We start from the raw sequence: 70226 nt of genomic DNA, 5'->3' as shown, positions 1-70226 counted from the left end.
GGCTCTAGAGCGCAGGCTCAGTAGTTGTGGTGCACGGGCTTCGTTGCTCTGCGACATGTGGGATCTTCCCCAACCAGGGCTCGAACCTGTGTGCCCTACATTGGCAGGCGAATTCTTAACCACTGTGCCACCAGGGAAGCCCCAGAAATTTCTTATAAAATTAAATATACAGTGACTTCCCTGGTGGTGCAGTGGATAGGACTCCATGCTCCCAATGCAGGGGGCCTGGGTTCAATCCCTGGTCAGGGAAATAGGTCCCACGTGCATGCAGCAACTAAGAATTTCGCATGCCACAACTAGGGGCCCGCCTGCCGCAGCTAAGACATGGCGCAACCAAATAAATAAATATATTTTTTAAAAAGGCACTTCCATACTGTTCTCTATAGTGGCTATTACCATTAAAAATAAATGAATAAATAAATATACATTTACCACATGTCCCAACAATTTCATGCCTATGGTTTTACCTAAGAGAAATAAAAATCTATGCCCACACAAATAGTAGCTTTATTCATAATAGCCAAAACTACAAACAAATCAAATATCCATTAACTGGTGAATAGGTAAACAAATTGTGATGGATTCATGCAATAATATTGTATTTGGCAATAAAAAGGAATAAACTACTGATACACACAACAGCATGGTGAATCTCAAAAGCATTATGCTAACTGAAAGAAGCCGGCCACAAAAGCTTACGTCATGAATACTTCCTTTTATATGAAATTCTAGAAAAATCAAAAGTATAGTGGCAAAGCAAAACCAGTGGTTCTTAGGGGATGGGACTGGGGGAAGGGACTGATATTAAAAGAACTCAAGGAACTTTAGAGGGGAGATTAAAATATTCCATATCATGATGTTGGTGATGGTTAGGTGACTGTATACCTTGGTCAAAACTCAATGAGCTGTACATTTAAAATGGGTAAATTTTATTGTATGCAAACTCTACCTCAGTGTGGCTCACTGTAAAAGTTTTGATGCCATGACAGACCTATTAGAATGACTAAAATGAAAAAGACCAAATTATACCAAGTGTTAAAGTAGATGTGGAGCAACACGTGCTCTTGAACACTGTTGGTGAGAGTGTGAAACAGTACAAACTCTTTAGAAAACAGTTGGGCAGTTTTTTGTGAAGTTAAACATCCATTTGTCATACAACCCAGCAATTCCACTTCCAGGTATTTACCCAAGAGGAATGCAAATTTATGTCCACAAAAGGACTTATAACTGAATGTTCATAGCAGATTAATATAAGTCACTCCAAACTGAAAATAAGCCAAATGTTCAACTGATAAACAGAGGAACGGCCTGGGGTATATTCATACAATGAAATAGCACTCAGCTATAAAAAGGGATGACTTCCCAATATAGAAAACTCATGAATAAACTTTAAAAACATTAGGCTGAACAAAAGAAACCATACACAAAAATATATATACTCTATAATTCCACTTATATGAAATTATAGAACAGGCACAACTAATCTGTACTTGAATGCAAAACTTTTTAAAAGGAATGGCAAAATAGGTCCATCAAAGATGTTCAAGTAGGAGAATTACATATACAAGGCTATGTTTGAGGAGATGACTTAACCCCTGTTTGATGTGATTAGAACAATGGGAAGACAATTTGGTTTTCTTTCTTATGTAATTTGCTGATTTTTCACATTTTAAAAACTAAAAATAAAGGTGGTGTGATGAATTGGGTGATTGGGATTGACATGTATACACTGATGTGTATAAAATTGAACCTGCTGTATAAAAAAATAAATAAAATAAAATTCAAAAATTAAAAAAAGCTAAAAAAAGAAAAAAGAGTTGCTGTATTACTCAGCCATAAAAAAACAATGAAATAATGCCATTATTCAGCAACATGGATGGACCTAGAGATTATCATACTAAGTGAACACAGAGAAAGACAAATACCATATGATATCACTTATATGCGGAATCTAAAATATGACGCAAATGAACTTATCTACGAAACAGAAACAGACCCTCAGACATAGAGAACAGACTTGTGGTTGCCAAGGGGGAGGTGGGAGCGAGAGGGATGGACTGGGAGTTTGGGGTTAACAGATGCAAACTATTATATATAGAATGGATAAACAACAAGGTCCTGGGACTTCTTTGGTGGCGCAGTGGTTAGGAATCTGCCTGCCAATGCAAGGCACAAGGGTTGGAGCCCTGGTCCGAGAAGATCCCACATGCCGCGGGGCAACTAAGCCCGTGCGTCACAACTACTGAGCCTGCGCTCCAGAGCCCGCGAGCCACAACTACTGAGCCCGCGTGCCACGACTACTGAAGCCCGCACGCCTAGAGCCCGTGCTCTGCAACAAGAGAAGCCACCACAATGAGAAGCCCACGTACCGCAAGGAAGAGTAGCCCCCCTCTACAAGGAAGAGTAGGTCCCGCTCGCTGCAACTAGAGAAAGCCCGCGAGTAGCAACGAAGACCCAACGCAGCCATAAATAAATAAATAAATAAATAAATAAATAAACTTATGGGGAAAAAAGAGGTCTTACTGTATAGCACAGGGAACTATATTCAATATCCTGTGATAAACCGTAAAGGAAAAGAATATGAAAAAGAATGTATACATACATATAGGTATTTATGTATAACTGAATCACTTTGCTGTACAGCAGAAATTAACACAATGTTTTACATCAACTATACTTCAATAAAATAAATATACAAAAGTAAAAAATAAAAAAAAAGTTGCTGCCAGTTATGTGGTCATCCCTCCTCTGAGCCCCAATGTTCTGGGAACACCACTTTTTGCCTTTTGTCCTCCTAATTGAGAGGTTGTAACTTCTTTCTACAGTTTTTAGTCTCTGGGTAACCTCAGCATCTTTCTTTTTTCACCTTTATTCTCTTTTAGGATATAACTATGTATCTAATTCCCTGTACTAAATCTTATTTTATTTTATTTATTTATTTACCTATTTATTTATTTGGCTGTGCTGGGTGTCAGTTGCGGCATGTGGGATCTTTAGTTGTGGCATGCAGGATCATTTAGTTGCGGCATGTGGGATCTAGTTCCCCGATCAGGGATAGAACCTGGACCCCCTGCATTGGGAGCACGGAGTCTTAGCCACTGGACCACCAGGGAAGTCCCTTAAATCTTTTTTTTCCCTCTAACTGTGTGGCCTCTCCCGTTGCGTAGCACAGGCTCCGGACGCGCAGGCCCAGCAGCCATGGCTCATGGGCCCAGCCACTCCGCGGCATGTGGAATCTTCCCAGACAGGGGCACGAACCCATGTCCCCTGCAATGGCAGGTGGACTCTCAACCACTGCGCCACCAGGGAAGCCCATTATTTTTTTAAAAAAGGAGTTGCTGTAATTTAGCCCAATAAAATGGGCCAGTTATTGTTTCATCATTAACTGTCTTAAATTTAGAGCAGACACTTCTCCTGATGATTTACTCTTTCTTTGATATAATGATTTTCTTCTTATTCAACAAGAAGAGACCCTGAAACAAAACTTTATCATTTCCCTCATTTCTTCCTTTTTAAAAAAATAAATTTATTTATTTATTTTTATTTTTGGCTGTGTTGGGTTTTTGTTGCTCCACGTGGGCTTTCTCTAGTTGCAGTGAGTGGGGGCTACTCTTCGCTGTAGTGTGCGGGCTTCTCGTTGCGGTGGCTTCTTTTTTCTGCAGAGCACGAGCTCCAGGCATGCGAGCTTCAGTAGTTGTGGCACCCGGGCTCAGTAGTTGTGGCTCATGGGCTTAGTTGCTCTGCGACACGTGGATCTTCCCAGACCACGGCTCAAAGCCGTGTCCCCTGAATTGGCAGGCAGATTCTTACCACTGCACAACCAGGGAAGTCCAATTCTTTTTTTAAAAATGTCTTTTCTTTAAAAATACTTAAACTAAATTTAAAATATTGCCTTACATGTAAGCCATCATCTCTCAAGAAGCAATCAAATTATCCACGTACCTCTTGTAACTTTGTAGGTATAGTTTTTTTGTTTTTTTGTTTTTGTTTTTTGTTTTGCTGTACGCGGGCCTCTCCCATTGTGGCCTCTCCCGTTGCGGAGCACAGGCTCCGGACGCGCAGGCTCAGCGGCCATGGTTCATGGGCCCAGCCGCTCCGCGGCATGTGGGATCTTCCCGGACCGGGGCACGAACCCGTGTACCCTGCATCGGCAGGCGGACTCTCAACAACTGCGTCACCAGGGAAGCCCTATTACTAATTCTTTTCTCCAGTTAGTTATTGTCAAATTATCTAATGACTACTATATTCATTAGCAAATGCCTAGAATGAAATATTGTCCTAAGCCTAGTGAAGTAATACATTTTGTTGCATTTATGTTTTTGTTCTAATTTTTGAATGCAAAACTTCGTGATTTACTAATAAAGAAATGAGTGATTAAGAACAACAACGACAAACTAACCTGTAGTGACAGAAAGCAGAGAGTAGGTGTCTGGGCGACACAAGATAGGGGATTGGGGGACTCACTGCAAAGCACCACGAGGGAATTTGATTTGGGTGGCAGTTACGTAGGTGTATACTTTTGTCAGAACTCATGGAACTGTGTGCATTTAGAAAGTATGCATTTTATTGCATGCAACTTATACTTTAATGAGTTTTATTTGAAAGGAAAAATAGAACAGGGTAAAGAAATGCACATTAGAGGAGAATACCAACCTCGAAGGGAAGAAAGTAAAACCCAGAGAGCCTGGAGGGTCCTGCTTTTGTTGGTCTATGACTTTGGCTCTGAGCTTTGTTTCCCCCAAATCTTCCCCAAATCTTACCTATCTTTAAGACCTAGCTGAAATGCTGCCACTTCTAGGAAAGTTCCCTGGCTTCCCCAGCCCACAGTGATTTATCTTTGAAGTCAATATTGATTCTGCATATTAAAACAAAAATCCTCCGTAAACGAGTACAGTGCTTTCAGTTTAAATGCTTTCAGCCCACTATTTCAGCTGATTCTCACCTTAACCACCAGTCAGGGCAAGGATTATTCTACCCATTTTAGAGTTGGGAAGACTAAGGCTTAGGAAGGGAAGTAACTCACCTAAATATTACAGCCTCCAATTCCTAGGCCTCCAATGCTCCTTCCCCATTGGAGGGGTGGGTAGAAAGAGCACGGGTCGAAGAGTCTAGAACTCCTGCTAATTTGCTTGGCAGATTCCTGGGCAATATTAATATTGCTAGACCTCAGCTTCCATGGCTGTAAAATGGGTGAAATCCCTGCCTGCCTATGTCCCAGGGTTGTGGTTAGGATTGCCAAAAACAGTCCCTGGTTGGTGAATAAGTGATCAATAAGTATTTAATGCAACCAACACACATAAATTGAGCACTTAACTCTAACACGATGGCAGACAGTGGGGGTACAACAGCAACAAGGAGACAGGCAAGAAGCAATAAAGATTATGAAAGGTGCTGAAGAGAAAAGGGGTGGAATTAGGTTGAGAAACAGGGATCAGGTCAGAACTCTGACGAGATGTTATGGAGGGTGAGGACTGAAGGTTTAGAAAGAGCTAGCCCCCACACAGGCCTGGGAGAGGAGCAGTCTAGGTAGTGGGAATTCTATATTATCTTGCATTTCACAACTCCCATTTCACATATGAGGAAATTGAGGCTATTCATCTGAAATAATAACATTGACCCAATCCCTGTCTTCCGTTGAAGGGCGGAAGTAAATTAACTAAACAGGTACTCTATGAACATTTTCTCATTTGATCTTGACACTAATAATTTTTGATGGTAATGTTCCCATTTTATAGATGAAGAAATTAAAGAAAGTTATCAAAGGTCATATAGGTACTTGGTTCTGTTTACTTACGCTCTGCCTCATTCCAGATGGACTTGCACTCAGATTTGAGCCTTGTCTGACTCGTTCCAAAGTCCAAGTTCTCTCCCCGACACCAGATTGACGCTAAGAGTCTGAGAGCTGGCTACGGAACAGACAACTAGCCAGAGCAGAGGCTGAGTCCAAAACACAGGGAGGCTGTTATTTCTGTAGCACCGTTGCCCATATCCAGCACTAGACCAGGCCTCCTGGTGGATACGAACATATATTTCACACCTATTTTATTTATTCAGCCCCTACCACATGCCAGGTCCTGCTCTGGGCTCTGGAGATAAAGCAGTGAACATGCTAGACAAAAATCCTCTGCTTTCTTGGGGCTTGCAGTCGAGTGGGGAGATGAGTGAGCCCCACAATGGTTATAATATTAGACATAAAAAACGCCTTCCTAAAACAGAGGCGCTAGGTAAGCTTAGGTCAAAGGAGGAAGATGTATACTCAGGGTGGAGTTGGGGAACCAGAGAAACATTTTTGGTTGAGGGGATTTTTTTCTTTTTTAATAAATTTCTTTCTTTCTTTCTTTTTGGCTGCATTGGGTCTTCATTGCTGCGTGCAGGCTTTCTCTAGTTGCGGAGAGTGGGAGCCACTCCCTGCCGTGGTGTGAGGGCCTCGCACCACGGTGGCCTCTCAGTGTGGGGTGGGGGCCTCAGCAGTTGTGGCACGCGGGCTCAGTAGTTATGGCTCACGGGCTCAGTAGTTGTGGCTCGCGGGCTCTAGAGCGCAGGCTCAGTAGCCATGGCACACAGGCCCAGCCACCCCATGGCACGTGGGATCCTCCCTGACGAGGGCTCCAACTGTGTTGCCTGCATTGGCAGGCGGATTCCCAACCACTACACCACCAGGGAAGTCCGGTTGAGGGGATTTTTAGTCTCCATTCCATCATGTCCATCTGTAAAAGGGAGACAATACTAGGCTCTATAAGGCTGTTGTGAAGATGAAATGATGTCATGCTTGTGAATTACTTAGTGGAGGACCTGGCATGTAGGCAGTTCTAAATTAGTCTTACTACTTTCTTCACTCCTTCTTCTAATAAACGCTATCTATTGCCTTAGTTTGGGCCACTATAACAAAAATATCTTAGACTGAGTGGCATAAACAACATTTATTTCTCACAGTTCTGGAGGCTGGGAAGTCCAAGATCAAGGTACCAGCCAGTTGGGTACCTGATGAGAGCCCTCATCCTCGTTGTGTCCTCACATAGTGGAGTGAAAGTGAGAGAGAAAACAAGCTCTCTCCTGTCTCTTCTTAAAAGGGCACTAATCCCATCATGAGGGGTACACACTCATTACCTAATTACCTCCCAAAGGCCCCATCTTCAAATAACATCACACTGAGGATTAGGATTTCAACATATGAATTTGAGAAGGACATGAACATTCAGTCCACAACATCTGTTTTGTAATAAATAAAATCTCCTTTGAAGACTTCCCATTGCTAATAGGATAAAGTCCAGAATTCTTAATATGCCAGATCTGCCCTAGGCTTTCTTCTTACCTCACCCTTCCTCATATTCTCTCTGCTCCCTCTGCCCTGCCAGGCTGCCTTCCTGCTTCGAATTTTCTCCCATGCTGTTTCCTCTGCCAGAAATCTTTTTTGCTCTGCACGCCTTTCTCCCCTCCCATCCTTGCCCGGTCCTCTCTCATCCTTCATGTCCGAGGTATTTCTCTGGGAACGGTTCCTCTGCCGCACGCTCTCATGGCTTCCTGTGCTGTTTTCTCCCCTGTCCAGGACTCATCACAAGTATTTGTATGATGTTTGTCTTTAACACTGGATTTTAAAGTCCATGAGGGCCAGGACTGTATCTGTCTTATTCATTGCTGAACTGCCGGCATCCGGCAGTGTCTGTGACAAAGTAAACACTTGATAATTTTGGCATTAGCCAAGAAAAGGGGTTCCTCCCTGGAATGTGAGTTTATAAACTCGGAATTGGGGCAGAAGCTCAAGGCTTCCCTGAAGAGGAACCAACATTGAGGTCAGAGGTGATTCAGACAGGAGGGGAAAGAAATTCTGCTATAACCAGCTGAGACATGGTTTTTCTCAGAACCATGACACGGGCTGACTTAAGAGAAGGTAAAGCATTCAGGCAGTGAGTGTACTTAACCTTCTCCCCAGAGATGGCAAGTGACTTGCCCAAGGTCTCCAGCCATGGGAGTGGCGATGGGAGTGAGGACCTTTTCTGGCCTTTTCAGCATTGCAGCTGTCGCCTCCAACCTCAGGAAGAGAAAGTTGTGACCGGAAGTTGTAGGCCTCTGACACAGGGTGGTGACAAACTATGATGAGGATCTGAAGGTTCAGGCTTGTGAGACCACAACAAGAAATTTCTCCTCTCGGGTCTTTATTTTCACCTAAGACATAAGAGTGTCTTAGGATCCTTGGTGAGCAGACTCAGATGGAAATTTGCATATGGGAGGTTTAGTGGGGATCAGTATCATAGGACAGTGAGAAGCAGGACTGGGCAGAAGTTGGGCTGCAATGCAGCTGCAACATTGGCCTCAGCTGATCATGAAGGGAGCAGTACAGCTGGGACAATCCTTGAGTTGTTTTGAATGGAAGCAAAGGGGTCAGGTCTTTGCATACTCTTCTCCCATCAACGAGTCACTGGAGGCGGACCAGAGTGCCTGGAGGGGCATAACCGTGAGCTTGGCTGCTCCCTTCAACTGGGCAGTTCCCAGAGAGCCACTCAGCTGAGATCCTTCAGCAACCAACACTCCCAGTGGAGTGGGGGTGTGGGAAGGAATGCGTGCTACAGTCTGGGTTGCACACGACAGAATCTGTTACAGAGGAATGTAGATTAGCAGTTTTCTAACTGTTCCATGGAGGCTTCAGGTTCCAAGAAGGTGCTTCAGTGGGTGGGAAACTGCTCTTCTTCGATGTGTTTTAGTTTCTGCAGAAGCCCAACGTATTTCTTTGGAAGAAAAGCCTCTGATGATGCTACATTGTAAATACTCTGACAGCACCTCACGTCTCTCCTTTGAGGTGCTGATCACAATTATAATTGCAATAATTAGTTGTATAATGATCTAATGTCTGACTCCTTTACTAGATAATAAATCCCAAGAAGGCAGGAGCCATGCCTGTCATGTTCACTGTTCTGTATTCAGGGCATTTACATATTAGGAGCACAACATCTGGTGTTAAATGGAAGAATGACCTTGGCATCAGAACAGCAGGGAAGCTGTTGAAGTTGCACATTTCTGAGCTCTACTCCTAAACACGGGTCCTCTAGGAGATTCTAAAGCACAAAAAATTTGTGAGCAACTTCTCCGTTCCACTTGTCCTAGGGCTCTGGTGAATGTTCGAAACCTGATGGAGGAGACTCACTCACCCAGCTCCTGTTTCTACCCACTCTCAGCAGCCCTCAATCCAAGCATGGCTTCAAATGTCAAACCAACCAAGAATCAAGTCACCAGAAACTTCTACTAACTCCAACCTGGGTAGACATGCCCAGGTCCTGGATTGCAGGTTGCAGAAGTCTAAAACAGATTCACTGGATCCAAACTGGAGCCAAGAGTTTTCAATTCCACATGCAAATCAGCTTGAACATGATTTTTAGAAATACAGACTGAGGGCATAGGGAGTTTGGGGACAAGAGTAATGCTCTGGATGGGACTTCCCTGGCAGTCCAGCAGTTAAGACTCTGTGCTTCCACTGCAGGGGGCATGGGTTCAATCCCTGGTTGGAGAACTAAGATCCCGCATCCTGTGCGGCATGTCCAAAAAAAAAAAAAAAAAAAGAGTAATGCTCTGGAGTCAGACTAACAAGGATTCAAATTCTATCTCACTTTCATGATGTTGGGCAGATGTCTGAATACCGAATGGCTCACTAGTTCAAGGTACCTGAACTGTGCGAGGTGCTTTTCATGCATTATTTAATCCACACAACTCTCCCGTGACCCTAAGTATTAATTCTGTTGCATAGATAAGGAAATTGAGGAAGGAGAATTGAAGTAACTTGCTTACGGTCAAACATTAAATGTCAAAGTTGGAATTTGAACCTGGGTCTGTCTGTTATGTTAGTGTTCCCTAGACTCTCACTTGAGGTTCCTTTTCCACATCTGTAAAATGGGACCAACACGCTTTTCTCACAGGGTTGCTGTGAAGATGGAGAGATTACTTTTGAAAACATCTGGCAACAGTCACTCAATGATGCTACCTGGAAAAGAAAATGTTTTGCCCTCGTTTTTATTTTTGGCAAACTTGAGACACAGTGAAATTAATCAACCCTCCCCCTCCCAGGGATAATAAATGACTAAGTCAGGACCAGAATCTAAGGGGAAGGGTACAGGAGAGTCAATCAGGGGAGGCTTCCTGGAGGAGACCCAGTTTTCATTTTATGATGGCAGTACTTAGAGGAAGTGGGAAGCCAGCAGGAGAGGTCTTAGCTCTTAGTCATGATGTGGTTTTTCTGATAAGCTTGCTAGAGTTCCTAGTGCCCAGAGAAGCTAAGAAGCTTGACCAAGGTCACACAGGTACTAAATGGTACTGGCACCAACTTGGAGTCACATCTAACTCCTTATGCCTGGATCTGTCTCCTTGGTGCTGGGGAGGGAAGGATGAGAAGCAAGTAAGAGTAATGTGATGAGGCAGGAGAAACAAATGGTCCCCCAGAAATTCTCAAACATCCTCCCTCTGCCACAGGCCAAGGCCTCAGGATCAAGTTGACCCCAGTTGTAATCCTGGTTCCACCATGGACCACTGATGTGGCCTCAGCAATGTCACTTGGCCTCTGAGTCTCAATTCCCTTACAGGATTTTGCTGCGGATTCAGAGAAATGACTCCAAGTACCCAGCCCGGGGCCAGGCATAATGAGAAAAATAAGATGGCCATTATTATTCCACAATGCCAGGCCAGCCACAGATGAGTGGCAGGGCTGGACACCCAAGGGACAAAAGTAGACCTTTAGTGCCAACCACTCCCAACCCTACGGTCGTGGGCACAAGTGCTTAGCAGGGTAAGGGCTGGCAGGTCAGGTCCATGATGCAATCACAGCTCCCTGCTTATGCCAAGAGGTGAACTATGACCCTTAGGAAATGGGAAAAACAGCCCATTAACAAGAAGTACAAAACAAAACCTCAGTGAACTTTTATTTCTCATCATACAGAACTGGTAGCAAAGGCAAAGATTTCTGCACTTGAACACTGAATACTCCTCCCCACCCACCCGGGGACACGTACAGTCATCTTGTCCCCTCTGGAATCCAAACCCCAATGCTGGGGCCTCTTCTCTCCTGCCCAGCTTCATTGCAGGGAGGGCTTTGAGGCCTGAAGGGGGTGCCAGCTGCTTGCCCATGCCTGCACGGGTATGAAATGTGGCACAATGACCAGGCTCCTCTCCTGCCCCACCCCAGAGGGGAGGGTCAGAAGCAGCAGCAGCTTGGCCCTTGCCTTTCTTCAGTCACCTCCCAACTGGTCAGAGGGGAGGCACATACTGCCGGAAGAAGGGCAAGGGAAGTCATAATTCACAGCTCGTTTGCTACAGAAAGTGCCTGGGATCAGTCCTCGGCTGCTTCTGCCTTCAAGCAATCCACCTAAAACCGAGGAGAAGGGACAGAAATTGGGATGGGGGTGGGGAGGTCCTTGGTAGGTAGCCCGGAGAGACTGACTACAAGAGGGGGGTGCTCCCCAGAAGCCCTCAAGATCCTGCAAGGATTGCAGTTGGCTGCTGGCCTCAGAATCTGAGTGAAGGCTCAAATATCTCAGAAACTACCCCTCAGTCTGCAACTGTGGAAATGGAGGGCACCTGGCCAGTGCCAGGGGCCACACAAGAACCCTGGGGTCTCCTGCCTCTCCCCCTGAGCCATGTACCACCTAAACCACCTAGAAAGGCTTGCTTTTTTGGCAATGTTTGTGGCAGAGCCATGGGAGATAGCAAAGTGGGATGCCAGCTTCTGCAGGGCAGGTGCAGCTCTGGGGAGGACAGATTTTTCCCTGTCCTTCTCTCAGACACTGACTATGGCTCTAGGGTTGAGGCCCTGAAGAACCTCACCCATAAAAAACCGAAATACAGAGAATGTACAATATAATACTCCCTCTTCTAAAGGCAAAGTGACCAACAGAGAGTCCAGACTCTCTAGAGATAATCTGCTTGTTTGATGTGCTTGGTCTCTCTCCTGGGGCCTCATACCACCAGGTGTGGGAGAAAAGGGTAAAAGGGCAAACAAAGGAGGTCAAAGGAACTGAACTAGGACTGGGGCAACCAGGGGACGAGAGGCCTGCAGGCTGCCTAACACAACAGGCTTTTGGGGAGCCAGACGCACAAACCAGCTGTGACCCTGACTTTCACATTGATGGATGAATGGCAGGTGGGAGGTAATGAAGTCTGAGAATGAGGAAGCAGGAGGAAAGGCAAAGCCGCTTGGAGTGTCAGTCCCTGGAGGTGTTTGCCCCTCTCCCTTGGGGGCCAGCCAGGGACTTCCCAGGCCAGGAAGGCCAAAGTACTTGTGCTGCCCGGGCCCCTGCCTGCTGGCACACAAGTCTGAGCTCAGCCCATTTTCCTTCCTGTGCCCTTGGCCTCTGGGGGTAGGGGCAGGAAGAAGGGCCTTGGCGCCTGGAGATTTGCTAGTCCTCTTCCAGCTCCCAGGGGCAGAGCTGAGATCCCAGAGTCAGTGCAATGATCCTGTCCATTCCAGTGAGGAGGGTGTGGCTCAGGGGCTGCACATCACACACAGGCCCACCACCAGAATAGGGTGGGTGGGCGTGGGACAGGCAGGCTTAGGGTCTGTCTCCAGACAGAGAAGTCCTTGCAGGGAGAAGGATGCCTCCAGGGTCAGCTGCTCCAGGCCCAGGTCCTGCACACGAGTCAGGTCATGTAGCGGGTGATGGCACGGAGGGCATAGAGCAGGGCGGCTTGCATGCGGGCCTCCAGAAGCAGCAAGTTCACGTGGACCTGGGGCGCAGAACACGGGCTTGTTGGCAACTGATGTCACTCCTCGCCAGCCCCTTCCCTCCCAGACTGCCACTATCCCTGACCACTCATCCTTCCCCATTCTTTTTTTTTTTTTTTTTTTTTGGCCATGCTGTGTGGCATGCAGGATCTTAGTTCCCTGACCAGGGATTGAACCTGTGCCCCCTGCCTTGGGAGCACAGAGTCTTAACCAACTGACTGTCACGGAAGTCCCTCATCCTCCTCTTTCCTACAGAGATGCCTTGACCTTTCCTAAGGCTCTAAGCAACTTGGTGCAAGGACTGTGTTAGAATTTCAAGCACATTTATCCCTATCACGGCTAATCTCTTCATCCCCCCGAAACTAAAAACAACATCTATTTGGGATCAGAGGTTTACATTCATTTTCTTATTTCATCCTCCCAGCAACCTTGAAAGGCAGGCAGTTTTTATTCCTATTGTAAAGAAAACAAGCTCAGAGAGGCAAAATGACCTGCCCAAGGTCACATGACTACCAGGTAACAGGGTTATGATTTGAACCCAGGTCCTTCTGGCTGCCACTGAGGACCCTGGGAAGCACACTCCTACTTTACAGGTGAGTAAATGGAGTCTGAAACCACACAGTGGAGTAGGACATGAACCCAGGACAATACACCCAGGTGCCCCATCTGGCAGAACAGACTTAGTCTGGGGCACCTCACTGGGTCCCGACCCCTTGCCTCCTCCATGGGCCAGGCTGTCTGCTTCCGTCCTGCTCCTACCCTGAGAGCCTCACCTTCTCTGAGTGGCGGAAGTGCCTCCAGAAGTGGTTGTACATTCTTCGGGTGGTCTTCTCTGGATAGCAGGCCACTGTCTTGATATAGACCTTGAGGTTCCGCTCCAGGAGCTGGTTCACCTCTCCGTAGTCATAGTCATCATATCTGGATGGAAAGGCCCCAGTAGCATCACTTACCCTCTGCTCCCACAAGTATCTCCTCTCCCCAGTCCCACCCTGCAGAAGGAGGAACAGAGAGTGGCGAGAAAAGGCAGAAGGTAGGAAGCAACTAGAAACTTCATTCCTCTTAGAAAAACAGCTGATGTCATATTATCACAGCCCACTGGACTCGTAGGGGAATGCACAGAGGGTGAGCATGCCGTACTGACCATGTGAACATGTATTCATGGCATCCTCAAAACTACTGTACACTACTGTATACAAAACTATTGTATACAATTTATTGTATTTCATCAGCCTCAATTTTACAGATGAAACTGAGGTTCAGAGAAGTGAAGTCACCTAGGTCACACATCTGGGAATGGGATTCAAACTCAGCTCTGCCTGACTCCAAGGTCATAGTCACTACTTTACAGCTGAGGCCATGCATGGAAGATGGGGCAGGAGATCAATGCAAATATTTACCCTGGAGAAGGAAGAGGGAAAGAGAAAAAGGAGCCGGTAGTCATTTTACAGATGGGCAAACTAAGGCCTGGGGAAGGCAATTAGCTTGTTCAAAGTCAAAGAGCAAGTTGGTGACAAGTCTAGAAGCCACTTTGTCACTCCCTAGTCCAGTGAGCCAGTGAGTCATCACAGATCAATGTGGATGAGGAAGACTGGTTTAATTTTTCTTTACTTTTTTTTAAATTAAAAAAAAAATTTTTTTTTTTTGGCCACGCCACGCGGCACGTGGGCCCTTAGTTCCCCGACCAGGGATCGAACCCGTGCCCCCTGCGGTAGAAGCACCGTTTTAACTACTGGACCGCCAGGGAAGTCCCAGAAGACCAGTTTTAGACTAGAGGACAGATTTGGTAGACAAAGGTTTAGGAGTGAGGGCCATGTTGGAGAGTGGAGGAGCCTCGACCTGGCAGCTGGGCAGGAACTAGACTGTGCCGCACACACCCTAAGATGCCCGTCCATCCTTGGCCTTCGCTGACTTAGAAACCTGCCAAGGAGGTTGGCCAGAAGGAGGCTGGCCAATTAAGCACAGCTCAACCCACTCAGTGAAATATGATTTACAGCTAGTAATGCACAGAAATGCACATTTTTCTACAAGGAACATGTACCTTTTTAAAACTTTGGGGATTTTTTTTTTCATGCTTGGAATAATAGCTAAACTAGAAAAGCAAGAAAAAAAATCACGTGTTCTCTAAAATATGCTCTCATTTGATTAAACTGAGTAAAATAAATACAGTAGACAAGAAAGTCTTATTTTTGTAAAATTATATGTGTTTTGGTCATTTGTGCATGGAAAAAAGACAGGAAAGAAATATTTGACAATAATAAGAGCAGGTGGGATTATGGGTGATTTTTAGTTTCTTCTTTTTGTTATCTGTTTCCTAAATTTACTAAAAATCTGGCTCTTTACAAACATCAAGCATATCTTTTAAAAAACGAAATAACAATTATAATTTCAACTATACAAAAGCAACTACATAAGAAAGAAAAAAAGCAATGGAGGAAAACATCTCAGAATGTGGATGTGGTTGTGGAGTAGTAGAATTTTGGGAAATGGTTTCTTTCTTTAATTCTTTAAATTTGCCACAACATTATCAGAGTGAGGTTTGTAAAAATAAAAAAATTGTTCTGTGTATATTTTTGACAAGTAATTTCACATCTAGGGTTTACCTACAAGGACTTAGGTATAGGGCTTCCCTGGTGGCACAGTGGTTAAGAATCCGCCTGCCAATGCAGGGGACATGGGTTCGAGCCCTGGTCTGGGAAGATCCCACATGCCGCGGAGCAACTAAGCCCGTGCGTCACAACTACTGAGCCTGAGTTCTAGAGCCCGCGAGCCCCAACTACTTAGCCCACATGCTGCAATTACTGAGCCCGTGTTCCGCAACAAGAGAAGCCACCACAGTGAGAAGCCAGCACATCGCAACAAAGAATAGCTCCCACTCGCTGCAACTAGAGAAAGCCGACGTGCAGCAACGAAGACCCAACGCAGCCAAAATAAATAAATTAATTAATTTTTTTTTAAAAAAGGACTTAGGTATAAAACTAGTCATTGCACATGGTATTTGTAATAGTGAAAAACTGCAAACCACCTAAATATCCAACAATAGGGAAATGGTTGGATAGTTACACTTCATCCACAACAACACTATACAGTGGCTAAAAAGCATGCAAGATCTATTCACACCAACAAGGAAGGTGGTTCACAATAGATTATTAGGTAAAAAATGCAAGTTGCAGAATATATCAAGTATGATTCCATCAATTAAAAAAAAAACTTACTCAAAAAAGATCAGAAAATACTTAGGTAACAGAATGAAAATGTAGTCCATCATATACTATACAGAGACAGCCATTATCAAATAACATTTTACGGTACAGCCTTCCACACATTTTCCATGCATGTACACACTTTTAGTTTAAAGAAAAAAAAAAGGAACAAAAAGAAGATTCTGGTTGGTAGCCAGCTTTCTTTTCTTTCAATATATTTTGACCATTTTCCCATGGCAATATAAATAAGCCACTATTATAATTTTTAATAGCTGCATAATATTTCACTGAATGGATATGTCATTATTTAAAATCCCCTACTGTTGGCATTTCTATTGTTTTATTTATTATGAGAAGAAATGCTACTTGGAATGAAAATACAAATATAACTCTCTCTCTCTCTCTCTCTCTCTATATATATATATATACACACACACATACACATACACATACATACACACACACATATATATAAAATCTCCCTAGTTATCTCTGGGGGTCGGATTAAAGAGTTTCAAAAGGTGAGCATGGCTATTATCTTTTATAATCAGCAAAGAAATACATTTGCTTTGAAAAACAATATAGGCAGGAAGAAAGGGAAAGAAAAACAAACAGAAAAAGGAAACAATTGTGAGCTCAGATTGAGGGCTTACAATACACTCATGCCCCGGTCTTGCACTCACCTGATGCCAAAGACGCAGTGGATGTAATTCCAGATGGCCCTGCGGAGCATGGAGGTATCTACTCCGCTGTGCATGGCAATGGTGTTGTAGGTGAGGCTATAGGCTGCCTGGAACTTCTCATCCAGCAGCTGCCCACCCTCGGGGTAGAGCCGCTGGATCAGTGAATAGCCATGGTCCTCCCAGGTATAATCCTGAGGAACGTGGGAAGGGGTCAGTGAGGAGAATGTTTGGGGCCCAAGGCTAGCCGGAGAGACGCCATCCTCTGGAGCACACCTTGGCTCTCCATAATGTGTCTCTCCACCCCACAGATCTAACCCGCTGCTTGGTCTGGACCTGAGAAGCTGAGGAGGATGCAGCTTGGTGGTGACTTCCTCCTTGTGATCAGGACCCCCTGAGCTTAGGGCACAGGTGGGTCCCTTCACATCCAGGGTCTCCCACTTCCCTCGTGGAATCCTGAGGGAGAGAAGGTACCCAAATCTCTAACTACACAAACCACCCACCCCTGCTTGTTTGCAAAGCAATAGTAAGACCAGTGGGGAGAGCCTACCTGGGCGCGGAAGGTGGGGGGCGCCTGAGTCCCCCGCCGGGTGAAGTCCTCGTATCCGAAAGTGGGGTCTTCCACAAAGCACAGCATGTCTGAGTTTGGAGAGGGCTCCAGGATGTCCGCTGAGGACGTCAGAAAGAGGTCATGGTGAGGCCAAGGCATGGAGCACAGTGGCCTCCACTCCTGGTTAATCACCATTAGGGGGCTGGGAAATGCAGAGTAGGGGGCCAGAGAAAGCCCCTCACCACATCGAGTGGGACCAGGACTTCGGCAGGAGCCAGGCCTGGGGGAGGAGGTAAATCAGGCCTGTGGTGGCTGGGATGTGGCTGCAGAGGTGCAGCGCATGGAGGTACCTGCTTCCCAGCAGAGATGATGTAAGGAGGGGGCGGCCCCTGAACCTGGACACCTGTGACCCTGTACCTGAGGGGGTCACCAGCAGGCTCTCTGACTTCTCCAGCTCAAAGCGGCTCTCCATCTCCTCCTGGGAGGCCCCCTCATCCCGCAGCAGGCTCTCCTGCAGCTGCCTCATGCGCTCCATCAAAGCTTCCACGTCGCGGGCAGCCTCAAAGCCCTGCGGGAGAGACCTGGTGGTGGCCATCTACTCTTCCTCCCTGGGCCCCAGAAACCCCACACGTCTTTCCCACATGCCGGGCCTTCCTGAACGACCGTAAAGGCCCCGTGCCTCCTCTGTGACAGCCACTGCACTGGACGGCTCACATGGCCTGTGCTTCCCAAAGTGATGTTTAAGAGCTAGAGAATAGACACGGCTTCTCTGAGCATCAACTTCCCTCACAGGAAAGGGCTTTTTAAAGTATCTGTATTTTTAAAATACAAACAAATAAGCCACTTTATAGAATGAGAGGCAAACTTTGTATTTTTAAAGTTCTAAAAGTCAGTGACTTTAAGCCCACGGGGCTCCATGCTGAGGCCAGTCACATGGTTATTTCATCTCATCCTCACAACCCTTTATGAAGTGCGAGTCTTTATCCTCATTTCCCAGATGAGGAAACTGGGTTTCAAAATCAAATAACTTTTCTAAGGCCTCTCAGCGTGCGTTAGGGAAGCAGCTTCAGATAGGGAGGCGCTGTCTTCTACCCAAGGACCAGGGGCCATGCCAGCTTCCTCTCCCACCAAGACTGAAGCCCGTGACTTACCCCAGAGTGGTTCAGTGGGTCCCTGCTGGGGGGTGTGCTCTGCTCACTGGGGGGTGAAGGGGCCTGGGGGGCGGGGCTTCCCTCGGGGTCCCCCTCAGGGAGGATGCCACAGCCGAACACGAAGGAGGCTAGCGAGTGGCAGTGGGTGAGGAGGACCAGGGCCTGGATGAGCTCGGCCAGGGACCAGCTGTGCTCGCCTGTCTTCAGCAAGGCCTAGAGAGAAAAGGAAAGGCCAGACCTGCTCAGTGCCTGCCCTGGGCTGCCTGCCATGCCCCAGCCTGGCCCCCGTGCTCCCTCGGGGACCCGCCTCTCTGCCCACCGCACCTGGATGTGCTCCTTGGTGATGAGCCACGGCCGATGAGCCAGCAGCTTGTTGATCTCGCTGAGCTTGCGCAGCTTCTCGGGGGCACGGTGGAGGCCAAGCAGCCACTCAGGGTCACCGCCAGTCTGCAGAAACTCAGCCATGTGGGAGCCCACCAGGTAGGAGCACTGGTGGCGGGCGGCGGCCTGGAGGTGGTGGACAGAGCCCAGGTCACCCGCTTCTTTCTGTGCCCTGCTCGGTGGGTACCCCATGGAGGGAACATCACGAGCCTCACTGTCGCCTGAGAGGCAGGAAACTTAGGTTCTAACCCCAGCTTTGCCCCTGGCTTGTTGTCCTCCCTTGGGCAGGTCACCTGACTCCTATGTGCCTCAGTTTCCCCATCTGCAAAGCAGGCATTAAATAGGCCTCTCTTCAAAATCTAAAATTCGATGGATGGTCAGATAAAGCCAGGGCTTTGCTTTATGCTGCCTCTCCTCCTTGTTTGTGGAATCAAGCCCCCAGCAGAGAGATCTGAGCACCGAATCCCCCAATGTGTCCACCCCTACAAAAGTCAGGCTCAGACAGGCTCACCATGATGGCGATGTAGTGGCGCCAGGAATTGGCCAAGGGCCCATCCGTGTGCAGCAGCAGGTAGTGCAGGCGCCAAAAGCTGGTAAAGTAGTCGGGGTGCAGGCCCATCACCACTGCCAGGTTGTCCACCCTCCCGGAGGACATCAGCGCCTCCAGCCCCAGGTGTTGCTCGAGGCTCTCGGCTCCCTCCCGAAGGACCTGCCAAGCAGAGGTGAGGAAGGGATGGCTTCCCCTCCTGCCCTCCCCACCAAAGAGACCAACATATTCATTGCATTCATTGGGATTTTAATAGCAAGGAACTGAAGACAACCGCCATGTCCAAAAAAAGGAGAACAGGGGAGGAAAAGATATTGCATTAAATGATTAAACAAATACTTATTAGACACTTTATATAATACTGGTTGATACTTGTATAATGCTCGCTAAGTACCAAGCACTGTTCAAACACTTTGCATATATTAACTCATTTACTGCTCACAACTATGAAATTGGAGACCTGCTTTCTCCAACTTTAGATAGGAGGCACAGAGATTAAAGTACAGCTTCTCCTGCTTTCGTAGAGCTTCTATTCTTTTTTCTTTTTTTGGCTGTGCCGGGTGGCTTGCGGGCTCTTAGTTCCCCAACCAGGGATTGAACCCAGGCCCTCAGCAATGAAAGCGCAGGATCCTAACCACTGGACTGCCAGGGAATTCCCCACAGAGCTTCTATTCTAATAGTGCAAATCCATGCAGTCATTGGAGGTGGGTACAAAATAGTTCACATTTCCTGAGTGATTTCTCCGTGCCAGGTCTGAGTTAGGAGCGTTCCCCGCCTGCATTATCTCACTCATTCTTCCCAGTTACCCTGTGAGGTGAACACTATTATTTTCCCCCACTGACACATGAGGGAATCAAGACCCAGAGAGATTTCATTCTGTGCTCAAGGTTACAGATCTGGTAAATGACAGAACCAGGATTCAATTCCTGATTAAGCCCAAAGCCTATTTCTTTCCTTTATTACAGAAGAGGAGTGGTTATTTATAAATGAAAAAATAAAAGATAAGAACAATATTTGAGCTTAAAATTCTGGGCTACGTAAATAATCAGCGGGTGGTTGTGTGTTTTCCACTTACAAAGGGTGGAAGGAACTGAAGGGTTTAGGCGTTTGTTAACAGCTCATTAACTGCTTGGCCTACACATTAGGAGAACAAGGAGGACAAGGAAACATTTGTCTTTGTTCACTGAAGGCCAAAGAAAAAGAAGGAAACTATTATTTTTTAATTTGCCTGTTCATGGGTTTTGAAGTTTCCCCCCCCCACCAGGCACACACTGGAGTGTCAGTTCCACGATGGCAAGGATTTTTGTCTGTCTTGTTCTCTGCTGTATCCCCAGCACCTAGAACAGTGCCTGACACACATTAATCATTCAATAGATATCTGTTAAATAAATGAATGGATGACCTGCCTCAGTAGATGAAAGGTGTCTCTGTTGCATTAAGTGAAAAAATAAAACACAACAACCAAAAAAAACCACACCAGAAACCCAAATAAACAACAACAACAGAACCATGTTATAAACTCTGACCTTGGCTCCGTATGAAAAAAAGTCTGGAAAACAGTGGCAAATGGTTAACAGCGATTATCTCTGTGGGAGTGGGATTGTAAGAGACTAAAGCTTTCTGAAACGTTGGAAATTTAAAAATAATGAACACATATTACTTTTGAAGTCGAAAAAAACTTTAATACACGCACAGTCAAGGATGAGAAGATAAACATGCATAGTTCTATCTTCTTAAGGAAATGCAAGTCTTGTTCTGGGAATCACAAGTTTGCTCATTACCTGACTGTGTTATTATCACTTTATCTCTTTGAGCATGTTTCTTCCCAGCAAGATGGGGTTGACATGCTTGCCTCAAAGAGCTGTTTTGTGGATTAAATGGGTCAAGAACCTGAAGGGGTAGTTTCAAACCTGCAATTTCAAGAGACCAGCAAAGCCCCACACACACTCAATGCCCCATGTCCTTTCTTCCCAGGGACCCACAACAATTCCTAACCCCTTTCAAGCTTACCTCCTCCACTGGAATGAAGGCGCTGGGCCCTCGAGGGCCTCGCCGAACCCGGCTCTCCCTCTGCTCCTAGAAGGAAGCACATCATGGTTAGATGGAGGTAAAAGCGAGGACTAAGAAGATAGTTCTCTCTCCAGTTTTCTCCTCCTATCCGAGGGGTCACACTAAGTTTTTTTTTTTTTTAGGCTGCACCATGCGAAATCCAGGATCTTAGCTCCTCAACCAGGGATCGAACCCGGGCCCCCTGCATTGGGGGCGCAGAGTCTTCACCACTGGACCACCAGAGAAGTCCCCCACACTGAGCTTTTAAAATCACCTTTCTGGCTCACCTTGCATGAAGCAGTCAGGTGGAAATATATACCAGTTTGGTGGGTGAAGAAAGGGTAAAGCGACCAAGAGAGCTTACCCCACAGGCTGAGTTCTTCAGGAACTGGGAAGGGACACAGGAACCCACTATATAGCCCCAAGGGAAATATACAGCCACCGTGTTGCACATTTCCAGGAGGCCACCTTCTCGGCAGCCCTGGAGAACCTATAGAAGAAGCCCCCTTGTTCGTATCCTGAAGCCAGGTCACCAAGTCCCCTAGATTCCTACGATGCAGCTTCAACCTCTCTCAAACCCACAGCCTCACCGATGGTCTCCCTGCCTCCACAGCCCCGCCCTCTCCTATCCATCCTCTACCAAGTTAACAGAACGAATGAATAAATAAAACATTCTCCCCCAACCCCACCTCTGGGACCAGGAGCAGATCTAGTGAGTACATGACACTGGTGGTTTCTAAAGAGGGCAAACTTGCTGTAGCCAGAGTGAACTTCCTCAAGTGCAAATCTCATTACTGGCTTAAAACCCTGCCTCTGCCTCCTGTAGCCTCCCAGACCATTAGTGGCTCAGGCCCGCCGTGCTCACACTGGTCACACCTTTTGCAGAGCTAGCTCTGTCTTCCAGGGTCTAAGAACCTTTCTTCTGATCCTCATCTGTGACCCCCCAATTCCCAACGCTTTTGCTTCTGAAAACGTTGCCTTCTAATTGTCTGAGATAGGTCTCCCTACTACCAGATCACATTCTGTGGAGAACGGTACCAGGTAATTCACACTAGTCTGTGAATGAAGAAAACAGAGAAAGCAGAGAGGCGTGGAGGGCAGGGCGGCACAACGCTGATGGCAGCAGCTATTCTGACGTGGCTGTATTGGAGCCTCTATGGAAACCACCAGTTTTATTTATCCATTTGTTTTGCTACCTGGGAGGGGGCTCTCAGCACTGGCCTTAGAAACAGTTTATCCAAACCAGAGTCATACCCTCACTGGACAGAGACGGTGTCCTCCTAACTCTCCCCTCCTCATTCAAATTTAGACTTACTGCTAATCCTCAAGTGTCCAGGGACTAAAGATTATAATTGAACCTTCCTTTTCACATAGCCAAAAACCCCCTGAGGGAGGCAGAGCTCTGGGGCTCTGAAAGACCACAAAGGAAGGAACAAGGGTCCAAAAGTCCCAGGCATGAGTACCAATTCTGCTGCCACTAACTTGCTGTGTGACTCTGAGAAAGTAACCTAAACTCTCTGGGCCTTAATCTTGGACAAAGAAGGTAGCTGGGCTGACTGCTTAGGCCCCTTTCAGCCCATACTTCTGGGATCTACCAGGCCAGCCTGGTCCAAGTCCAGCATAGAAACCACCACAGTCCCCAAGCACTCCCGTTTCACCTTCCCTCCTCCCTCACCAAAGAGAAAAAAAACCTAACAGCTCTGTCTGGGAGATAAGGATTGCTGACTCCACAAACTGGGCCTCCCCCTCAGGGGACCTAAGGACAGATAGAAAACCACAGCCAGGTGTGGTGGGGAAAGGCAGGAAGGAACTGGGGGAGTTGGGGGGTGTGGGACAGGGAGGGCCCACCAGGGTACTAGCGAGGGACAGTGAACAGCTTTGGGAATCCCTTCCCACTCTAAAATCTGCCCCAGGAGCTGTCAAGGGAAGAAACTGATGCCTGTGGGTCTCTAAATGATAGGTCTGGATCTACCAACATTATCAGCCCTGATGAAGAAGATGATGATGATGATAGAATACTGTTAAAAGATAGGGGCTCTTGACACAAGCTGCCTGGGCTCAGATGACAACTCCACCACCTATTATCTGCTAGCTCTGTGAGCCTCAGTTTCCTCACCAGATTACGGGGTAATAGTACCTACTGTCACTGGGTAGTCATGAGGATGTAATGAGGTACTGCCTGTATAGGCCTTAGCTCAGTACATCTGTCACAGCAAGCGCTTAACAAGTCAGAGATCATTAACCTCATTGTTATTTCAAACAAGGGCCTCTCAACCCAAGCAGCACATTTAGAATCCCTTTGAGAAGCTTTTTAAAAAATACCAATGCCAAGGCCCAGCAATTCTAATTTAATTGGGTGCGGCCCAGCATAATTTGCCGGGGAGGGAGGGCCATTGTTTCACACCACTTATTGATCACTTTCTCAATTATAAGGCACTGTGTTAAGCGCTTTCCAGGCGAAACCAGAATTAATCTGTTCACTCAACAAATATTTTTGATGACTACATGGCAGGTAGCAAGAGTACAGGAGTGAAAAGACAAAATCTTAGCTTTCCCAGAATTTACGATCTAAAGGAGAAAGACAATCAAACAAATGATGAATAGGATGTCAAATCGTAGATTATATGGATGGGTGGGGGAGTGTGTGCAATATTTCAGTCCTAGTAGACAGGCAAAGCCACTGAGGAGACAACCTTTAAGTTGATATCTAAATATCAAATATCTAAATGAGTTGATGGGCCTGTAAAGGGCCTGTAAAGATCTAGGGAACCAGCATTCCAGTCAGATGTAACAGAAAGTGCAAAGCCCTGAAGGCAAGATCAAGCAGATTCTACTCCAGAGCTCCAGTACCCTGAATGCCTCCCCAACCTAGACACCCAAAACTTGAGAGGAAGCAGACGGGGCAGGGGCCCACCACCAAGAGATGACACCTCCGAATCAGCCCTCCCCTACTTCCTGGGGTAGGAAGGCAATAATAATAATGGTGGGTAACAACGCTGATTACCATTGGCGAAGCATTTATTTCATGTGCACTTTAAGGGAGTTCTACTACCAGAGCTCCCATTTTACAGATGGGGAATAAGGTTCAGAGAGGTCAAGCCACTTCCGGTCACTCAGCCAGGAAGGAGGTAGCAGAGTTAGGATACAAATCAGGTTTCCTCAACTGCAGAAACTTCCTATTCTCTAAACTTCTCAAGGTCTCAGAAGCCCCAAGGCTTTGCCTCTGAGGTTCACCAGGAATGAGAAGCTCCTTCTCCGTCTACATTCCCAGGGGATCCACTGCCCCAGTCACAGCCCTTGTCATCCTGCCTTGTTTCTTACCTTGAGAGCACACACTGGATCTAGTTCTCTGTTGTTATCCCAGAGTTTAGCACAGTGAGTCCAATAAAACTTTGTGCTATGATGAAATATTCTTTATCTGCACTGTCCAATAAATATGGTAGTCCCTAGCCACAGTGGCTGAGCATTTGAAGTATGACTAGTGCAACTAAAAAACTGAATTTTTAATTTTAAAAAATCTGATTTATCTACATTTCAATAGCCACATGTGGCTAAGGGCTACCATATAGGACAGTGCAGGTTCAGCACACCTGATAAAGGCAAGATTCCCGCCCTGACTACGTGGATAAAGAAAGGAAAACCAGAGGGGGTGGGTGACCTACCTAAGGCAACACAGCTAGGATGGGGCAGAGGGAAAACCGATGAGTTCCAACTGAGGGGACCACACAGGGCAGCAGGAACACTGAGGTCAGAGCCGTCTGGGTGGCCACTCAACTGTGAGGGCTTCAGGCAAGTTGTAAAGAGAGGATAATCACCTCAGAGCTCAGTGCCTGGCTCTTGATTTAAGCGCTCACTAAAAGTTACCTTTCATATCAGCTTCCATATTACGTTTCACTAGCACACTGGTTGCATCTAATCTTCATCAGTTTGGGGGTGGGGGTGGGGGTCTCTTCTGCACACAAGGAAAGATTAAGGTTCCAAAGGTTAAGCACCAGCTGACAAGAGGCCAACCTGAGATTTGAATTCAGCTCAGTCTGGCTTGCAAGGGTCCTGTCCACCACCCAGATCAGCCTCTTGGAGTAGCCCCAGCCTTTATTCTTGGTAACCTATCCAGAGCCTGCAACCTCCAGGACTCAGCTACGGAGACCTTCGAAGTCACTCTGCCAGCTGGGAAGGGGCAGAGACTCCCCTCCCCGTGGGCTGCTGAACTCAAGATTCTTGCCTGGGTTTACACCTGAGAGGGAGACAGAGCCCAAGCAACCTCTGATCTCCAGCCTTGCAGGGAGGGGTGTGTGAGTGGTGCATATAGACTCATATGCCCACCATGATCTGGCCGATTTCTCACAACCACCTGGAGGGAAATACGTCTTCTTATCCCTTCTTCAGAGACAGCTCACTGAGGTTCTTTTGGAGCTCAGATCTGACTTCAAAGCTTGCACAGTTCACAGGGGTCAGCTAAGCCAACAAGGGGCAAATAGTTACGAGCACCTATTAGGTACTAAGAACAGTGCTGGGGGTGGGACCTACAGAGTGTTTCTAGTCTAGCAAAGGAGACAGACAAGAAATTCCTGATTACACAACTGTTATACTGTAATTGGGATAATAGCTCCTGCAATGGAGAAGGGGAACAGGAAGCAGGTATGCAGAGGGGAATTATCTGGTGGGGAAGGAAAGACTTCCCTGAGGCAGTGATGTTTCAGGAAGTGATTCTAGAACCCAAGAGGGCTCTGAGAACATACCACCAGTACTAGAGTGAAGCATCTGAAGGCCTTGACCCGGTGAAAGCATGCGTGGCGAAGTGATGGGAGTTGAGGGGACTGTATATTCCTTGTTCATACTTGTCCAACTTCCCTTGGGCCTTGGGCACCCAGCTCTGTAAGTTCAGCACCCTACTGTCTTCTAAAGATCCTGCTTAAAACAGAATTTTCCCAAGGTCCTCTTTTCTTGAGAGAGAATCTGTAGAAAGGGGTCAGATATCACCAGCTTCCCCCCACCCCCGCCTGCTGTTGACAGCTGGCTTCCACCTAAAGGCCACACCCTCAGAGCCTTCCCAGTCCACCAGGGGCACACTCTTCTCCCCAGGTCACTTCCCAGACACTGTCCCAAAGAGGGATGGACCAATTCTCACCTCAGGCAGGAGGGGTGGGCTCGGACACCCCCTTGTGAGACACTCTGGGGAAAGGGAAATATGTGCTGTGGCCACAATCTAAAAATAGCTAGCATGTTTGATACAGGACGTAGTTGCTATGCTCTAGGCACTGTGCGTTGGCCTTTGCATGTATTCTCAGTTAATTCTCCCAACAGTCCTTTGGAAATATGTCCAAATCTCCACAGGAGGAAGTTGCTGATCACAGAAGTGATCACTTGGCCAAGGTCACACAGCAAGTAAGTGGGAAGGCTGCCACATGAACCCGGAGCATGCCTGCTCTAGTGCCCAGGTGCTCCAATAAATAAAATTATTTCCATAAAGAAGGAAACAGACAGAATAAGGTAGCTTGGTCAAAGTCACGCAACTGAGAAGTGGCAGGAGCAGTATTCGTCCCTCCACTTCGGGCTCCTAAACCATGATAGGGAAAGGTGACAAGCTAACAGAAAACCGGGGACCCCCGGAAACCGTGCTGCTCAGAGAAGTGCAGCTGTTTTTCCCAGGGTCACAGTTCAGGACTAGCACTTGTCTGACTCCCAACCCCAGTAAGACACTTGCACCAGGCTCCATGTCTGTAAACTCAAGAAACAAGCAAAACTCTCCGTTGTGTGAAGCACACTTGGAAATCCTAGAGACACCCGAGCCAAAGAATGAGCTATTCTGCTGGGTTAGTGAAGGAAACCTCTCTATAGCCCCTCCTGGGCGTCAATTTTCTCATCCCGTAGATTGGGGCTACTATTAATGGTATAGCTCATATTTTGCTAGTTTAATCCTGAGGACTCAGCGAAAAGGCAAAGCCGGAGCCTGGCATCCAGTAGGTGCGTAATAAATAAGATGGCCATTGTCCGTGGCGGTGGTAATGGGGGAGGGGGTGTCAGATTGGGTCCAGCCGTATTCCCAGCCTCACTGCAAAGAGAGTCCCTCCAAAACAAACTTCTGGGACGTCAGACCACTTAGTAGGGCACAGCCAAATCGGCGCTTGGCTTCTGGTGTCGCGGCCAGGGTTTTCCCCCCTCCCCCGTGCTTTGGCCGCGGCATACCCGGCAGCCCGCCAAGGCCCCGAAGCGCCCACGCCCCCAATCCAAATCGGGGGTGCAGGTGGGGGCGGGGGACGAGGTCGACCTCCGTTGGCCAGCCCCAAGTGCTCCAATCCCCGAGCGGGGGCACTGCAGCGGGTACATATCCTACCTAGAAACAGTTCCTCTAGCCCCAGCCTAGAGGAAAGGATCTGCGGAAGGGGGCGGGGAGGAGGAGTGGTCGGGCCGCTGCGCCGGGATTTGCCTGGACTTGAAGACTCCCTCGACTAGGGCCCAAACCCAAGATAACGTCGAGAAGGCTCCCCTCTCGTTGGCCGGGAGTCCAAAGGAGCCTTGGAGGGCTCTACAGCCCCGGGGGTAGGGGCAGGAGGCGGAGGGAGCCGAGGCTGCCAGTTGATGCAACCCCACTCCGGCTTGCGCGCTCCACTCCCCCTCCCCGAGCCGGGTGGGGGTTGGCTCACAGACTCAGCTCGCGACAGCCCAAAGCTCGGACGCGGCTCTGGGTTCAAGGGAAGAGTGGCGTCGCTCGACCGCTGCTTACCTCTCCGGCCCCGGGTAGGTAGCCCTTCAGCTCGGCGCGGCACTCGGAGTCCGCAACGATCATGGTGTGCGCCAGGACCCAGCCGCGGCTCGCCGACCGCCCGTGCACCCGAGGGGCTTTCGGACCGACGCGCGCAGGAAGCCGGGACTGCGGGCCGCTGGGGAGGTTCTAGAGCCCCGCGGTGTCTCTCGGGGTTCCAGAAGGCTCTGAAAGCCAAGGATCCGGGAACGGCCGCCGCTGCGCTGGACTCCCCGCTCGTCTGGCTTCTGGATGGTGAATGGCCTCGGGAGCCTGGGATTGGCCGCGGCGCAGGGGTTTTCACGGCCCGGAGCGCCTCGGAAGTCCGCAGTGGCCACGGCTGCTCGCAAACCCAGCGCTCCTCAGCATCCCCACCGCGGAACTGCCAGCGCTCTCCGGGCTCTGACACCAGCAGCTCCGCTCTGCCCGCCGCGGTCCCTGGGGAAGGGCGGGGACACAAAAGCCCCGCGCCGCAGCCAATCAGATGCCTGTTTCCTGGGGAGGCGGGGCGACACCGCCCTCTGGAGCCTACGGCTCAGCCAATCGGCACCGGGAAGCGCCCGGGAACTCTGGGAGCTGTAGTCCGCCCCGGACGAATGCTGCAAACTTTTGCAAGAGGGTTTGGTCAGATTGCTGGCAATACCAGACGAGAGTGACATTCCGGAGAGTCATTAAAGCTGCATGACGAAACGGGACTTCACCGGGCTGGGCCAGAGAGCCGGGTGTGAAATCCCTCTCAAGTATGTTCTTCAGCTTTTCAGTTCCTGGAGGGACTGGTTCGGGTTAGGAGAGGTAGTGCTAATTACAGAGCTGACCGCCAGATCTTTGGAGATCAGAGCACATAGCCCGGTTCCTCTGGCCTCCGGGAAGGCTCCATCTTAAAATGTACCAGACACAGGGAATCCAGCTTATTTGTGGAGTCTCTGGAAAAGCCTTCATTCATTGAAAGGTCCATGGCAACCTCTGGTCTAACCTCAGTCCCTATTGCTGCAGTTTCCCCTCTTCTGCTCCCTTGGGGCCTCCCACCCTGTCTTCCATAGCCCTCTTCTAAAAACTTTGTAACAAGGTATTCTACTGTTGTTTTTTTTTTCTCACCTCTCTCTGGCCACTCCTTCTCTGACTCCTCTTTCTCCTCCCCACTCCTGGAACGTGGGTGTTCCCCTAGTTACTGTTTTCATCTTTCCTCTCTCCAGGCACACTCTCCCTCCCTGATCTCATCCATTTCCTGGCCTTCAACTCTCCATTTGGAAGTAAGTCGCTTCTACCAGCACCTCAGCACCTCAAAGCTGAATTCGTCTTCTTCTTTTCCCTTCCCACAGCCTCTTCACAGTTTTTCTTCAGAGCTCCACTTTTTGTTTCAGTTTTAAAGTTACTGTTTACTTGGGACAGAGAATCCCGACAGGACCAAAAGTGGACTGGATGACCTCCGACATCGCCTCTGAGACTTCCTGGGTCTAGGCTTAGGATTCCAAAGACGACCCTCTGACTTGGTCTCCTGCCTCCAGTCTCTTGGGAGAAGTAAATTAATCTCACCCTCTGCTGAGCTCAGGCACTTGGGCTGGGGTTCTATTATAACACTTATCACAGTCTACCTTGGGTTGTATTTTTCTGTGTACATGTCTTATCTCACCCTTTTGATTATAAGCTTCTTGAGGACAGGGTCCACATCTTAACATCTTTGTCTTCTGCCCTATGCCACCTAGCACAATGTCCTGCCAGTAACATGTTCTTGTTGACTAAATCTTCCTTTGAATTGAATTCCCCTTGAAATCACCCCCCACCCCAATATGTCAGATTCAGCTTTTATTTTCAAAATCTACTCTGTAATGTCAATGTTTAGATCAGCTTTACTGGTATTTCATCAGCTACAGAATAAAGGTCAAACCTGTAGATTGACATTCAATATCTGCCAAGATCTGCCTCAATTTACCTTTCTAGCCCTATCACGGCCACCTTCATGTTCCTTGTTTGATCTTCAAGCCTTTCTCTGCAAAGCTCTGGCCACTGAACTCCAACCCAGCAATCAATGCCTTTATTGGTAACTGTGGCCTGAATGAAGGCTTCAAAATTCTACTTCCTATAGACAGTATTGCTTCTTCAGCTCAGCTGAAAATAATCCCTCCCACTGTTCAACTCCTCAACACATTGTTTCTACCTTTTTGTACCGCTGGCCTTCAAATTTGAAGCAGCATTGTTATGGGGTCTGAATGCCTTACCCCTTCTCTCCAACTAACAATGGAATATGTTATTGACCACTTTTGCAAAGTGAGGAAGCTCGAGTTCAGAAAAGTAAAACTTTGTATCAAGGTCATACAATGTCTTCTTTTGACTGCATCAGACTGTGTCAGAACTCCTTTAAGGCAGGAACTGTGTCTCTCTACCCCCACTGGCGTGTAGTAAGTCCTCAGGAAATACTTTTGAATTAATGAATATGAGTTGCTCTCCTTTGTAGAATGACCCTTTATAACCTTCAAGGAAGCGACTAAATCATTCCCAAGGCTTCACTTACAAAGTTAGTGAATTTGTGAAAAGCAAGAGATACTGATATTCTCAGTTGGATGAGATTTTGTGACCCAAACTCCTTGGAAAGAAAGCTCAGAAGGGACACAGATACTACCATTTACTGAGCTCCAACAACAGTCCAGGATACATCTGTTATCTCATGTAACTCTCACCACAATCTCATGAAGTAGGCATTATGGCCCATTTGACAGATGAGGTTACTGAAGCTAAAGAGGTGTGTTGACAAAGTTCAGACGGCTTAGTAATATGTTGAGTAAGGATTCAAACCTAGTTAGGGATGACTCCAAAGCGGAAATTCCACTGCACCACTGATGAGAGAAAGACCTGAATATGTAAGAAGCAGGCTGGCACAAGGAACTGATGCATAAAGCAGAATTCCAATATATTAATTGGGAGTGAGAAACATAATTGTCAAGTGGCCTATAATTGATGGGGCAGTACATCCCTCTTTATAGGACAGCCTCCATGAAAAGCCAAATTATCATCTGAAGGTGGCTAGGGCAGTTGGAATCTGAGCAAAAGGAGCCAGTGAAAAGATGAATCCCTGAACTAATTCCACTCAGAGCAAAACTGCTGGTTAGGGCTCCGGCTTCTTCCCTCTCTTTCATTCACTAAACATTTATTGACCATCTAGTGTGTACCAGGCACTGTGCTGGGCTCTGGAAGTCCAGCGGGGAAGCTTTCAGCCCAGGAGGACATGGCCAGGTGACATTGCCTGGGTTTGTTCCTCCCCTCCTCCATGCCTTGTATTTTTGGCTCGGAAAGATCCACCTCCTGTTGCCATACTCTCCACGCTTGCATCAGCTGTGTTGAGGCCACTGATTGGCCAAAGCTCTTTTTATTCCTCAATCACATTCCAGTCCTGAAGATACATCTAGGTTGGATTTGAAATGTTTCTGAGGTTTCTTTAGCTTCAGACCCTCTCGCAGATTTTAACCCTAATGGGATTCTCATCTGTTCTGTATTTATTCTTCCTAAATTAATTTTCGAATCCCCAATTCTGGGATCACTTTACTACAGTAGAATATTCTTGTACCCTGACCAGATCTGGGGCTTTGATTTATCAGTCCAGATGTAATTTTCTGAGTTCTTATTGTTTTGCCACGCGCTCCCCTCCCATCACAGAATTTAATTTCTGCCTTGGGGGAATTTCAGGAAAGAAACCCAACTCCAGCTGGTTTATTTGATAAAACCAAAGCAGACTCAACCTCTGTGGCTCATTCATACATTCATTCATTTAATTACTCATTAAGCAGGCATTTTGCTAGGTGCTGAGGGAGGTCCTTCTGGCTGACAGGTCCTGAGCTGTCAAGCTATACAACCAAAATTGAAACTGTACCCAGGAGTTGTGCATTAGGGGGCACAACAGCCACAGACTCTTGAAAACAGAGCCAACTCTCTCCTAAGAGCACTGCCCAGGAGTCAGGCAAGTAGGGTGCTAGGTTTTAGCTATGTGACCCAAAGTGAATTTTTTTTCATCTCTTGGAATCTTTTTCCTCATCCGGAAAACAAAGGAATTGAAATTAGCTCCAGAGCCACTGTGGAAAGAACTGATGTTGGGCAATACATATAATTCAGGTTCATCGATTGTATCCTGAGGACAGAAATCTTCAAAAAGGTTTCAAAAATTCACCCCTCTTAATAAATAAAACAAAAAACCCGACGAGCTCCAGTTTGGTTTTGTCGGCTGTGAGCCCTCAGCGCACCCTGCAGGCAGGACTCTGCTATAGCTCAGAACGGGCTGGGGAAAAAGGTGGATTTTTCAGTTCACAGAATCGTCAGGTCCTGAAAAGAGGTCAGGCAACAGCTAGGTAAAGATTGTGTGGTTGCTGAGGGTTCCCCTGCTGCCACCAGGAACCAGACTCCCCAAAGACCCCCAGCCCGAATACACATCCCCTTGTTTTGGCTTACTCTCATCTTACAGGCAGGAATCCTGGGGTCCAGAGAGAAGGCATTTGCCCAAGGTTCCCCAGGCAGTTGGCCACAGAGCAGTATTTAGAACCTTGGGGTCCGGGCCCCCAGTCCAGGGCCACCTGCGCCACAACAGATTGCGCCAGGAGTCTCACATTTCCAGAAAGAAGTGTTCTTGCTCTGGTGTTTTGCTCACCCTCTTTCCCCCTCTCCTCCAGGCCTAGAGGCTCCAGATATCCCATTCTCAGACAATCACCCTGAAGCCTGTCACTGGAGCAATGCCCCAGGACCTTGTCATCAACCTGTTCCACCTCTTCCTACCCTGAAAAGCCTTTCGTTACCCGCCCCCCCCAAAAAAAAGTTGTACTTGGAAGCAGGATATCAGAGTTGAGGGTCCAATTCTTATACTTTATAGCTGTGTGAACCTAGGCAAGTCACTTCACCTCTCTGAACTTGCTTCCTGTTATGTAAAATGGGGCAATAACATTTACCTTCACAGGGACTATTGTGAGGATGAGAGTTGATACATACAAATCCCTTAACAAGGTTTGATGCAGGTTAAGTGTTCAGTAAACTGTAATTATCGTTTAAATTGTTACTGTTGTTCTTATTTTAAAGTACCTAGCTCAGTGACTGGTAGGTTGTTGGGTGTTCAAGAAAGGTGGTTATCACCATTAAATTAAAAAATTTGGATCAGGAAGCCTGGCATTTAGTGGGGACTGAATAAACGATGGTTAGTAATGTTGCTTTTTTGACCCAAGGGCGCCCAGTACGTTTGCAGCCTAAAAGTCTCTCCTTAGCAAAAGCAGCGGCACTTACTTCTTTTTGCTCAGCAACAGGCCCCTCTTATGAAAACCACGGCGGCCAATGAGCAGGAAGATGGGCGGGGTTATCTGGCAGCCAATAGCAGCCCGCAGCGGCACTCAGGCTAGGCCTAGGCTGGTTTCCAGGCTGGTTAGGGAAGCTAACCCCCCAGGCTGATTGCTGGGCGGGGGGTGTCTCCAAATTCTCCTGGCTCTGCTTATCAACCGGGCTCTGATTGGTAAGGACTGCGGCGGCCCGCCCCTCCCTCCGCCCGATACCGCCCCTGTGGGAGGGGGCGCGGACTACCCCATTCGCTTTCCATTTTTTTTTTCCTCTTTCCTTTTCTTCTTTTAATGAACTTTTGGTTTTAGTTCATGTTTTTCCCTTCCAAATTATGTGACACACGTTATTGCAGAAGATTGGAAAATACAGAAAAGTATAAAGAAACAAAAGAAATAACCCGAGCGCTTCCCTGGTGGCGCAGTGGTTGAGAGTCCGCCTGCCGATGCAGGGGACACGGGTTCGTGCCCCGGTCGGGGAAGGTCCCCACATGCCGCGGAGCGGCTGGGCCCGTGGGCCATGGCCGCTGAGCCTGCGCGTCCGGAGCCTGTGCTCCGCAACGGGAGAGGCTACAACAGTGAGAGGCCCGCGCACCACAAACAAATAACCCGAAATTATATTCCTCCACCTCTCCTTTTTTTTTTTTTGTGGAACATAACGCAGCAAAGAAGCAGAAGGAGACAGCTCTACGTGCTCTGTTGTAGGTGCTCTACGTGTTCAATAGGTGCTCTACGTGAAATGAAAAGGTGTGCTGTATTTTATTTTTTTATAAATATGCTTAAAAAAATTTTTTTCTATTTCTTTAATTAATTATTTTTTGGGGCTGTGTTGGGTCTTCGTTGCTGCACGCGGGCTTTCTCTAGTTGCGGCGGGCGAGCTGGGGCTACTCTTCATTGCGGTGCGCGGGCTTCTCACTGCGATGGCTTCTCTTGTTGTAGGAGCACGGGCTCTAGGGGCGCAGGCTTCAGTAGTTGCAGCACGCAGGCCCAGTAGTTGTGGCTTGTGGGCTCTAGAGCGCAGGCTCAGTAGTTGTGGCGCACGGGCTTATTTGCTCTGCAGCATGTGAGATCTTCCCGGACCAGGGAACTAACCCGTGTCCCCTGCACTGGCAGGCGGATTCTTAACCAGTGTGCCAGCAGGGAAGCCCAGGTGTGCTGGATTTAATGTTAGGTTAAAACAAAGAAACAAAAAACCAAGTTGCACAGTGATACATTTAGAATGATGTCATAGATATGTTCGTGATTACACAGAGGCAACAAAAGTCTGGAAGGATGTGCAGTTTGCAACAAACTGTTAGGGTCCAGTTACCTCTGAGATAAAGGGATAATAGAGAAATTATAAGACTTCATACACTACACTTGTTTAATAATTGTTTAAAAGCCAAGATGTATTACGTTTGTAACTTAAAAAAAAAAGATCCTTTTGAAGAGCGGGGGGTGGTGGGGGAAATCCCTTCGAAATTCTAATCCTACTACCAAGAGAGAATCAATGTTAACATGTTGGCTTTTATTTTTTGCGTATATTTATTTATTATATATATGTAATATATTACTATTATATATTTATTCTTTAACCTATGCTTATATTTACGGTATATAAATTATGTATGGTTGTGTAGCCTGCTTTTTCCACTTACTACATTTCGTGATAATTTTCAAAATATTAAATATTCCTTAATTTTTAAAAAATTCATAATAACGTGATTTTACTGATAGGTCATGTTATTTTTAGTAATTTTTTAAAATAAATTTATTTATTTACTTACTTATCTTTGGCTGTTGGGTCTTTGTTGCTGCGCGCGGGCTTTCTTTAGTTGCGGCGAGCGGGGGCTACTTTTCGTTGCGGTGCAGCGGCTTCTCATTGTGGTGGCTTCTCTTGTTGCAGAGCACTGGCTCTAGGCACGCGGGCTTCAGTAGTTGTGGCACGCGGGCTCAGTAGTTGTGGCTCACGGGCTCTAGAGTACTGGCTCAGTAGTTCTGGCGCACAGGCTTTGTTGCTCTGTGGCATGTGGGATCTTCCTGGACCAGGTCTCGAACCCGTGTCCCCTGCATTAGCAGGCGGATTCTCAACCACTGCACCACCAGGGAAGTCCTCTTTTTTTTTTTAATTGAGGTAAAATTGGTTTATAACATTATGTTTCATGCATACAACATTATAATTTGACTTCTGCATATACCATAGCATGCTCACCACCAAAAGTGTAGTTTCCATCTGTCACCATACAGTTGACCCCCTTTACCCATTTGTCCCTTCCCCCACCCTCCTTCCCCTCTGGTAACCACCAATCTGTTCTCTATGTGTTTGTTTGTTCATTTATTTCTGTTTTTTAATATTCCACATAGAAGTGAAATAATATGGTATTTGTCTTTCTCCATCTGACTTATTTCACTTAGCATAATGCCCTCAATGTCCACCCATGTTGTCGCAAGTAACAAGATTTCTCCTTTTTTTTTCTCCTTTTTTTATGGTATTCCATTGTATATTTATACAACATCTTTATCCATTCATCCATTGACGGGCACTGAGGTTGTTTCCATATCTTGGCTATTGTAAACAATGCTGCAATGAACATAGAGGTGCATATATCTTTTCAAATAAGTGTCCTTAAACATTTCTTTCTTTCTTTCTTTCTTTCTTTTTTGACCACATTGTGGGGCTTGCGGGATCTGTTTCCTGACCAGGAGTTGAACCCGGGCCATGGCAGTGAAAGTGCGAAGCCCTAGCCACTGGACTGCCAAGGAATTCCCCTTAAACATAATTTTTAATGGTTGCAGAATGTTCATGTGTCATATAATTTGTTCATTAATACCTATTGCTGGACATTTTTCACTACTTTATATCAAAATGAGATAAAACTCTTACATACAAAATATTGCATTATATTCCTGATTAGTTCCCCAGGTTAAATTTCTAGAAGCAAATCCATGAGTCAAAGGCTATGAACAAATACATTTCTCTTGATGCTAATTGTAAAAACTTTTAGAAGTTTATTTCTGTGAATGTTATTGATGCCTTCCTTAGGCCGGGCTGCCATAACAAAATATCATAGACTGGGTAGCTTAAAAAACCGAAATTAATTTTGTCACAGTTCTGGAGCCTGGAAGTCCAAGATAAGGTGCCAGCATGTTCATGTACTGGGGAGAGCTCTCTTCCTGGCTTGCAAATGGCTGTCTTCTCCCTGTGTCCACAGATGGCAGAGAGTGAGCAAGCAAGCTCTCTGGTGTCTCTTCTTATAAAGGCACTAATCCCGTCATGAGGGTCCCACTCCCAGGACCTCATCTAAAATCACAGAATGGGAGAAAATTTTTGCTAATTATATATCTAGTATCCAGAGTATATAAGGAATTCTGGGGGCTTCCCTGGTGGCGCAGTGGTTAAGAATCCGCCTGCCAATGCAGGGGACACGGGTTTGAGCCTTGGTCCAGGAAGATCCCACATGCCACGGTTCAACTAAGCCTGTGTGCCACAACTACTGAGCCCACGCTCTAGAGCCCGTGAGCCACAACTACTGAAGCCCGTGTGCCACAACTACTGAAGGCTGCGTGCCTAGAGCCTGTACTCTGCAACAAGAGAAGCCACTGCAATGAGAAGCCCTCGCACCGCAACGAAGAGTAGCCCCCGCTCGCCGCAACTAGAGACAGCCCATGCACAGCAACGGAAGACCCAACACAGCCAATAAATAAATAAATAAGTAAAATCTATATAAAAAATAAATAAAATAAAGAATTCTGGAAACTGAACAAGAACACAATCCAATTCAAAATAGGCAAAGGACTTGAATGGCTGTTTATTCAAAGAAGATATACAAACAGCCTATTGGCCAATATCATTAGTCATCAGGAAAATGCAAATCAAAACCACAATGAGCTACCACTTTTTTTTTTTTTTTTTGCTGTACGCGGGCCTCTCACTGTTGTGACCTCTCCCGTTGCGGAGCACAGGCTCCTGACACGCAGGCTCAGCGGCCATGGCTCACAGGCCTAGCCGCTCCACGGCATGTGGGATCTTCCCAGACTGGGGCACGAGCCTGTGTCCCCTGCATCGGCAGGCGGACTCTCAATCACTGCACCACCAGGGAAGCCCAATGAGCTACCACTTTACACACATTAGGATAGCTAGAGTCAAAAAGTCAGATATAACAAGTGGTAGTAGAGATGTGGACAAACTGGAACTCTGTACATTGCTGGTGGAGATGCAAAATACCACTGTGGATAAACAATTTGGCAGTTCCTCACTAAGTTAAACATAGAATTACCCTATGACCCAGCAATTTCACTCCTAGATATGTATCCAAAAGAATTGAAAACAGGTGTCCAAACAAATACTCGTACAGGAATGTTTTTAGCAGCACTATTCACGACAGCCAAAAGGTGGAAACAAGCCAAATGTCTATCAATTGATGAATGGATAGTCTAAAGTGTGGTATATCCATACAATGGAATATTATTCTGCCATTTAAAAAATGGAGTGAAGGGGCTTCCCTGTGGCGCAGTGGTTGAGAGTCCGCCTGCCAATGCAGGGGACACGGGTTCGTGCTCCGGTCCGGGAAGATCCCACATGCCGCAGAGCTGCTGGGCCTGTGAGCCATGGCCGCTGAGCCTGCGCATCCGGAGCCTGTGCTCCGCAACGGGAGAGGCCACAACAGTGAGAGGCCCGTGTACCGCAAAAAAATAAAAAAAAATAAAAGAAATAAAAAATGGAGTGAAGTACTAAAACATGCTACATGGATGAACCTTGAAAACCTTATTCTAAGTGAAAGAAGCTAGACACAAAATGTCAGACATTGTATGATTCTATTTGCATGTGACATTCAGAACAGGCAAGTCAAGTCTATGGAAACAGAAATCAGACTAGCGGTTGCCAGGGGCTGGGTGGAGGGGTAAATGGAGAGTGACAGCTTAATGGGTATGGAATTTCCTTTTGGGGTGATGAAAGTGTCTCAAACTAAATAGAGGCAATGTTTGCACAACACTGTGAATATACTAAATGCCACTGAATTTTACACTTTAAATGGATAATGATTCATTTTATGTTATGTGAATTTTACCTCAAGTTAATAAAAAGACTGATGAGCAAGGAGGTACCTGTGGCATCTGCTAATTGAGAGGTTGTGTCGGGTGGCACCAACATGTGAAGTGTTGGCGTACATCTCCTTGTACTTCTTTGTTCCTTTGCCTGCTCTGAAGCTTTTTGTTCCTTTCCAGTGTTTCCAATTCCTGCAAGTAGGATACAAGTGGTTTAGGAGTTTTCTGCTCTAATAAAGGACTGCACCTAAAAAGAAGAGGGAAAGGAGCAAAGGAGGGAGAGAGGCTGGAAAGAAGGAAGGAGGAAGGAAGGACTAAGAAGTAGGAAACGGTGACTGATTCAGCTTACAAATGGCCAACTCAGCCCTGGGAAGATTCATAGAACTCACCACACTTCCTCCTCCTCCCCCATTGCTCCCTCCAGGCTCCAGATAGAAAGGCTGAAGTATTGTCAGTTCCCCAGGAACCAAGGGTCTCTCTCAATGCCAGGCTTCTTCGGATGCTGTCACTCAGTCTTTTTTTTTTTTTTTAATTAATTTATTTTTGGCTACATTGGGTCTCCGTTGCTGCGCACGGGCTTTCTCTAGTTGCAGCCAACGGGGGCTACTCTTCCTTGCGGTGCGCAGGCTTCTCACTGCAGTGGCTTCTCTTGTTGCAAAGCACAGGTTCTAGGCAAGCAGGCTTCAGTGGTTGTGGCATGCAGGCTCAGCAGTTGTGGCTCATGGGCTCCAGAGCTCAGGCTCAGTAGTTGTGGTGCACGGGCTTAGTTGCTGTGCGGCACGTGGGATCTTCCCGGACCAGGGATCGAACCCGTGTCCCCTGCATCGGCAGGCGGATTCTTAACCGCTGAGCCACCAGGGAAGTCCCCTAAATATAATTTTTAATGAATACGTTTCAGAAATCTGAAAATGGAATACATAGGGTATGCAGCAATGCATATTCAAGAATAGTGGAACAACCCAGGGTCGTCCCCAATTGTCCAGGCAAGTCCCACCACCCCCAACCTGTCCCACAGTGAGGAGGTAGTTAACAGGAAGCTGAACCGCTACACTGGAACTGCAACTCAAGACTGTGGGAGCAGGAGTTCTGAAGTAAAGTTCTTGCTCAGCACAAACCTGGTTGTGTGACCTTGAGAAAGTTATTCACTATTCCCTGCTTCTGTTACTTTGGTTATAAAATTAAGCTAATGGTATGAACCTATTTACCAGAAATATCATGAGATTTAATGAGCGTAGTTGTTGCTCACGGGCTCAGTAGTTGTGGTGCATGGGCTTAGTTGCTCCGCGGCATGTGGGCTCTTCCCGGACCAGGGATTGAACCCATGTCCCCTGCATGCAGGCAGATTCTTAACCACTGTGCCACCAGGAAGTCCCAGTTTAAAAAAAAAAAATTATTTAGGTTTTTGCCGGGTCTTAGTTGCAGCATGCGGGATGTTCACTGTGGCATGCGGACTCTTAGTTGCGGGATGCATATGGGATGTGTTCCCCGAACAAGGATTGAACCCAGGCTCCTGCACTGGGAGTGCAGAGTCTTACCCACTGGACCACCAGGAAGTCCCATAAAGCTCAGGTAGTCTTAAATTAGGCTGCTCCAAAAATTCATTTAACCTTTTTAAGAATTCAAACTCACGATTCCTCATTTTCACGTTAAAGTTCCAACTTTTTGCTTCAATCATCATTAGACTGATTTTTATTTAAAATATAGGACAAGAGCAGATGGTACACTGCTATTGAGGAATCAACTCAGGAACATCATTCCCAATAAGGAAATTATTGATTGTAAGTCATGAAAACACTGTCATCTTCAAACTTAAGAGGTTGTTTTGTTTTGTTTTTGGCCACGTCGCTTGCGGGATCTTAGTTCCCCCATCAGGGATCGAACCTTGGCCCATGGCAGTGAAAGCAGGGAGTACTAACCACTAGACTGCCAGGGAATCGCCAAACTTAGGAGATTTTGTATGCCTTTCTTTGGTCACAAAAATGCGAAATGGAAGATATTACTTGTTCCTCAACCAATTTTTAAACTTTTCAAATTTTGTAGTGTTCTAAAATTTTAAAAAAGGTATATGACTTAATATAATCATTTCTTGCACTTCATCTTTGAGGTCATTTTGTTGCTGGCCACTAGAATCTCAGCACTCATACCTCAAGAGTACCATAAATAAGCTTTTCATCAGTAGCATCATGGACAAGTTTTGGAAACAGCCATTGTTTCTGGTCTGCAAGGGCAGGGTCAATGACTTATCCAAGCTGTTATCACTCAGTGGCCCTAAAGGCTTTTGTGTAATAGGGTCTTACAACAAAAGACTCGTCACAATTCTGGGGCAAATGATCTACTGAACTGGAGAATTGAAAATGTCTTGCCAATGGCCCATAGGTCACTTGAAGTTTTGTTTTGTTTTTTGTCTGGACGAATTACACAAGTAGTTTGTATAATAATTTAGCTAAACAAGGCCTTAAAGTCTAATTTGAATCAAGAGCATACTCGGCAAAGCAAAATATAGCCTAAGAAATAATTCTGATTCTGTGCTGTTAACAGATTTGATTAGGAGTCAAAACACCTGGATGCCAAGGCAACACATGATTTCTAATTCCAGCCTTCTCAACCTGCGCAAGGATAATTAGAACAAGGATAACTAGTTCATATGAAGAGCTGTTTACTCCATTTTATAAATGCAAAATGGTGTGATTATTGATGGTGCCTTGAATTACACCTTTTTAAGCAATCACTCCTGTTTTCCAGGCTGCTCTTGACCTTACGCTTTGGATTGAGGTTTATTCCTTAAGAAGCTTTCTCTGAACACCTCTTGACTAGTGTCCGACAGGGAAAGGGGCCTTTCCATTCTCCATGTCACATTGGTCCCCCCATGTTGCACAGCACTTATCACACTGTGCTTTGTCTCCAAGTTCCCTACTGCTGGTACCCTGTCTGATTCATTTTAGTGGTTCAGTAGTGTATCCCCCTACCCCTCTTCAGATAGAAGGCATTAGACACAGTTCACTGATGACAATTTATTATAATTTGTTGGAAGCACACAGATAGATATTAATTAAACCAGAACTATGTCTGGTTTAAGAGAAGTGGGCAATAACAGGTAGCCATGCTATAGGGAACTGTGTGCACTTAATCATCATCACGTTTTAGTTTCTTGATTGACTGCTTGTGCCGCTCAATTTCTTTCTGCAGGTGCTCAATCTCCTTCATGTGATGAGAGATCTCATTTTCATGGTGTTTCTTCAAGGCTGCCAGCTGTTCTTTAGCACGAGCTCTACAAGGACATAGTGGCTCTTGGTTTAATCCCAATCCTTCACCCCAAAGAGACCTCTAAGCATAATCTGAAATACCTAAGGCAAAGAACAGGAGTCCCAATCCCATGGGAGTCTGGCTGGTCATCCTCGTCTACCCTCTCAAGCCCCATATTAAGAATACTCCACCTTAAGGTGTATCATTTTTAGGAGATGACCAAAATGATTCCATCTTCCTGGTGCTAGTGCCTGAAATTCCACCGCTAATGATGGATTCCTTTCAGATTCAGTAGAAAACTCCAGAGAGGTATGACTTAAGTCCCTAACTGGGGGACTTATTAGAGGAACAACCCAGAGAACAGAATCCCTTTTGGGAGGAAAAAGAGCAAAAGGTGGGGGTGGGATATACGAAGGGGCATAGTTAAAGGACAAATATATGTGTCCTATCCCAGTTAATCTAGGGCTTTCTTTACCTGAGAACTGCAAGACCCACTGTAAAGGCCAAAATGAAGGCGGGGGGGGGGGGGGAAGAAGCGGTCTCTCGCAGTACTTGGCAGTCCAAGTTTAGGTCTCAAGAAGGGATGATTCAAATGTTGGTTCGGCCACATACGGGCCTCTGTTTTCCATAACCGTACAATGCAGGAGGCCAATTAGATGATCTCTAAGGGCTGCACCTTGTCTCTCTGGTATGGCAGGTGCTATGGTGGTAATTCTTAAGAGTGAGCAAGAGAGGGTGGAAGAGAAAAGATAGGTCAAGGAGAAGCAGAAGCTAGATTAGTTCCACGCTGCTCCTCACTGTGGATAGAAGTCACTGTAAGATAACTCGAGGTTGGTAAACAGGATAGGTAGGCCCAGTCCACACCATACTCCTAAAAGCTGGGCTGGGTGGAGCAGGCCAAGTCTCCGAGGAGTGGGGGATGGGGTTCCAGCCATGAGCAGCTGCTACATGCTCTACAACCCACTAGCTCAGGCCAGTTGGAGAGGTGGGCGGGGGGGTGTCTAGAAATGGCTGAGAGGGTCTGAGGAGTCAGGGAATCCATCCACGCGGGGCTAGCAAAGCTGAGGCCTGGGGTGATGGGTGGGTGAGGGCCGAGGGAGTCAGGCTCAGGGGGTCTGCATGTATTGGAACCGTCGAATCTAGACACTCTGGGAGGAATCTGGGGGGCGTTTGGCGTGATGCGGGGTAAACTCCACGGGTGGGGATGGTAAAAGATTCAGGAACAGATGAGCGGTGGTTGGCGAGTTCTGAAGACCCGCAGGTGGAAACGGCTTGGGCGTGGAGGCCTTGGGATTCGGCAGCGCACGGGAAGCGCCCTACAGGTGGCGAGAGTCGGGTCCTCAAGTGTTGGGTGTAATGGGTTCAGGGGCCGGGAGTTCTACTGGGGGATGGGGCGCCCCAGGACGCCAGGGAGGGATGGGTGGGGCGACTAACAGTTGAAGGACTGGAAGGCCGTGAGAGATATAGGGCTGGATTCGGGGTCCCGTGGGCCTCACCGGAAGTATCGCTCCTCTTCGGCCTGCTCTTTTTTTCCGAAGGCTCCACCGGCGTCCCGGACCGCGCCCGCACTGGAGCCGAGATTGTCTGCCTGCGGAAAGCGACGGGGGTATTGGTAAAGGTGAGGGCGGCAGAGAGGGGATCTGCGCTCAGGGCTGGGGCAACAGGCACCGCCGGCGGCGTACCGATTCCGAGCCGAAGCCCCGGCCCTGCATGGCCCAGACGCTCCACACGCCGAACCGCGTCCGCGCCGCCAATGCCGTGGCTGCCATTGCTGTCAGTGCAGCACCCCTCCAGTGACCGGAGGTGCAAGCTTCGCAGGAGCTAAGGGTGCTGCAGGCCAGGCCGCCAATCGTTTCGCTAGAGAGGCGGGATGAACCTGGGAGTAGCGAATCACGAGAGGGAGAGGCGGGGTTCCTGTAGTTTGCAGCGAATCCTGGCCTAGAGGCGGGCCTATTCTTAGCCGACCCCTAGCAAGGGCTCCAGGGTCAAAGGACTGGAGAAAAATAATGGAGGAGATAGAAAAGCTAGAACAGAGGGGCAGAAGTCAAGAAATTGTAAACCTCCTACATCGCTGGTAGGAATGTAAAATTGTTCAGCCGCTGTGGAAAACAGCTTGGCAGTTGCTCAAAAGGTTAAATATAGAATTACCAAATTCCTTTCTAGGAAATTGTACCCCTCAAATAGAAAACTGGTACTCAACACATGTTCATAGCAGCACCAATTCACAGTAGCCAAAAGATGGAAACAACCCAAATGTCCATCAGCTGACGAATGAACAAACTGTTATACACATGTGATGGAATACTATTAAGTCATAAAAAATAATGAAATAATGATGTATGCTATGCCTTGAATGAACCTGGAAAACATTATGTTAAGCGAATGAAGCCAGACACAAAAGGTCACATGTTGTATGACTGCATTTATATGAAATGTCCAGAGTAAGTCCATAAGGACAATACACAGATTGGTTGTTGCCAGGGGTTGGGAAATATGCGTACGAAATGTTGATTAGGTGCCGGGTATCCTTTTGGGGCCATGCAACTGTTCTGTAACTAGATAGAGGTGATGGTTGCACAACACTGTGAATGTACTAAAGGCCACTGAATTGTTCATTTTAAAATGGTTAAGTGTATGTCACGTGTATTTAACCTCGGTTTAAAGAAGAGTTTACTTAGATTGGAGGTGTCTGGCTGGGCTTCGAGCCCTTTAAGAGTCACAAGGGGGAGAGGCGGACCTGTAAGAAGACGTGAGGTAGCGCTTGCGCAGAAGAGTCACATGGTGGCTGGGCCGGGGAAATGGCGGCTCCAGGAGAGAGCGGGGCTTCGGGTGGCGGCGGTAGCACGGAGGAGGCATTTATGACCTTCTACAGTGAGGTGAACACAGAGTGAGGGATGGCGGCAACGGGGCGACCCCGCTGGAGCTACGCTCCCAGCCGGCGAAGGCAGTGGTCCTTCTGGCGTGGATCGTTGGGCAGCTCCTCCTCTCTGGCCTTTGGGGCGGTGGGGGCTTCGGGAGTGTGTGTGCATTTCTTCTTAATATTGCGGCGCGGAGATCCCCTGGACGACAGAAAGGGGCGGGGGTCCGGCGTCTGCGGGGAGGCGGCGATCTTGGCCAACCAAGTGCTTGGGCGCGCGCAGAGTTCCCCAGGTCCGCGTAGTCGGGGGCTGGCAGCGGCTGGGAGGCTGGGCCTTCCTGGGGGCGACTTAACCGGGTTGGCCCCCGTTTTTATTCTCATCGGAAGCACTCTCTACTCTTAGTTATCTGTAGTGAGTTTTCCTGGTAGTTATTTCTGCCATTAGCGAACGCTAGGCACTGTGCATTTTGCCGTGTAGGCGTTATCTCCCTTTTACAGATGACAAACCTGAGGTTTAGGGAGGTGAAATAATTTGTGCTGGGTCTTAGAGCAGATGACAGCTCGGTATCATATTGGGAGGGAGTGAGTTTGGTGTGAGCCTCGTTTACTATCACATCTCCAGCGTGTAGAACGTAGTAGTTGCTTAATAAATATTTGTTGAGTAAACGAATGAATGAATAAATGAAGAAAAGAATGGCTTTTGGAGTCAGAGGACCTCGGATTGGATTCGTGCAAGGCAGTTAACGTGACTGTGACAGAATTCTTTCAAGCCATTGATTTTGCAATCCTCAATTTCCACGTTTGTAGAACGAAAGTTAATATTAAAACAAGAGTTTTAATGAGGGTTAAAGGGTTTAATGTATAAGAAAGTTTCATGAAATATAAAGCAGAAGCATCTTTGTAAGAGTTAAAATAAGGCTGAAAGTGGACCTCTTTAGGTTGGCATGGATTTGAGGAATGGAGTTGCTCCCCACCTGGCTGTGAGTTACTGAGAGTAAAGCACCATGTCACATTTCATCTTTTATCTCTGGTAGTTGTAACAGGGCTTGTTACATAGTGGTTTCTCCAAAATATTAAGTTTAAAAACAAATTAATATGTCCATTTACAGTCTGCTTTCAGAATGTCTGATTCACTTGAAAGTGTTAATGCACTAGTACCAGTTTACTGGCTTCTCATGAGTACTCAGCAGTTATAGTGGAACTTGTTTTAATTACTCTTTCTTAGTTAAAAAAAAAAGCAATCCTGTTTTGTTTAATTTAATGAGAGAAAGTGTCTAAAGGAGGACCCTTTAATCATCATTAACTAATATTTATTGAGCACCTGATATGGTCTAGTGTATTGTTTAGGTCCTGGAGAAATGGTAGTGAACAACAGAGAGAAAAGTCCTGTCTTCATAGAGCTTTCATTCTATTGAGAAGGATAAATAATGAATAGATGTACAATATACTGTCAGGTAGTGATAAGTGCTATGAGGAAAAATGAGTGGGAAAAAGAGAGTGGGGGGAGGGGCGTGCTATTTTACAAAAGAGTGAAGAGGGAATATGCTGAAATGGATTAGCTTATTATGTTACTGAGATCCTTTCCAAATCCATTTTGGCCATAGAAATAAAGATGGTATATATAACATGCCAGAGATTCATTCCAACTAAAATTTCAGTTCTGACAGTGGCACCAAGGATGTTTTCCTGGGACTACCTGGTGCTTGTTCTCTTTAGCATTGTGTTCAGGTCAGGGATTTTTCTAGCTATTAGAGTTAGAAAGGCGGAGTTATTTGCTCCCTCCCACACACTTTTTTAGTGCTGCTTTGGGTGTATATTTCAGTGTAATTGTATTTTTCCTTTCTTAAAAAGTTGTAAATTAATGTGAACATTGACAAGTACATCGTTCATCATTAGAGGGGAAGCTCTTTGAAGGCAGTGGCTGTGACTTATTTATTTTTGAATCTTCTTGCTGCCTTGCTCTGGCATCAAACTGTTGGGCTTAAAATTCTGGTTTATAAATTGGGTGATTGGGAAAAAATCTGGTTTACAGGTTGGCTGGTTACAAGTCAGTTGACCTAACTCTCAGTTTTCTTATCTGCGAAATGGGGATAATAGTGGTACTTACCATATAGGATTGTTGAGAGGAATAAACACCTGTAAAGTTTTTACATTATATTAAAATTCAGTAAATGGTAGCTGTTGTAATTATTTCTCAAAGTGTTTAGCAAAATACCTTGAACGTGTAGACACGCAAATAAATGTTTACTGAACATGTCTGTGAGTAACTTGTTAAGATGACAATTCAGAGTTCATTACTGAGCTTTACTAATGAGGTTTTTATCCCCTTTATTTTAGGTGAAACAAATAGAGAAGAGAGATTCAGTTCTAACGTCCAAAAATCAGATTGAAAGATTGACTCGTCCTGGTTCCTCCTACTTCAATTTGAACCCATTTGAGGTGAGGTATCTGATGTTGCTGTGGCCCTTGATAGGGAGCTTTACTGCAGGCAGGCTTACCTCGAAACACACACCTAATTTGTACTATGCATAGTTGGAGTTGAACTTGGGTGGTTTATTGTGAGCAGAGCTTGCTCTCATCTTTTAGTAACCCAAATATATATGGATTTATTTTCAAATGTGAAGGAATAGCTAGCCTTGGTAAATTTAGGGTCTTTGATTTAATTTGTTAGTTAAAACTTTTCTGTTTCACCACAATAAAAAAAACCTAACAACCCAAAAATGTTCACAAGATTATAGACAAGCAAATACAATTTTTAGCTTCCTTAGTTTTATAACTTTAAATATTTCCTGATTATAAAAGTAAATCATATTTCTAATAAAAATTAGAAATACAGAAAAAGCAAGAATAAAAATCATGTATAATCGTACCTAAGAAAACACCTGTTTATGCTCCGTTTTTAGTTTTATTTAGAAACAAAGAGGGTCATGCAGTTCATGCTGTTTTATTTTATTTTATTTTTTAAAAATATAAATTATTTATTTATTTAAATTTTTGACTGTGTTGGGTCTTCATTGCTGCGCGTGGGCTTTCTCTAGTTGCAGTGAGTTGGGGCTACTCTTTTTTTTGGGGGGGGGAGCTTCTCTTGTTGTGGTGCGCAGGCTCTAGATGTGCAGGCTTTAGTAGTTGTGGCTCACTGGCTCTAGAGTGCAGGCTCAGTAGTTGTGGCACACAGGCTTAGTTGCTCCGAGGCATGTGGGATCTTCCCAGACCAGGGCTCGAACTCCTGTTCCCTGAATTGGCAGGTGGATTCTAAACCACTGCACCACCCAGGAAGCCCCATGCTATTTTATTTTATTTATTTATTTTTTTGAATTTTATTTTATTTATTTATTTTTATACAGCAGGTTCTTATTAGTTATCTATTCCCATGCTATTTTAAATGCTGTATTGTTACATAAACTATTTTTATACACTTTTTAAAGTCTCAATTATTATTTCAACAATTCCTTTATTGTACAATAATTAAACTACTTTCTAATTGTCACAATTATAAACAACTTTGAAGCGAATTTTGTTACATCTTATAAAAAACACTTATTGAGCACTTATTAAAAAAACCCTTTTCTCCACTTCATTTTATTGTGGTAAAGTATGCATAATGTAAAATTAACCATTTGAACCATTTCTAGGCATACAGTTAAGTGGCATTAAGTACATTCACAGTGTTGTGCAATCATCATCCCTGTCCATTTCTAGAAGTTTTTCATCATTCCAAACTGAAACTTCAAACCCATAAAATAATAACTCTCCAGTCCTCCTACCCCCAGCCCCTGGTAAGCTCTATTCTGCTTTTTGTCTATGAATGCCTATTCCAGGTGCCTAATACAATGTTTGTTTATGTCTGGCTTATTTCACTTAGTATACTATTTTCAAGATTCACCAATTGGGAGCTTCCCTGGTGGCGCAGTGGTTGAGAGTCCACCTGCCGATGCAGGGGACACGGGTTCGTGCCCCGGACCGGGAAGATCTCACATGCCGCAGAGTGGCTGGGCCTGTGAGCCATGGCCGCTGAGCCTGCGCGTCCAGAGCCTGTGCTCCGCAACGGGAGAGGCCACAACAGTGAGAGGCCCGCGTACCACAAAAAAAAAAAAAAGATTCACCAATTGTTTCTGTTTTTTTGAAGAATATTTTTCATTTTAAAACGATCTCAGATTTGCAGAAAGGTTGCAAGTAAGTTGTCAATATGACACCCCATCTCCCTGAAATACTTTAGTGTATTTTCCAACGAACAACATTCTCCTACTGAACCACAATATCACAATCAAAACCAGGAAATAAAGGTTTTTTTTTAGGAAATAAATGTTGATGCTTTTATTTTACTATGTGATCCTCAGACCCCATTCAAACTAGCTAATTGTTTCAATGATGTCCTTTATAGCAAAAGGATCCAGTGTGGAATCTCTGTTACATTTAGTTGTCATGTCTCATTAGTCTCCCTCAATCTGGAACAGTTCCTCAGTCTTTCCTTGACTTTCATGACCTTGGCATTTCTGAAGATTACAGGCCAGTTATTTTGTAGCATCTTTCTCAACTTGAGTTTGTTTGATGTTTCTTCACATTAGATTCAGTTTATGCAATGTTGACAGGAATAGCATAGAAGTGGTACTGCATTTTTCTCTTTGTAACCTGTAAAGTGGTACATGATTTTGATTTATCCTGTTATTAATGATATTATTTGATCACTTAAAGAGGTGCCTACTAGGTTTCTTCATGAAGTTAACTTTTTTCCCCTTTGTAATTGATAAGTATTTTATGAGGAGGTACTTTGAGAATGTGTGAATATACTGTCCTTATCAAAGTTTCAGTTTATTCATTTGTCAGTATAGACTTGGGGTTTCCTATTTTATTCAGTGGGTTATAATTTGATATTACTTATTTCGATGCTCAAATGTCCCAAATTTGACCAGTAGGTTACTTTTAAGCCTTTCCTGTCTTTTTGATATGTCTTCATCATTCTTTGATTACTAGGCACTCTTGTACTTTTCCTGACCCAGCCTGGAATTAACCATTTCTTTGAGGAGTTCTGATTCCTTTTAATGAAGAATGATATTTAGAAATCAAGATTTGGATGCTAGGTATACCCATTGCCATTGGGATGTCACTACTCCCAGACTCTATTGGTAGACAGAGCTAAGGAGTGTGTGTGTGTGTACATACACATACACGTATTACACAGAAGTTCAATCCAACATCACAGGGTTTATTCTAGGGTTTTTTTCCTTTCCATGTTCATAGTTCCCTTCTCTGAGAAATCTGGCTCCCACTGTCTTTAATATATATATTTACTTAATTGATCCTCCTGTATGACTCTGATCTCGATCTCCCATTGCCATTCCTTCCCTCATGTGAATGACCTCCTCACCCTGCTTCACTCTGACACCAACACCAGGTTGCCTCACTGTGCAAAAACCTTTCTTCCCACACCTGAACTCTAAACTCCAATGCCAGGTCACCCTTTGGTGTGGGTATGTTTCTCACCTGGCTCTGCCTCCCTGTGCCTGCCCTCCACCCCCAAGAGCTCTCTTCGTCCCTCTTGGGCTCCAGCATCCTCCCCACCAAGCAGGCATGCTTCCTTCCTACCCTGCTCTGGTTTTGACACCCCGTGTCAGGCTACCTTCCTCTGGGAACACCCTCCTCATCTTTATTGGGTTCTGACTCCACACTCCAGGTCCCCCCCTGCATGGAGGTCCTCTTCACTCTGCTCATGTTCAACTGTCTGTGCCAGTTGTACTTGGGCTCCTACCCCTCAAGTTGGGCTGCCCTGTTATATTGGACGCTCTCCTACATGGGCACCCACCTCACCAGGCACAGGCTTCCACACCCCATGCTAGGCTTGGGCTTTGTGGAGATGTCCTTGCTTGGGCTCCTGCACCGTGTGCCCTCCCATATTGACAGTCTCACTCTGCTTAGGTTCTAACACCCTATGGCAGGCCACCTGTCCATGGAGGTGCCCTCCTCAACCCACTTTGGCACTCTTATGTCAAGTTACCCCTCTGTGGATGCTCTTCTTACCCTGTTGGGGCTCCAGCACCACATGACTAGCCGACACTCCTTGTGTGGTTACTGTCTTCTTTGTCCCAGATGGTCTCTGACACTCTGCTCTGGGCCATCTTGACTCCTCACCCAAAGTAGATGTCTACTTCGCCTGGCCCCACTTAACATATTTGAAAGGGAAGAGGAAGACGAAAAGCTTAAAGAGTATTTAGATATGATTTTGGGGAGGGCGTAGGGGGACATAATATGTTTGAAAGGTGATAAAGAATTTGATGGTATGTCCTTTCTGTTTAGTCATATATATATATATTTTTTAATATTTATTTATTTGGTTGCACTGGGTCTGTAGTTGAGGCACGCAGGCTCCTTAGTTGTGGCATGCAAACTCTTAGTTACAGCATGCATATGGGATCTAGTTCCCAGACCAGGGATCGAACCCTGGCCCCCTGCATTGGGAGCATGGAGTCTTATCCACTGCACCACCAGGGAAGTCCCTAGTCATATTTTTAAATTGAGATAGTATGTACTGTGAAAAGGGGACACATGATCATATAACTTACCCGTTTATTTAAGATAATTAGTGTTTCCTGTGGAGATCTGTTGATGAGGAGTAACAGATTGTTGGGACCAGTATGAATGCTAGGATTTTACTGTCCTACCAGTTAATGTGGTCTGGAACTTACTGTCCCATAGCTCCTGTCCTGATTATAGGAAGTGTGTTTGTTTTTAAATTTTATTTATTTTTTTCACCTCATGGCATGTGGGGTCTTAGTTCCCTGACCAGGCATTGAACCTGGGTGGTTGGCAGTGAGAGCTCGGAGTTCTAACCACTGGACCACCAGGGAATTTCCCGGGAGTGTGTTTGAATGTGTAAAGAATATGGTAAGGTTGACAAACTTGGGGAGGTGCCACATTGTGTTTGAGTGAGCAGGACTCCATCCATGACTGTCCGTTAGAACTTTTGTCTTTTCTCTTTCATACAGATCTGCTGGCCACTTTATAGGATGGGTGTCATTGTCTTTTTTTTAATTGAAGTATAGTTGGTATGCAATGTTGTGCTAGTTTCAGGTGTACAGCAAAGTGATTCAGTTATACTATATATACGTGTGTGTGTGTGTATTCTTTTTCAGATTCTTTTCCATTATAGGTTATTACAAGATATTGAATATAGTTCCTTGTGCCATATAGTAGGTACTTGTTGTTTATCTGTTTTATATATGGTAGTGTGTATCTGTTAATCCCAAACTCCTAATTTAGCCCCAAGCCCCCGCCAGTTGTCTTCTTACAAAGTTGGTTTTTGACCCTAAGTCAGGATTAGGTGTTCCTAGCAATTTAGGAAATAAGTAACTTCTGTTTTTTCATGCAACAACTACTGAGACATCTAAATGAATCAGGCTTTTCTCCAGAGGTAAGCAGACTGGTTTTTTCCTACTAAGGAGAAGTGATGCAGTAATAGCTGTCCTCTTGGCTATAAATTGAAATGCGAGTAGTTGTCCTATATACCATCTTCCTGAGCAGCAGATAGAAAAGGGACTCTGATGGGTCTTATTACAGGAATCCTAATCCAGGGGGCATTTTCCCCCGCTTCCTGCCATCACTGCACTATTTGGATGCATTTCTAACCTTCAGCCATTTTCTAAACATCTTTCTTATGCGTTCTACAATTGTTCTTAGGTTAAGGGCCCTCCCCTACTTCCTTCCATAAGCTTAGATGAACCTGTGCGCCTGCTCAGCCCTGCCTTTTTCGTGTTGCTTTTTTCTGTTTAACTTTATTTTTTATAAAGATTTTATTTATTTATTTATTTTATTTATTTTTGCGGCAGGTGGGAAGCGGTGCGAAGGCTTCTCTCTAGTTGTGGAGTGCAGGTTTTCTCTCTCTAGTTGTGGCGCGCAGGCTCCAGGGCACGTGGGCTCTGTAGTTTGCGGCACACGGGCTCTAGTTGAGGTGCGCGAGCTCAGTAGTTGTGGCGCGTGGGCTTAGTTGCCCTGCAGCATGTGGGATCTTATTTCCCTGACCTGGGATCAAACCTGTGTCCCCTGCATTGTAAGGTGGATCCTTTACCACTGGACCACCAGGGAAGTCCTTCTATTTAACTTTAAAGCCCCAGAAGGCAGCACCACAGACTTCGTTTTCTGTTTATCTTGTTCAGCACGTTGGAAAGAAAGGTGTTTATCTCACAGGATTCTGGAACTTGCACATTATTAACAGGTCAGAGAGTTCAGATGTGACCCAAGACTGGATTCCTCTTTCAAGCAGAAGATCCTAAAGGAGACTCTGGCGGTTTATTTGAGTTCAGGAACTTATATAAATGCCACAGTCAAGCGTTTTTGTTTCTGTGTGATGACTTATTAACTCTCTGAGGTCCAAGACCGTGGATTTTTCTTTGCAGTATCCCCAAAGCCTGAGACACAGGGAGAGTTCAGAAAAATCTTCCAAGAATCCGAACAGACCTGTGAGCTTCCTTAGAGCCATATTGGTTATATGGTATTTATCATTTTGGTAAGAATTATTTGTGACTTGTCTGTCCTTTCCCTTGTGGACCTTAAATTCTATGAGGACAGTAGTGAGCACAGGATCTAGCAATCCCAGGTGCTCCATAAGTTTGTACTGAATGTATAAAACTGGCTTCAAAGGGGTTTGGGCTGCAGGTATAGGCCCATTGTCTTCACTGTGTTTCATGGCCACACATGGCACCTCCAACTCTTAACGATAGAAGAGGAGTCGGATTAGCTAGCTTTGAAGGCACTCAGTGAATATATGTTGCTAGTGATCAGTACACATATGATATGAGCCTTGGAAAAATAACTTTTGTTGTGTGTGTGTTTGTGTATATTTATACATACCCTCTTCATTTTTGCCAAATCATCTGAAAGTGAGCTGCAGACATTGATGCTTCATGCCTAAGTACTTTAGCATGCATCTCCTCAAAACAAGAACACATTTCCACATAACCACAACGCCATTGCGACACCTAGAAAAAACCACATTACTGCAGTTCAGCAACGTCATCTGGCATAAAGTCCACACTCGAATGACTCCAATTGTCCTAAAAAAAATCTCAATTATAGCTATTTTATTTTTTAACCTGGGAACCAGTCAAGGTTTATGAATTACATTTGGCATGATTAGTTCTAGGCTATAGCTTTATTGAGGCTTTTTTTTGTGTGTGAAGGTGGGATGATTTCCATCCTTTCACATTCATTTTGAATACCTTGTTGGGTTTGTTGGACTTTGGTTTGCTCTAGTACATTCCTTTTCCCCAGAACCAAGGAAAGGTAGGGTTCTCCTCTGAATATTTGTGTGTGTACAGTTACCTCCCTTTGTCTGTAAATCGTAATGTGGCTGCATTTTTTCTTTTGAGTGACTTTTCCCCGGTTCCTTTCTCCCTTGGGAAGGTATGATGGGGCGCACTCACTCTTGAAAAGTCTTTGTTTTAAAGTTCTTCCTTTTCCCTCACCCCAATTGTATGCCTGACATTTGAGAATGGGTATGCTCTTGTAGTAACCTTCAAAAGTCTATTGAATGCAGGGGTGATTCAGCTTCATTGCCTACCAATAACTGCGGCTGTAGGTGGGCTGTTTGAATGTGTTGAAAGCTCGCTATAAATCTTGACATTACTTGTTGTCAAGTTTTTCTAAGACTCTAAACATCTGACTAAGCTTGGCAGATTACTTTTCAGTTTTAATTTCTCTGGTATGTAGTTTTCTTTTTTTTATATAAATTTATTTTATTTTTGGCTGCGTTGGGTCTTTGTTGCTGCGCACGGGCTTTCTCTAGTTGTGGCAAGCGGGGGCTACTCTTTGTTGCAGTGTGCGGGTTTCTCATTGCGGTGGCTTCTCGTTGCGGAGCACAGGCTCTAGGGGCATGGGCTTCAGTAGTTGGGGCATGCAGCTCAGTAGTTCTGGCTTGCGGGTTTTAGAGCACAGGCTCAGTAGTTGTGGCGCATGGGCTTAGTTGCTCCGCGGCATGTGGGATCTTCCCGGGCCAGGGTTCGAACCCGTGTCCCCTGCACTGGCAGGCGTATTCTTAACCACTGCGCCACCAGGGAAGCCCCTGGTATGTATTTTTCAAGATTTCTTACTTTTTTTTTTCCTCTTTGCCCCCTTTAATAACTGATCATCAGTTCTATTAACTTCAAGTGCACTTATTTCTGACCTCTGTCATCATTCTTTACCAGTGCATCTCAAACTGTAATATGATTGAGATCACCTGGGGATCTTGTTGAAATGTTGATTCTGATTCAGTCACACTGAAGTGGGGCCTGCTCTTCTGAATTTCTAACAGACCTTCTTACCCTCTGCCCTTCAGCACCTTCTTCACACCTTGAATACTAAGTACATAAATGTTAGGTGCTATGTTGAATCCATGGACTACACTATGAAATCCTCTGGTTTAATTGTATGTCTTATAATAAAGCCTTCTTTGAAAAACTCTTATTATATGGTAATTTAAAAAAATGTTTCCCCTGCTTATTTATCTTTTTATTTCTAGTGTATAGCAGCATGTTCAGCAGGTAGTAGCTGCTATGTAAATGTTTGAATGAATGTGTGTTTTTGTGGTGAGGGAATCAGAATCCTTGATGACGAATGTCAACACCAGGATACCCAGGGTTGGAGAAGAATGATAAAACTTATCTTTAAAACAGTGTTGCTCAAAGAATACAGACTTTGCTGTCATATGACCGTACCCAATTCTACTAAGTTCTACTGAGCTGGAATCAGACTTTCCTGGAGTGAACCCCTGGCATGGCTCTCAGATTTCCACTCTGGGTTGAGAACTATTGAGCCATGTAAATTATAACGTCGAGCCAAGTGGACATTTCTCGATTGAGATGAAAATCAGCTGTGGGGGGGCTTTATTTGAAGATCTACAGTTCTCCCTCATTAAAAAAAAAAAAAAAAAAATCAGGTAGCCAGCCTAATTATTTCCATGTTGAGTTGCTGTACTTTCTCCACATTTGCAAAGGTAAGTAGAGGGTGGGTGCTTTTCTTAATGAATGAAGGAGAAAGGCAACATTTTTCTCATGGTCTGTAAACATGTCCTTAGGTGTAGGGTAATTTATTATTTTTCTGATGGAGTGAAAGAAACCACTGAATTAATTTGAGAACCCTGAAACACTATAGCTATTATTCTGTTATTGGTTTACTCATTTATATTTCTTGAACATTTTTTAGAACTGTATGTCAGGTACTGTTATAGAATGCTGAGTACTGTTCTAGATGCTGATTATAAAATGTATAATTATTGGGCATCTCTTAAATCTATAAATTCTTTTACTCTCTTTTACAGTTTTGATTTTGTTGTTGTTTGTTTGTTTTGCGGTACGTGGGCCTCTCACTGTTGTGGCCTCTCCCGTTGCGGAGCACAGGCTCCGGACGCGCAGGCTCAGCGGCCATGGCTCACGGGCCCAGCCGCTCGGCGGTATGTGGGATCCTCCTGGACCCGGGCACGAACCCATGTCCCCTGCATCGGCAGGCGGACTCTCAACCACTGCGCCACCAGGGAAGCCCTACAGTTTTGATTTTGATTCTTCCAGGTTCTTCAGATAGATCCTGAAGTGACAGATGAAGAAATAAAAAAGAGGTTTCGGCAGGTATGATACTATATTCCTGTAATAGGTGGAGTTTGAACCTTTTAAAAATGTATTGAGTGCATGATTCTCTTAGGACTTGAGGGTTATTATCAGGGCATTCTATTATGACTTTTGGGCCAAAGTTTAATCTTTTTTTTTTTTTAAGGCTATGTAACTCTGAAAAAAATCTTACAGTGACATACAAATCTTAAATAATTTAATGACCACGGCTTACCTGTGAATAGGATGAATTTTACATCCAAATAGAATCTCTCCAGTTCCTTAATTAAGAGAGAGAAGTACAAGGTAGAGTAGTAGAGCTTACATGGAGTCATACTTATCAAATCCCCTGGCTTCTAGGAGATTCATAACAGTGTTTTATTTTTAAGTTCATTTAACAGTGTTAAATGATTTTATTTTTAAAGTTCTATTCCTCAATAATTTTATCTTTTGCAAACTTATGTGAATACTCAAGATACTTGGTTTAATATAGAGTGCTTTCAGAAAGTTCTCTGGGAAAGGAGATCTACAACCTCTGATTCTTGCCCATTCTAATATTTAATAACTCAAGCTGCAGAGTTTTATAGTAGCCTTTTAAAACACCCTTCCAGTTTTAACAGCTGAGTAACCCCCCAGCCTTTTCTTCTATGAGTTGAATAATCATACTCCCTGTAATGTCTTTGCAAATTGGATTTTCTGTATATTTCATGTCTTTTTTTTTAACTTTCCTCAACTTATATCTTTTATATACTTCATATTTTAATAGGGCCTGACCAGTGCTGAATATAATTCTCAGCTCCTGCATGACAGACTTGTTAATATCCAGTGTTATGCTTGCTTTTTCAATAGTCATTGCCTCCACATTGCTGACTCATGATCATCTTCTGATCTACTATTAAGCCATGGTGTTTTTATCTTTGCCTACTCAGTCATCTCCCATTATATAACTTCAGAGCTTTTTGCTTCCTGACTTCTTCTCTGCACTTATATTCAGCTTTTTCCCCTTCTTCTAAAATTTCAAGTTTTCTAATGTAATGCATTAGAAGTCTTTCCCAATTCAATAAGCAGTCATTCAAATTCATAGTCAAAACTTTTAGACTATTTATGTAGCTATATGAAGAACTCAATAAGAGTTCTTATTTAGTCATTAATAGAGCCCAATAGTTAAGAGTGTGGGTGCTGGAGCTGTATGACTTGAGTTTCTGTCTTGGCTGTACCTCTTACAAGCAGTGTGAGCTCTGGCAAGTTACTTTCAACCTTCCTGTGCCCTGTTACCTCATTTGTAAAATGCATGTAATGATGGTGGCTGCCCCTGGGGTTTTTATAAGGATTTGAACGAGGCAACACACCTGAAGCACTTAGAGTAGGTCTTGGCCTATGGTATGTCCTCTTCATGTGCTAGCTGTTGCCATTGTGTGTTAATATGCTAAATTCTTTACTCATTATCTCATTTCATCCTTACAACAACCCAGTGAGATATAGGTATACAGTATTGTCCCACTTAGAGAGGAGGAAACTGAGGCGGAGATAGATCAAGTGAATTGCTCAAGGTCTCACAGCTAGCGGGTGATTGAAGTTGAAATTGGAGCCCAGGATTTTGGCTCCGGTAATGCTGGATTTAGCAGTAGATCCCTACTTGATGTCATCCCCGAGCACAGTCCCTCTGTTCAGACTGTTTCTGTCTGTCGGTGACAGTAGGTCAGTGGTTCTTAACCCTGGCTGTCGGTGACAGTAGGTCAGTGGTCCTTAGCCCTGGCTGTCGGTGACAGTAGGTCAGTGGTCCTTAACCCTGGCTGTCTGAAAGGATCACCTATGGAGGTTTTTGCTTAGCTTTTTGTTATAAGAAATTTTTGTTATATTTTAAAAAGAAAGAATAAAACAATGAAAGCCCATATATTCACCATCTATATGCAACAGTTCCCTTCATTAACTATATATGTATTTTTGGCAGAACTGTAAATTACAGACACTATGATACTTCACCCCTAAGTACTTAAGCAGTTATCCCACCAAAGTAAAACAAGGACATATTCTTGCAAAACTACTTGTCACACCTAACAAATTAACACTAATTCCTTACCATCATCTGATATCCAGTCTAGTAGAGGTTTGAAAAGTACAGATGCCAGAGACTGATTCAGAAGGTCTCAGGCTGGAAAGTAGACCTCTGTATTCCTAAAAATCTGCACAGGGTTGGAACACAGCCAGAACTGAGAGCCACTGCTCGATATTAGAAGTTCTTTTAGGAAAGAGATGATATCTCAGACCTGTTTAATCCTCTCCAGTGCTCCATATAAGAAACATAAAAGGAACTTGGTACTTTTTGTTCTTTCCTTCCCCCTCCCAAATTATCACAACATCTTCATAACACTAGGCTTACATTTGTTCTCAAATAAATGTTTTCCATCTGTGCAGTTACCTGTTGGTACTTGAATTTTATTAAGGACTAACACTTCTGGGCATTTTTATGATATTTATTAATTTTTTAAAAATGCTTCTGGCTGGCAGTTTTTGCCCTAATAAGAGCTTTTGGTCGTAAAGAGGCACAGTGCAGGCGAAGAGTTACTAAACGTTCCTCTTATTGACAAAGCTATCTCTTCTCTTATTCTAGTTATCCATATTGGTGCATCCTGACAAAAATCAAGATGATGCTGACAGAGCACAAAAGGCTTTTGAAGGTATTTGTATATTTACCTGCTTCTGAGTAACATATTGTCAGTGCTCGGGACTAACTGTTCCTAGTCCTGGATCAAGAAAAGAATGTTACAGTTTTGTCTTCTGGTCATGAAGAAGCTGTGGTTTTCAGTAGAACGGTTGTCATTCAAAGCAGAATGTTGCTGTTTAGAAATAGACCTTAACTTTGGTTTGTTAAAACTTTTATGTGCCAACAAAGATTGTTACTGCATAGGATCATTTTTTTTCCTTTGAACATAAAAAATAATTGGAAGAATTTGATCACTGAGTTAAATCTAGATGTGGTGTATTTAACCTTGAGCATATATTTAATTTTTTTCCAAGGCTCTCAAGGAAAATCATTGCTGTAGTTGTATGTTTTTAAAGTAGTTTAACAACAGTAAATGATTTAACAAAGTAGGGAATGCTTTTAGACGGCACAAGTCCATTTACACTGCCTGAGTATAGTTCAGACTTTGAGAGGGTGTTTGCAGAAACAGTTAATTTCAATGTTTTGCATTAGCTGTGGACAAAGCTTACAAGTTGCTACTGGATCAGGAACAAAAGAAGAGGGCCCTGGATGTAATTCAGGCAGGAAAAGAATACGTGGAACACACCGTAAGTATTTATAGTGCTGCTGTGTTTACAGGAAGTATTAGTAAGCCTTGGGCGCCTTGCCTTGTAGGAGGGTAAATGTTAACATTAACATAGCAATGCCTAACTGGCCTGATGGGCCTGATTGCTCCTGTGGTCTCCACCACTTTGCTGTGGTGGTGAACAGTGCGTGCCTGAATCTGGCATTCACTCCTAGAGCTCAGGATAAGTGGCCAGGACGCTGCTCCTACCTGTTTCCCTAGCAGTCCCTTGTTGTGGAAAGAGGGTTTTTCTTGCGCTCTCATCACAGTACCCCATTCTGAAAGTGGAACAGTGGAGCAGCCGTGGTGCTGCTTGACCCTGGACTTTTATTCTTGTCTCTGTGAAAGGGTTGAAATGAGGGCTTGAGAAAGGCTGGCAAGGGGATATGAGTAAATATTTAAAAAAAAAATAGAACGAGATACATGTCTGTATTAATAATAGGGTTGGGAAGGACTCAATTGAAATAAATTCAGTTTTAGCTGTCTTTATTTTTTTCCATTACCTAAATCTCCCGAGTGGTGGGAAATGTTAAGATAGCTTCCTTGAGGTAAGAAAGGTCTTTGTTGTATTTTTTTACTTGCTAGGGCAAGAATCTTGAGGCTGTTCTTTAAGAGCAGTTTCAATTGGGAGTGAATATGGATGTGACCTTTTCTTTGAAGAGCTTTGGAATCTGTAACAACTATATAACCAATAATAGTAACGAGGCCAATTTAGATGAGGGACATGAGTAAAAAGAAGAGACAGACTGCCATAACTGTGTCTTGCTGGTCATGTGTTGGAATTTGAGGGCCAAATTCCGGTAGAAACCAGAAAAGAACCTGACAATTTGTCCCTGAATTATTGTGATAGTTACCCTTCCTCTGTATTTTACCTGTAAAGGAGCCACCCTCAGGCTTTCTGACCACAGGGTGGCAGTAGGGCCTTTTTGAGCTTGGAAGGCACTTGGCTTTTTGCTGGACTGAATGGTAATTTAATGGAGTAATGTCATTCTTTTGTGAATGGATATATTTATTTTTGGGGGGAATCTCAATGGTGGCCAAAGTGATGAAAACATCAGTTAATGTGTTGTGAAGATCGTTGGTTTAAGGAGGTTTCACTGAAAAGTATCCAGAATGCCATTGCAGAAATGCCAGAAAACAATCATATTGGATGCTGCAAATTCTGTAGCTTCTTTAAAACTTGACAAATGTACTTTTTTTTTTTGCTATAAACACATAACCACAAGCCATGAAAGATAAATGCATAATCTGTTCAATGTATCAGAGGCTCTTTGGACCTGGCCTAGGATCTGATAAGTTGGGGACAACTCCCCAGCCGGTCCCCTTGTGTTGGATTTTAGATGAGGTTAGAGAAAGGACCCCTGGTTCCTAGTGTTCTTTGATTGCGTTGCTGTTTTGGAGGGGAGGGGAGTGGCTCATCTTTTCTCAATGCAAACTTATTGTTATACCTGTAGAAAAATGCACATATTCTATGTGTGCAGCTTAATGGATATTCTCAAAGTATGAGCGCTCATTTTTTGATGGAAAAAAATTCTTTTTAGGTGAAAGAGCGAAAAAAGCAATTAAAGAAGGAAGGAAAGCCTACAAATGTGGAGGAGGATGATCCTGAGCTGGTAAGTTAAATATGGGAAGAACCACCTCATCTCATGTGAATGGGTTCACTGATAGGTGGGTTAAAGAGAGGGAAGCTTAAGGAATGTTGCATACGTGCTAGAAACATTTTCACTTAAAATATTAAAGTGTATATTCATTCTCCTTTTTGAAAAATCCACCTTTTTTTGGACATAGGGCTATGGCCTTTCCTTTGAGGGTTTGTCTGCTCATTGGAGTTCGCAGTAGACTTTATTTTATAAAACACACAGAGCATTATCCATAGTTTCTGCTTTTAATTTCTTTTGAAGAACATTGAAAACTTAGGTACCTGTGAAGCAAAGCAAGAGCAGAATCCTAGATTGTTTTTTCAGTCTTTTCCAGATGTCTCACCTGTACCTAATTCCACAGCGGTTATTTTTAGGGACCTGTGTTTGACTCTTTCTAAAGCATTCCACTTAGTTTTAAAAGAACCAACAAGCATTTATTTTTATAACCACACTCATCAATTTCTGTGATGTTTAAATCACATAAGTACAGTAGTAATTGCAACTGGGATAGACAGCTTTGGGAGCAACCACAAATGACTCTTGGTAAACAGCTGTCTACAGCCATGGGTACCCATTGTGCTGCAGGTAATAATGTGCTTCCAGGGAAATGGCAAGCATCTGTTTTGTTTTTTTTTTCAATTTTTATTTGGTTGCACCAGGTCTTAGTTGCAGTTTGAGGCCCCCTTAGTTGTGGCATGCAAACTCTTAGTTGTGGCATGCATGTGGGATCTAGTTTCCTGACCAGGGATTGAACCTGGGCCCCCTGCGTTGGGAGTGCAGATTTTAACCACTGCACCACCAGGGAAGTCCCCAAGCATCTGTTAATCCTGTGGGTTCTTCAGTGGAGATTGGTTAAGAGAGAGATTCTACTTATGTATTTGTGTCTGATTGCCTCACTGGCCTGAAAAATTTTAAGTCATCTTAATCTTGCCTCAAGTTAGGTCAGTAAATAACTTAATCCACATGCTTATTTTAAAAGATTTATAGAGGAGCAGCTGTCTTACTGCTGCTGGAAACTGCTCACCGGAAACTTCCTATCAACTTCTTCCATCAGTGATTTTACTAACAGCAGCTGGTCCCCTCTTCTGTTTGGTGACACTGCTTGAGAACTGTTAGGCCATCTTTTCCACTAGCCACTTGTTTGGGGTTTACTCCATTCCAGTATTGTAGTTTTTTTTTCTCCTCAGCCTTACTTTCCCTTCCTTTTAATTATCCTTTTTAGTCTTTTCTGAAGACCCTCTTATAAATATTCCTTGCTCCTCCTAAGTTGTTAAGAACCTTAACTTTTTTTAGTTGTCTTTTTTTCCTGCTTATAAAAGAACACATGCTAATGCTAGAAAATTTGGAAAAAGCAGAAAAATATAAAAAATTAAAATCACCAGAAACTGTTCATCCAGGAGCTTTTAAAAATATTGAAATATTCATTACAGATTCCTTCACCTCTTTGATGTTTGTCCTTATTAGGGGCTGGAGTTTGTCAGCATTGCTTTCATTGAGCAGTGCCTGGGAGGTAACAGTATTAAAGAGAAGTGACATTAATTTGGGGATTCCTTTACTTCCCCTTTTTTCATATGTCACTTTTGCTCCATTGTCTCTGATTTTCGGATATAAATCGTATGAAATCTGCATGATGGGTTATTTTTTATATTTCTTTGCATATTTAAAATATATTTGGGGGAAAAAGTTTTAAAGATAAGAGTTTTGTTTTCTATCTAATGCTGTGTTACCTGTTTCTGCCAACGTAAGAGTCAGAATATAAGCTCAGCTGCCTACAACTGAGACCCCAGATGACAGTGGTTTGAACAAGTCAGTGGCTTTTTTCTCTCCTGTGTAGTAAGTCTTTGGGAAGATGGCTGCTGGACTGCGTGTCACTCAAGGACTCAGTGTCCTCCTTTCTGTGGCTCTGCCAACAAGTGTGTTGCCTCCATTTTCACAGTCCGGGATGTGTCATCACCTCACCCATGTACAAACAGCAGGATAGAGGAATAGGGCGGGAGGGATAAGTGTGCTCCCTCTAAGAACACTCCAGAAAGTTGCTACATCACTTCTCCTTACAGCTCATTAGCTAAAACAAGTTACATGGCCACGCCTAGCTACAGAGAAGCCTGAGAAATACAAGCTTTTGCGCTGGGTGGCCATGTGCTTTAAGATAAGGGAGTGTACAAGAAGGTAGAACACGTCATGGGGCGAGGATAGGGGACAACTAGTATCTCTGCCACAGTTGGGAGACTCCTGAGACTAGTCTGATAGCACCTGCATATCTCCAGTACCTCTCTTGGTGCCTAGCTCAGAGTAATTATACGCGTGAAAAGAAAGAATGAAAGTTATTTTTGGAAGTTCTTTGGAAGAAAGGGCCCTCCAAAATTTCAGTGGTTGCGATAAGTGGGTAAAATTTTTTTTTTCTCTTAATTGGTGCTTTTTACCAGAGCAAGGCTTCTCTGTATCATCTGCATGGTGAAAGTGGAAAGAGCTCATAGGAGGATGTGTTATTTATCTCCCAGGAGAGAGCCAGCATCCTGAAGTGGTTCTCTCTGGAGAGTCTTTTTTCCTTGCTGGTCTAATCTGCTTTTGTCCTGGGCTCCATCTAAAAATATTTGATTCAAATTGCTGGTAAAATATTTACTTTGTTTTCTTCTTAATTTTTTTGTAGTTCAAACAAGCAGTATACAAACAGACCATGAAACTCTTTGCTGAGCTGGAAATTAAAAGGAAAGAGAGAGAAGCCAAAGAGATGCATGAAAGGTATATATTAGTATATTCGTTTAAGCCATGTCTGAATACCTAGATTAACCAAGATGGTCTTCGGAGATTTTCCTGGTGAAGGAATTGTTACAGTACATCGTTTAAGAGACTGTCTAAAATAGTTATCTGAAACAGCCAAACTTTTGAATCACTAGGGTAAGGAATTCTCTCTGACTTTTGGGAAATATTGAATAGGCCTGTCCTTAGGGAGTTTATAATCAAGAGTGCTGTGTGTTTTCTTCCTGATTTCCTGGAGTGAAGTAGGCAGTTATTCAGGCCAGAGCCTTTTGTGTGACTAGTGGCTGCAGCTCTGGTGAGTATGTAGTGTTGTACAGTGTAATCACTTACAATATATTTGTTGCCGGAAAGTATGATTTCCTTTGCTCATCAGAAATCTTGAGGTTAATTTAGTTGATGTATTTTGTATTGCTGATTGGTGTTTAGCAATAACTAGGTTTTGCTAGTTGGGGTTGTGTGAAATGGCCTTGTTTTGGGGGAGGGTTTTGTCCAGAGATGCTCTTGAACAAGAACCTCTGCTATCGTCATGGTCACTCTACTGAAGTAAGGTGGCCTGGGTTCTTGAGATGGCAGGGACTGGGCCTGGAACCTCCGATTATTGTTGGCTGGGCTTTGACGACCTTGTCTGTCTCTCTCTGGGACAGGGGTATCTGTATCTTGCCCCAGAGTCTCATCTGCATGTTTTTAGAATGACATTTGTGCAGTGCTTTGAGCCCTTTCCAGACAGCCGTCTTTGGAGAACTCTAGGGAATTGGTTTACCTTATACGCTTGTTTTTGTGGGGAAATGCCTAACTTGTATGGTTAACACAGTCTCCAGGTATCATGTAAATCCTATGGCCTGGTTTTCCTCCTAGGAAGCGACAACGGGAAGAAGAGATTGAGGCTCAAGAAAAAGCCAAACGAGAAAGGGAGTGGCAGAAAAATTTTGAGGTAAGTTTCCAAGGTGGCCAGGGACTCTTATTCCAGAGTAAGAAAACTTCCCAGCATAGAAGCTTGATTCCTGGGCATTGCCAGGACTGACTGGGGTGGACAGTCGGGGAAATGGCTTATGTGGGGAAGAGCGGGGGCTTTGGGGACTGAGTCCTGGCTCAGCCACCTCTGCGCTCTGTAGCTTGGCAAGGGCATGATAGGCACAGCTGCAAGTGGGCTCAGGAACAATGGTTGACACCTCTAATTTAGGGGGTAAACGTGGAGTAGCGCCCTATTTAGAGGTCTGTTACGGAGGTTCTTGTGACCCCGGTGTCCTGCCTGCAGAGAGACTTAAGGCTTGATTCCTCTTTGACATCCTGGTTATATCCTTCAGGGGCTCAACCAGTTTCCTGAACTGAGCACCATTTGGTCTTATCTTCTGTAAGATTTAGGACTCAGGGTAAGGATTGGCTAACCAACGATGATGGCTTTGTTTCTGTCCCACTGAGTGAATGCACAGAGAGAAAATGAGTAGGCCCCTCGGTAAGGGGGAGGGATCCCAGTGGCCCTCCCAGCACAGCTGGCCGGGCATTGTGCTGGCTTCACGCCTCCATCCAGGTTTTAAGGGGCAGAAGGAAGGGGCGGGGGAAAGAGCGGCTGTACTGCTGGCAAGCCAGATGGCTTTGAGAAAAGGATGCAACCTCTGAGCCCTGGTGTCTTCGTTTGTGAAACACCAGTGGCACGACACACCGCAGCTTTTTGTGAGGGTTAGAAATAGCGTGCAGTAAGTGTCTAGCCCAGAGGTTCCCAGCAGACGATGGCTTTGTTGTGATGAGTATTATCCGTCTCATCCTCCTTTCCAGCCTGTGGCTTATCCTGCCTTCTAGGGGTGGTATGACCCTTTCCTGGGCCCATGGAAGGGGCAGAAAAGCTCTTGCTCTGTTCTACTCTTGGATTATTCCAGAGGACTGGGCTGGGCCGAGCTGGGCTACAAGGGGGACGGCAGAGCAGGCCCTTCCTTTCCCTAACTGGTTTCCTCACCTCAAACCTCTTCTGTGCTTAGGAAAGTCGAGATGGTCGTGTGGACAGCTGGCGAAACTTCCAAGCAAATACAAAAGGAAAGAAAGAGAAGAAGAACAGGACCTTCCTGAGACCACCCAAAGTAAAAATGGAGCAGCGTGAGTGACCGCCTGGGGTCACAGCCACAGAACCTTCCCTCACCTGTCTCCCCTCCTGCTTTGAAGGACTCATTCTTTCCTCCCATTTTCACCCCAACATAGAGTAGTATTTGCTTTTTAGTCCATTTTGTTTTCAATACAATTTAATATCGATCAGAGTAATTCTTTTGTACATTGAAATGAGGGGCTCGGTTTAAAAAGAAACCTACCCCTACCCCTAGACCAACCGGGATCTGGAAGGTGCCACCATTGGTGCTGCCTTCTCTTCCCGCAGCCTGTAACTTAATGTTTTGTACTTCACTGAATTGTGATGGTTAGAAACTTCGTGTATAGTTTGTGGAAATCATCCAATTAAACATATTGCTTAAAATGGTGTTGCCATGACTTCAGAGACAAGCCTGGGCCACCTTAGGAAGCCCCTTTCCTTCAGTTGCTTGCTTCTGGGTGTGGCATCCTTCGAAGCCCCAGATCAGATGGGAAGGCATTGGACACACAGAGCAGTCACTCGATGTCCTGACGTCCCGTGGTGTTTGGCATGTGCTTTCCCGTCTGACTGGCCAGTCCGTGTGGCATGAGGCTCCAAGCCACCCAAACCTGTTCACTTTCCAAAGAGCTAGCCATCCTCCCTCCAGTACCACTGTGTCCCAGCCTGTCTGCGTTTGTTAGTGGTAATATTCTGTATGTGTAATAAATTTTTATACCCGAACCACTGGTGTACTGTTGCTCAGGTAGTTTTCCACGGGTGAGTCTCTTGTCGGGCTTGGCCCATCCGCAAAATGCTTTGGAGTTGTATGGACCTGGCTTCTGACCCCTTACTTGCTGAACCTTAATTTCTTCATCTGCAAATGCGAATATAGATCACTGGCAGCTTTCAGGGAGGATTAGGTGCAGCATATGTAAGGTAACTACCATAGTGCTCAGTGGGTGTTGCTAGGATTATTTCTGTGCAAAATGAAAATACTGATTATTTTGAGGATTAAATGAAATAACGTATGGAAGCATCCTGCTTACGGTATATACTCCAGTGTCGTGCTGGCTGTGAGAGACAGGACTAGCCCTTGGGAGGGACATAAGGTGAAAACTAGAAAGGTGACACCTAAAATGTGAAGACAGGAGAAGCTGGGTGACTTGAAGCCAGACTTTTGCATTGTTTTGTAGATGAGTAAAGATGTCCAGTAATCACAGAGGTACAATGTCTTGTATCAAGAGATCCTGCAACTTTGACTTGCTTCTCTATGGGAGGGGACAGAAGCTTGGGTGTCTTACTGTCCTTTCCAGTGCAGCTAAGCGAGTCCAAACTGCAGATGATTAGACCACAGGGGGTGGGTGGGAGGGGTTCTAGCTAAAACCTGACCGAGGCAGAGAGAGGGAACTGTTTAGTCACCCGTGGCGGAATGACACCTGTCGTGAGGGAATGCTGATCATCCTGGCCAGGGAGGTGCCGCCCACCTCACTCCAGGGTGTGTGTGTACACACCCATCCCTTTCTTAGGGACCAGCATAGGTGAGGTAGGACTTGAGGGGAAGATGTTTCCATCAGAGGGAACAGTGTGTGCAAAGACCTGGAAGTAAGAGCATAGCACATTCTTGGAACTGAACGCCCTTTGTCACGCCTGGAGCAGAGAAGTGGGGTGAGGTGAGACCAGGGAGATGAGAAAGTCATAATAAGGAATTTGGGTTTCAGCCGTGACATCCCCTTTTCCCAGACGGCCTAACGCCTTCCCGTTTCCTTTCTGGCACACGATAGCCACAGACCCACTTGGAAAGTCAGCAGTGGTCCCAGCCCATTCCCATAACCCTGCTCAGAGCCATCTTTTCAGTGATGACCTGGCCCGCGAGAGAGGTGTGCGTTGGGCAATGTACATTGGGCATTGAACCAGCTGCGTTGCTCAAGATGACTCCAGGGTGTCTCCGTGGCAGCTGGTTCATCCCCTTCAAGGTTGAGGGGCTCCTTGGGCAGGGAAGGCTGGCTGGAGGAGCGCCAGGGCCCAGAAAGAGCGGAAGGCTGGATGAGACACTTCACTCCTCTTCCTGTGGTTTGCTGTGAATAATGGGGACGATCCCAGCACTCTCACACCTCCCAGAGGGCAGCTCATTGCTGCCTGTGGGCTACCGTGGGCTGAGCCAGATGGGTAGGGGTAGCAGCCGGGCATTTAGGCCTCAGCTTCCTCACGTGTCAAGTGGGAATTGTCCCTTGAAAACGAGGTATAACCACCAAAAGCATCAGTCCAGACATCCCACCCCCATGGCTGGCCTCTCAGTGTCAGTCTGGGACCACCACAGCTGGGCCCCCCCTTCCAGCCCTTCTCACAGGCCCCAGTGGAGGTTGGAGTGTGAGTGTGTGTGTGTGTGTGTGTGTGTGTGTGTGGCGGGGACGTGGTTGAGTCTGGGCCTGCACTGGCTGGAACCTCAGGGAAGCAGGGTTCGCCCTCTCTTTCCTTCTCCCTTTCTGCAGCCCCACATTCATCCTAGCACATCTGTTTCATCTGTCCCCTTGCTGGAGGTCATCCACACTCCTCATTATTTGATTTAGGAATAGTGGGAATGTCCGGCGGCCCTGAGGAAAGAGCTCAGAAGGGCCTGGGAGTCACCTTGCCAAGCGCCTGCGCTGCCCCTGACTGGCTTTGTAATCCTGGCCAGTCATTTTGCCTCTCTGGGCTTTAGCTTCCTCTTCTTTAGCGAAATGAGGGTAAAAATAGCTCCTCTGTCCCTGTTCCGTGAACTCAAGTAAGATTCTGTCTATTGTAGAAAGAACAAACCTTGCAAGTGGAGGCGACAGGCCTGTGTTTGGTGTCAGGCAGACTGGAGTCTTGAAACTTCTCTGAGCCTCAGCTTCCATCATCTCTTAAATCTGTTGCCCTGAGGGTTAAGATCAGGGAACCCTCTGCCCAGCACAGCGGGGTGCACAGTGGGTACTCCTCTCCGTCCCCTTCTCCGGCAGGGTGGTCCCTGCTCCAAGATTGGGTGGAAGAGCAGAAAATGGAGGACGCCTGGGAAACTTCTTAAAAAACATTCTCGGGACTTCCCTGGTGGTCCAGTGGGGAAGACTCCGCGATCCCAGCACAGGGGACCTGGGTTTGATCCCTGGCCGCAGAGCTAGATCCCACATGCGTGCTGCAACTAAGAAGCCCGCGTGCCACAATGAAGATTCCGCCATGCCACAACTAAGACCCGGCACAACCAAAATAAATAATAAATAAATATAAAAACCCACAAAAAAACATTCTCTGGTCTCCCTGAAGATTCTAATTCAGGATTCAGGCTGGAGGAGACAGACAGCTGGATCTTTAACGAGCTCCTGGGTTAACCCCACCAGCACTGGAACGTCAGGCAGGGACAGCCAGTCCGCCGGGAGGTAGGGGGTGGGGAGAGCTTGGGTTCTGCTACAGATGCCAAAATCCTCGCCCTACACCTGTGGCTCAGAGCAGGTAAGCATGGCTAGAAAGAGCTCTTAGGTAATGGGGCTCTCCTTGCCCAGTCCCTGGCTCCCTCCAAGCCTGCTCTGACGTCCTACCTTGGAATCACCTGGGTGCTTGTTAAAAATTCATTTCCTTGGCCCCATGACTAGCACTGCTGATTCAGAATCCCTCTTGAAGTAGAATCTGAGAACCTGCTTTTTTTTTTTTTTTTCTTTTTCGGTACGCGGGCCTCTCACTGTTGTGGCCTCTCCCGTTGCGGAGCACAGGCTCCGGACGCGCAGGCTCAGCGGCCATGGCTCACGGGCCCAGCCGCTCTGCGGCATGTGGGATCTTCCCGGACCGGGGCACGAACCCGTGTCCCCTGCATCGGCAGGTGGACTCAACCACTGCGCCACAAGGGAAGCCACTGCTTTTGTTTTAAACCTTCATTTTTAACAAGTTCTCCGACGGAGTCTGATGTGGAGAAAGGATTTGACTTCCAGTTCTGGGACACCAGGCAGGAACTTGGGTAAATAAAGTGATTTTCACTTACCGAGTTCCTATTATGTGCCCAGGTGTCATGCCAGGTCTAACAGAGGGAATATGTGTGGCTGTTACTGACCCAGGACGCTGAGGCTCTGAGCGGGCTACAACTGAAGACCAGAGGCAGCAGTCAAAGCCCGGTCTCGTAGATTCTTAGAGTTGGTGTTTGAGAATGTCCACCTATGCCAGGGTCCAGTTTGCTTCTCTCTGTGGCCTGACACCTCTGCTTCCTGCTAAGCCCAATCTGATTTCAGGGAGATGGAGGTGGAGATAAGGAGTAACTCTCATGGCAGAATGCGCAGTCGGAGTCCAGGCACAGTCCTAGGCTTTGACAGAACTCTTGCTTTGCCATGGTCAGACTAGGTACTCCTCAGAGCAAGGATCTACCTTCCCTCTCAGACTGGGGGTCAGGAGAGCCGGGATGCTGCATCTCCCCTCACACGGGGCTGGCTTCAGGAGGCAGAATTTTCTCTTTCCTAACAGACTGGGCATCCCTGA

At 45.5% G+C, this 70226-nt stretch overlaps 3 protein-coding genes across 6 annotated transcripts; 1 reads left to right on the top strand and 2 right to left on the bottom strand.

The window, feature by feature from the left end:
• Positions 1 to 10889: 10889 nt before the first annotated feature.
• On the bottom strand, positions 10890 to 28560 carry SESN2 (sestrin 2). Its single transcript, XM_079903613.1, has 10 exons — positions 27983 to 28560; positions 21220 to 21285; positions 19174 to 19371; positions 18606 to 18788; positions 18282 to 18494; positions 17548 to 17698; positions 17131 to 17249; positions 16584 to 16774; positions 13474 to 13618; positions 10890 to 12702 (listed from the first exon to the last, which is right to left on the bottom strand). The coding sequence occupies exons 1-10, from the start codon at positions 28043 to 28045 to the stop codon at positions 12616 to 12618; spliced, it is 1416 nt and encodes a 471-aa protein (XP_079759739.1). The 5' UTR covers positions 28046 to 28560; the 3' UTR covers positions 10890 to 12615.
• A 4527-nt stretch (positions 28561 to 33087) lies between these two features.
• On the bottom strand, positions 33088 to 43396 carry ATP5IF1 (ATP synthase inhibitory factor subunit 1). Of its 4 annotated transcripts, none has more exons than XM_079903627.1 (4): positions 43248 to 43396; positions 43062 to 43153; positions 38383 to 38514; positions 33088 to 34452 (listed from the first exon to the last, which is right to left on the bottom strand). In XM_079903627.1, exons 1-4 carry the CDS (start codon positions 43332 to 43334, stop codon positions 34419 to 34421), a joined length of 345 nt encoding a protein of 114 aa, XP_079759753.1. In that variant the 5' UTR covers positions 43335 to 43396; the 3' UTR covers positions 33088 to 34418. The 4 variants fall into 4 exon arrangements, with proteins under 4 accessions (XP_079759753.1, XP_079759752.1, XP_079759755.1 ...); XM_079903626.1 differs by lacking the exon at positions 33088 to 34452 and adding an exon at positions 36071 to 36476; XM_079903629.1 differs by lacking the exon at positions 33088 to 34452 and adding an exon at positions 36375 to 36577.
• Positions 43397 to 44342: 946 nt separating this feature from the next.
• On the top strand, positions 44343 to 66494 carry DNAJC8 (DnaJ heat shock protein family (Hsp40) member C8). Its single transcript, XM_079937485.1, has 9 exons — positions 44343 to 44441; positions 46760 to 46861; positions 55957 to 56013; positions 58604 to 58670; positions 59189 to 59283; positions 60842 to 60913; positions 63591 to 63682; positions 64556 to 64631; positions 65674 to 66494. The coding sequence occupies exons 1-9, from the start codon at positions 44364 to 44366 to the stop codon at positions 65794 to 65796; spliced, it is 762 nt and encodes a 253-aa protein (XP_079793611.1). The 5' UTR covers positions 44343 to 44363; the 3' UTR covers positions 65797 to 66494.
• Positions 66495 to 70226: the final 3732 nt, after the last annotated feature.

The sequence above is a fragment of the Stenella coeruleoalba genome, assembly GCF_951394435.1.
Source record: "Stenella coeruleoalba genome assembly, chromosome: 1".
In the NCBI taxonomy this organism is placed as follows: domain Eukaryota; kingdom Metazoa; phylum Chordata; class Mammalia; order Artiodactyla; family Delphinidae; genus Stenella; species Stenella coeruleoalba.
This window is presented reverse-complemented; position numbering and strand designations above follow the sequence as displayed.

What these genes read in the sequence shown, in the direction of transcription:
- SESN2 (XM_079903613.1), bottom strand. Translation starts at nt 28,045, where the DNA reads ATGATCGTTGCGGACTCCGAGTGCCGCGCCGAGCTGAAGGGCTACCTA. An exon ending in ACCTACCCGGGGCCGGAGAG is followed by an intron (nt 21,286 to 27,982) that starts GTAAGCAGCGGT and finishes GCTTCCTTCTAG; the next exon opens with GAGCAGAGGGAGAGCCGGGT. An exon ending in ACTTCCGCCACTCAGAGAAG is followed by an intron (nt 12,703 to 13,473) that starts GTGAGGCTCTCA and finishes TCTGCGCCCCAG; the next exon opens with GTCCACGTGAACTTGCTGCT.
- ATP5IF1 (XM_079903626.1), bottom strand. Translation starts at nt 43,334, where the DNA reads ATGGCAGCCACGGCATTGGCGGCGCGGACGCGGTTCGGCGTGTGGAGC. An exon ending in GGGGCTTCGGCTCGGAATCG is followed by an intron (nt 43,154 to 43,247) that starts GTACGCCGCCGG and finishes CGCTTTCCGCAG; the next exon opens with GCAGACAATCTCGGCTCCAG. An exon ending in TCAATTAGCAGATGCCACAG is followed by an intron (nt 36,477 to 38,382) that starts GTACCTCCTTGC and finishes CTGTGGACACAG; the next exon opens with GGAGAAGACAGCCATTTGCA.
- DNAJC8 (XM_079937485.1), top strand. Translation starts at nt 44,364, where the DNA reads ATGGCGGCTCCAGGAGAGAGCGGGGCTTCGGGTGGCGGCGGTAGCACG. An exon ending in TAAAAAAGAGGTTTCGGCAG is followed by an intron (nt 56,014 to 58,603) that starts GTATGATACTAT and finishes CTCTTATTCTAG; the next exon opens with TTATCCATATTGGTGCATCC. An exon ending in AGTGGCAGAAAAATTTTGAG is followed by an intron (nt 64,632 to 65,673) that starts GTAAGTTTCCAA and finishes TTCTGTGCTTAG; the next exon opens with GAAAGTCGAGATGGTCGTGT.